This window comes from Helianthus annuus, chromosome 15 (genome assembly GCF_002127325.2).
Source record: "Helianthus annuus cultivar XRQ/B chromosome 15, HanXRQr2.0-SUNRISE, whole genome shotgun sequence".
Classification (NCBI taxonomy): domain Eukaryota; kingdom Viridiplantae; phylum Streptophyta; class Magnoliopsida; order Asterales; family Asteraceae; genus Helianthus; species Helianthus annuus.
The window spans coordinates 49,155,540-49,227,628 of NC_035447.2; the positions used below are offsets into that span (position 1 = coordinate 49,155,540).

Genomic DNA, 72,089 nt, shown 5'->3' on the forward strand with positions numbered 1-72,089 from the left:
TTCGATTCCTATCCTAATCATTTGATTTAGCTTTCATATCATGCGATAGTATTATGTTATACTCATTATCGCATGTTCCAATATATGTTCCGTTTTATTATGAAAATAAGTTTTATAAGTTATGTGAATAAGACCATTTGTACTCTGATACCCTGAGTATCGCTTCTCGTGGAGTGTCCCACGAGCATGTTGTTGTGGCATCAACATCATGTGCTCCATCCGTGACGGAGAGATCAGTTCACGGCGTCTCTTAAGTACAAGTGTGGTACATAAGGCTATTAGGAGGCGTATGGATCGATCCTAGGATTTAAGTATAAGGAGGTGGATAACGGGTATGCCAATTCGCCATCTCATGTGATAACTATGCAGGAGTAGCTACCTGTGTATTGTCATGTTTTAAGTTTGCTCATGGGTACATCCGTAAGATATGATTATGAAATTTTGTTCTTGCATCGTATCATTTTCGCCTAAAGTTTCATCCGGATAAGATTTCATATGAAGCATTTAGTTGTTATTTGAGCCTAAAATTCCGTACTGAGCATTCGGCTCATTCCGTAAACTTTTTGTATATACAGGTCCACAGGTTACTTTGGGAGTGGAAAAGAGAGAAGAATAAAGCCTAGGAATAAATCTAAAGATGTTAGTTAATTAAGACAACTGTCTCCACTTGTATAATAATCTTAATTTTTATGGTCGTGTGGTTGTATCCTTAATAAATAAATGAATAAAATGGAATTATGACTTTTGTTTATGTTACCGTTATTGTGACACGTCAGCCTTTCCGGGTTGGGGTGTTACAAAAATATTGTGTCAAGTAAGAACAATGAATTTGTAAACTTATGTGTATATTATCTTCATGTATTCATTATGAATGGAAAGGGTTCAATCCATAGCGACACCCTGATATTCGAATATTTGGAATGTGTAATATACTAATGTGAAATTCAATCGCCGCGATATTTCATTTATGCATAAGTTTGTGTTGTTTGAGAAGTGCTTTAAGTTAATCATGGATATCACTAAAATGGGGGAGGAATGTTGGTAATTTTGGTGTTATCAATGGATTTTGGTGATATTGGATTAACTTGTCGACCGACTTAATCTTATTAATAATTAGACGAGTTAGGAGATGCGGGAGTGCATGCTCGTGTGATGTTAATAAGATTTGGCGTATATATCGGTTTTGTTTTATAAATACTTATAAATTAAATGTTATAAATATATATGTGAGTAATATATATTTATAAGTTTTGGGCTTGTTATTCTTCTTTAAAATGATATATGGGCCCTGTTTTGAAAAAGACCAGAAAACCGATGGCGGATAATATATACCGAATGTACGCATACAAGAAGGTTGGTCGAACAAAGAAAACGGTACAGTTACTTCTCAAAATTCAACATCAAATTCGTTCTTGAAGACTAAGTTTAATCCGTTCAAACTTTTGATTGTACCGATCAAATAGTTTGTTCTGATAGTGATCACACGACTCTTAGTCTAATCCGAGTGATTTTCAATTAATTTTCGGTTTCGGTTACGATCTCGTTCTTCAGCAAATCGGTAAGTTTCCAACAAAGAACAAACTATTTGATCGTTGTGCTCGATTGAATTGATTTTCGGTTCGATTTGTTGGTTCGGAATTAATTACGGAGTTGGTTATTGTTCGAAACTGGGTTCTGATCTTCGGAAAAATCAACAAAGATTAACCTATTTTCTGTTGTGTGATTTTATTCTGGATCCAATTTCGAATTACTGGGTTCAAATTGTTCTGTTCGAATTTTACGGGTTCATCAAAATCTGTTGTTTGCGTTTTATTTATGGGTATTCAATAAAGATCGAACTCAATGTTATTATTGTTGTTTGATTCAATATTGATTCCAATTTCAACCGTATTGGGTTCGTGTTTGTGATCTATTCTTGATCAAAGTCTCGTATGACTTTAGTAATATTTTGTAATGTTCGTGGTTTTGGTGGTTTATCTGACTGATGAATGGATAACAGGAAAAGGGTGGTTTTGTTCATCCATAAGAAAAGTACAAATAAAAAGGAGCAATTAATTCTCTGTTGTTATTTGGGAATTACGAAAGTCACAAAGAAAATAAAGTGGGTAAATTGCTGTTTGAGTTGTTGACTAAGAAAATAAAGTTTTCAATTTTGTTGGCTATCGAATTGGATTAGGCTATTGATTATAAGGTAGCCATTTTTTATTTGATCAAAGTCAAGGAAAAGGATCAGTACCACCACGAATATGTTTGATTGTGATATCGGTGTCATTCGATTTCATTGGGTTCTCAGAATTTGTTTGTGTTTTAATTCTTCAAATCGGGTTCGTATATTCTCAAATTCTCATCGTTATTTGCCGTTCCATTTCTATGATCGATTTGCACCGTGTTATTGGGTCGCGATTGCGGTATTTAATCGAGACAAAAGAACAAATTATTTCGGTGATCATGGTGGAATTGGACGGGTGGTCAATTGCGTACTTTGATGGTCTCAATGATGAAGGTGGCGTCGATTTTGTTTAAAATCGTCAATGGGGTCTGTTGTCGGTTAACTTTGGTTCAAAGATAACTGGATGGGAAAAGAGAAGTGACTACTATCATGGTTTCTCTTCTGCTCGAAGGGAGGACACAGTGATTGCCGCCCTAGCCTCGCGGCTGGCGCGACGGACATCGAAACCGGGTTCGACAACCCCACGAAAATCAACGACACAACAAGTGCCGGTTATTTCTTTTTCTCGCCGAATCGGACCTGCGCATGGGATCTTTCTCGCGTGATCGAGCATATGCACATAGGCTTGCGTATATGTGTTCCTCATTCACTAAATACATGGCATGGACATAAGTTGTTTGGGTTGTTCTAAATGGGAGCCATCGATGGTTGCATATATATGTGTGTGTCTACATATAGATACATATCTTTTGGTCTATATATAACCCATGGGATGTATCTGCATGTGTAGAGACATACTTCTATTTATATATATCTCTCACGCATATAGACATGTGTGTTTATGTGGTGCATGGGGACATACATGGTAACATGGGTGTACGTTGATGATCATTAAAGGTTCTTTTACACACACATATAAGTAGCGATTTGATATTTGGTCGTTGGCACATGGGATTTTGTTGTCTGTTTGTCAACCGAAGTGAAACCAAAAACGACACTTGTGTCGTAAATAACGAGCAGAAGAAACACCCGTGGAGTGTTGTAATTAGCAAGAGGAAATCAAAGAAGGGAAACACGCGGTCTTACAATCATTGAGCGTTTAATGGGTTATTTCTTGATACAAACTGAAGGAACAATGGCCTTCTTGCGTGTGATCGTCTCAAATTACAGATAAGTTATTTCCTTTTATGCATAAATTTTATGTACCGAAGCATGAACAAGTAACGTGTTTTGATAGAAACCGAGATCACTTGTGATCTGTTTGTTTAACGAATCATATATGTGAACTGAACCGGGTTAGTATGGCGGAGTTTTACGTGCTCGGCGCGTAGGGTTCACCGCTGCGGTTGTATCGTCTTGGCGTTACAGGAGTCGTCTGATTGTCTGTCGGTTTTATCGTTATGCATGATTAAATGATTATGTGAACATTATACTTGTTAAATTATTCCTACTAATTTCACATCTAACTTTTTGATTAACTATCTACAACGTATGTTCTTTAATTGTAGATAATCTTAAATGTGTGACATGGAAAACATGTTTTGTATGAACGTCTTGTGTATATGTGGTAGATGTTTTATAAAACAAGCATGCTATTTGACTAAACGTAATATGGTCACCATAGTTGATATATGGATTGAACGAGAGAAGTAAAAGTCTCTAATTTCAACACTCTTGAATGATAGTAAATTTAGTGGTTCTTTTAACCGGGAAGAGTTTGAGCCACTTTGATATATTAACTCATGTATATGTGTATTTTTATTGCTAAGCATGCCATGTTGATTTGATTGACATGTAGTATTTTCTTAAAAATGGTTAAATATGTGTTGTTCAATTCATGTTTATGTGAAATGTTTTTAGGCTATGTTAACAGCCTGGTATCTGCTACATAGGGTTCCTAATAAAAGGAATTAGACTACCCTTAATAAATTAAGATACATAAGCCTGGAGTTGAGCTATCTAATATTTTGGGGTGGTAGTGTTATTGTACATCTTACTGAACCTAAAAGAAAGAGTTTAGGTGAGAAAGGAATAGAGTATATATTCAAATGCTATGCTAAAAATTCATAAGCCTATTGGTTCTGTGTCTTAGAATTAATGACTGAATGTGTGTAAAAACTGTCATAGAATCAAGGGATATCATCCGTACTTCTTAGAATAAGGCTTCTGATCCTATTGAGAATGTCGTTGATTCTGATAAAGCATCAGCTGCTGGTAATGACAGTGTATCTATTCCTTCTCAACCTAGGAAAAGCATGAGAAAAAGAACAACTAAGTATTTTGGTTCTGACTTTCATCTTTATTTAGTTGAAAGGACTAGGAGTTAAGTTGGACATCAGGATCAATATATTATTTTAATATTGAAGATGATCAACTCCTGAGCAAACCTTAAACAAGCATTGTGGAGATGATCCTATCTAACGGGTTCTTTCTGAACCAAGCAGATAATTATTTATGTAGCAATCCTGATTCCTCTTGTAAAGGAGTAATCGATTGGTATAGGATTTGGAGGAGGATGTTGTCATCCTATGAACAAGGATAAGATGGAGGAACAAGAGTATATTAATATACAGTTTCATTACATAGAGAAAGTGTTGAAGAAATTCAATTACTTTGTTATCCGGTTAATACTCCTATAGGTCATACTATCTAACTTGTGCGTAAACAAGGAGAATCTATTTCACAGATGGTGTATTTAAAGCAACTGGATGCCTAATATCCTACTTGTGCATAATCAAGGTGAATCTATATAACATGTGTTGTGGGAAACTGAGTAGAATTACCAGTAATCCAAGTACTCTACAGTCGCAAGCTGTGAATAGTTTGTTTGAATGCTTGAAAAGAACCATGATCTATGGTTTATGTTATTAAGGTTTTCCTTTAGTTTTAAAAGGGTATTTTGATGTAAGTTGTATTATTAAGTGGATGGGTATTCCTACTTGGTAGAGGTGTTATCTCCTTGGCTTCAAAGAAGCAGACTTGCATCACAAATTTGACAATGGAATCTGAACTTGTAGATTTAGCAGCAGCTGGTAAATAAGCTGAATGGCTAAGAAATTTGGTCTTTGAGATTCCTTTGTGGTCAAAACTGATATCACAAATATCTATCAGGTGTGATAGTGCAGACTAAGGTTTATAGTCAAGTGTATAATGGAAAGTCTAGACGGTTGTGTATTATACATAGCATGATTCATGAGCTCATCATGCATAGAGTGATATCTGTTGAAATTGTAAGATCTAAGTATCATTTGACTGAGTAGCTAACTAAAGAGTTAGGAGAGATCTCGTGAATAAATCAGTCACAGGGATGGGTTTAAAGTCCACACTTTAATATCCTATGTCAAGATACCCAATTCCCATCTAATACAACGTTAGATGCAGAATTCAATGTGGAAAGCTTGTCATAGAGATATTGGAACACATGATCAGAATCATCCCAAGTTTGTGTTCAGACTGCAAGATAAAGGAGGTTGAAGTATAACTTCTTAATAGTTCTTTGAAAAATTGCATTTGCAGGTGCGAGAATAAAAGAACTACCTATAAGAGTATGAAGTTTAGCCGCTTCAAGAAGCTTTGGACTTGGCTTTCATATACTCTTTGAAGGATTGGACACAGGCTAGTAAAATATTGTGTCAAGTAAGAACAATGAATTTGTAAACTTATGTGTATATTATCTTCATGTATTCATTATGAATGGAAAGGGTTCAATCCATAGCGACACCCTGATATTCGAATATTTGGAATGTGTAATATACTAATGTGAAATTCAATCGCCGCGATATTTCATTTATGCATAAGTTTGTGTTGTTTGAGAAGTGCTTTAAGTTAATCATGGATATCACTAAAATGGGGGAGGAATGTTGGTAATTTTGGTGTTATCAATGGATTTTGGTGATATTGGATTAACTTGTCGACCGACTTAATCTTATTAATAATTAGACGAGTTAGGAGATGCGGGAGTGCATGCTCGTGTGATGTTAATAAGATTTGGCGTATATATCGGTTTTGTTTTATAAATACTTATAAATTAAATGTTATAAATATATATGTGAGTAATATATATTTATAAGTTTTGGGCTTGTTATTCTTCTTTAAAATGATATATGGGCCCTGTTTTGAAAAAGACCAGAAAACCGATGGCTGGATAATATATACCGAATGTACGCATACAAGAAGGTTGGTCGAACAAAGAAAACGGTACAGTTACTTCTCAAAATTCAACATCAAATTCGTTCTTGAAGACTAAGTTTAATCCGTTCAAACTTTTGATTGTACCGATCAAATAGTTTGTTCTGATAGTGATCACACGACTCTTAGTCTAATCCGAGTGATTTTCAATTAATTTTCGGTTTCGGTTACGATCTCGTTCTTCAGCAAATCGGTAAGTTTCCAACATGATCCACTGAAAGTATTATGGTTTAAGTGGAGGTACAAACACCCTTTTGTTGGCTTGTGTTCGAGCTACAAATTACAAACAATAGTAATAGTAATTCTATAAGGGGTAAAATTATTACAATGTAATTAGTCATTTAATAAACTTATTAAGGTTAAAATAGTAATTTTATAAGAGTATTTTATAAAATGAATAAATATGTAACATATTGGGTTACGAAAGATGAAATGCGTAATTAAATTTAAGGATTGGAGAAATATGTAATAAGGCTTCTTTAAGAAGGGAAAATATGTAAAAAAAATTAGGAATTGAGGAAATATGTAATAAGCCTTCTTAGGAGGAAGAAATATGTAAAAACTTCATTTTTAAAAGTAGCCTCACACTCAAATAGGAGTCCCAAATGCATTGAGCTTTTCAGCAGGTTCAGGTTTGGGTTCTTTTTACATCATAAGGGTATACGGTGTGGTGCGGCAAAGGGAAGTGGCAAAGTGGTTTGCCGCGCGGCAACACCGCCGCCAACCCCTTTGCCGCGTCGGTTTGTTTGTCGCTCGGTGACATATTGCCGATCGGGAACATGAGAGAGTGAGGGTAGTGAGAGAGAGAGAGAGAGGGGATATTGTGGGTGGGGTCCATTCCCATCTCAACCAATCACAATTTTTTCCTTTTTTTTAAAAAAAAATAGTTTACCACTTCACCAAGTGTCTAAACCATTGCCAACAATTTTCAGCAAAGTTTAAACACTTTTGCCTGATTGACATAGCGCGCTCTGATTGGTCGGTTTTTTAGTTTACCACTCCAAAGTGTTTAACCACTCCTTACACCCTAAGGCTAGAGGGTGTGGTTTAAAGCCCCAAGGGCTTTATTACGCCACGTAGGCGACACATAAACAGGGGGTTTTATCGCTAACTTACACGTTGTGGAGTAACGCCCCTTATAAAGCCCTCTTTTAACTATTATTTAAAAAAAAAGATAAATAAAAAACTCAGATTGGTTTACATTAGGTGGGGCCCCTTGATTTCATCTCTCGCGCGTGCTACTCTTTTGGCGGAAGCCAAGGATGGCACCCCCTTTAACGGAGTGGTTTAACTAGATGGGGGCGCTAAAGTTGATGTGCCGGGGGGGGGGGGGGCGGCAAGCCACACCCCAGGCCCTAAGTGCAAGTTTAGAGACTTGATTCTTAAGCACTTTGCCATATCAGGAATTCTCAGAATTAACACCAGCTCAAATATTTCAACAAGGAAGTTTGAGAATTTGCAAGTTCGTACGAATAGAAGCTGCATATACTCCACTCTCTACAGTCTCCGAGAAAAAAAAAACACAAATGTTCAAAACCTAACGAACAAGGTCAGAAATAACTAGTATCAAAATGCGCAACCGCCAACCGCTTGATAAATCGTATTCCATGTTTGGTTCAGAAACTTCAAGCATAACAAAACACCTATTCGATCGACAGGTCCACAACTTCGTAGTCGCTGAAAGCATATCAGAAAGAAAGCCGGTGTGATATCAATATGTTTCAATCATACAAAAAACCAATCAATAATTACGAAATTGTATTCAAGATAACTGAATCTACCCATGACTGTATCCCAAATCCTCCCAGGAAACCGCAAGTTAAAGAAAAGTCACTCAGGACCTTAGCCGAGATTTTTTTTTTTTTTTTTGAACGACGAATTTCTTTTTAACCATGTTGTTTGTGGGACTTAAACCCAAGACCTCCCCCTCCCAAACCCAGGTGTTTAAAGGCTTTGCCTTTGCCAATGGACCACCACCCCATTGGTACCTTAACCGAGTTTTGATAGACTTATACACAATCAAGAACTTGACACTTCAGAAGAACAAGAAAATATGATAAATTCATAAGAGACAACTTTTTCCTAGTTGATTTTACTCGAGTCAAAAAACTGAAAAATTATAAGCCTTTCTATTATATAAAAAAAAAAGATGGTCACGGAAATCTTAAACAGTTGATCTAAGTAGCACTGGAACGGGTACGGGATCGGGGTACGGGGACGATACGGGAACGAGGAACGGCAAAACTCAAAATTTCAAGATACGGGTACGGCACTAAAAATATAAGAAAATAAAAATACATTAAACAAATTCCAAAAATACTACATCTTCCAAAGGTAATTAATTATCAATAATCAAATCATTTTCAAATTCCGGTTCATCTAGTGAGAGATCGGCAATCAATAGAGAATTAGAGATGATGAGACTTGAGAGTTTAGAGATTAGAGAAGCCGAATGTGATAGGTCTATTTATTTAATGGCCGGTTGTGGAATTTGAAAGGGTAAAAACCCTAAAAATAAATGGAAACGGGATGGATACTTCTACCAGATACGTCCCCGACATTGGAAACGTTTAGGAAACGTCCCCGACGAGTACCCATGGTGTTTCCGTCCCCGACAAGTACCCGAGACGGGTACGGCCACATAAATGGAGTCCCTGTGCTACATAGCAGTTGATTCAAACCGCTTATATGAAAGAACTATTGAGCATTCTATAAGCTTACATATGCATGCCATGAATCCGTGATTAAACTCCTATTTAAAACATTCAAGAAAGAAGTTCTTCCAACTTAAGTAAAATGTGACCAAAACACATAGTTGGAGACAAGGAAGAGAAACTGGCTTTAAGAAGCACTTGATAAGAGTTACAGAAAAAAAGATCTTAATACAAGCTCTCATGAACTAGTTTTATTGAGTCATCATAATAAAATACTCCTTAAATCAAAGTGTACTCAAAGGCGCACAAGGCGCTCGCCTTGATCTAAAACATCAAAAAATGGCCTGAACCAGCATAAAAAAAAACTAAACTAACAGCATAAACATGTCTAAAACTCTTAAAATGGTCTATTTATACTATCCACCTTGCTTGAAAAGCCCGAGCTTTTTAAGTGCCTTGAGTATGCCTAGTGCCTTAAACTACCTAGCCTAGATTGCCGGTGCGGAAGACTATATTGTATAATCACCATCTAAATCCCTCATAATTCCTCAAACAAAGTGAGACTTTGGAAGGATTCTTGATATCATGATGGAATCCCTCTTGTTTAAAATTAACATATTCGAGTTAATTGAACCATAACAGTCTGAATTTTGGTTTCATCTGACACTGTACTCGCCCCAAACCCGTAAAAAAAAATTTTAATTAGTCTCACAAGTCACACCCAAATAGCTGTCCCGAATGCGTTGAGCTTTTCCGCCATGTTCAGGTTCTTTTAACATCGAAAGTGCAATTTTACAGTCGTGATTCTTAAGCACTTTGCTAGATCAAGAATTTTCAGAATTAACATCATGTCAAATATTTAAACTCAAGTTCGAGAATTTGCAAGTTATTACAAATAGAAGCTGCTTATACACCTACGGTTTCAAAAACCTACAAATGTTGAAAACCTTAAAAACAAGTCAAATGGCTAAAGGTTTCTAGTAGCCAGGAAGTCCAATTTCGAGAAAGCAACCAAAAACTATAGTTATCAAAATGTGCAGCTGTTTTATAAATCATACTCCATTTCCAGTTAAGAAACTTCAAGCATAACAAAAACGCCTATTTGATCGAAAACTTTGTAGTCTCTGAAAGCATAAAGCGAACAGCGACCAGATCAGAAAGAAAAAAAGAAAGCTGTAATATCAATATTTTTAAATCACACAACAGAAATAAATCAATAGTATTATAGTAACAGAATTTTATGCACAATACCCGAACTCCAACCACGACTGTTCGCATCCCAAATGCTAAGAAGGAAGAAAAGTTACCCAGGACCTTAACTGAGTTTCATGATAAACTCCTAAGAAAAAACAACACCTTTTCCTACCCTAATTGATTTTATTCAACTCGATCACATAATAAAAAAAATCTACGTCTTTCTATAGATGTGACTCGCTTTTAAAATCATACATACTTCACGTGTCACTGCAACCATCAAACAGTCAATATGTCATGTATCACTTTTCATTCACAATTCAAAATTTTGTTCAAGATCTTTTGGACTGCAATGTCTTATTCATACTATTTGCAAGCAGTTTATTAGTCAGCAATGTAAAGAATGGTTCAAAATGTGAGTAACAAACTCATCACACACCTACGCGTTCGACTCTCACCAACAATATATAAAATGTTTTATCTCCCCGCATTTCATAGCTCACAAGTAAGCCCAGAATCCAATAACCAAACTAAACACTCATAACAAATTCCATTTCATTAACACATCAATAATCAAATAAACATAACAAACAACTAATCCAACTAAATTAAAAACAAAACCATACCAAACTCGCCAAGCCGAATCTTCAAAACTGCCTATCCGCAGCATCACCAACAAACGGCAACTTCGGCGTCCGCCCCAGCACCGAATACCCAAACGTATAAACAAAACAAACAGCAACACCAACAAAGATCGCACTATGACTCAACATAACAATCTTCCCACCAATCCCATGGGGCCCAGGATTAAATATCCGCTGCACCAACATAGGCAAAACCAACAACACATCAAGCACAACAGCCTGCATAGCATTAAATCTCGCATACCGACTAACACTCGTATTCCTAACAACACCAATGTATAGTAGTAAAAACGCAAGGTAGCTAGAGTACGGAACAGACCGGTAGAACGAGAGTAATGGTAGTAACGGTTCGAGGATGAGACCTAGGGTTTTGGGGTATTGGGCGAAGAGGAAACGGCCGTATTGCAGGCCGTTGAAGAAGGGGAAGAAGTATGCGGCGGCGGAGATGAGGCGGTCGGTGACCGGAGTTGTGTTGTAGGAGGCGGAGATCGGTTTTAGGGGTCGTGATATGATGGAATTTGTACGGAGGGGTGGTGGTGAGAAGGTGGTTGGTTTGAGAGGGTGGAAGATGAGGGTTGACCGAGGGGGTTTATGTGGTGGTGGGGCTAAGGAGAGGCGGAGGAGAGGTACGGTGGACATTGTTGGTGGTGGTTTGGTGGCGGGGAGTCGGAGATATGGTGGAATGCAGTTGGGGGGTTTTGGAAAAGGAAAAGATAAAGTGAAAAATTGGTTATCGAAAAAGAAAAAACTGAGCAAACTACACTTTCAGTCCATGAGGTTTACATCTCTTCTTACGTACAAATTCGATTTTGGGGTCCTAATATTAATATATGGTAAAAACTTATTTACACATGATGTATACGGGCCGTATACAGTTATACGGCCCGTATATAATAAAATAAAACTAACAAAGTCTATGCCTTCAGACTTTGTCAGTTTTTTTTCATTCCATACGGCCGTATAACTGTATACGGACCGACCGTATACACCATATGTAAATAATTTGTCTGGTCGTATACAATGGATACGAATAATGTATACGGGCCGTATACAGTTATACGGCCCGTATGAAAAGAATTTAGATTTTACCCAAGTAACAAAGACTGAAAAACAAAAAAAAAAAAGTGTCGTATGACTGTAATAAAAGGAAGGGTGAGGCATTTGATGAGAGTTGTAAGGAGAAGCGTTTTAGTCACTTGTTTTCAACGGGGATGTAATGCAATGATTACACAGGGTGATATGAACCCAAACCAACTGCTTTGTCTTGAGTCGTCGGGAAAACTTTTCCTCAGGGGATGGTGAGTAGTATGAGTCTGAGTCCATTATGGTTCGTGAATGTTTCAAGGTCTTAAGTGAGGGACAATTGGTTAAAAGATGTAGAAGATTTTGTTGGTTTGTTTCCAAGTAGGGTTTAGAATGTTTGAAGTATTCTTGGTTCAATACCAACTCTTCTGAAAGACAAGAATACAACGTTCATGTATCACAAGAAATGACCGATCTAAGGCAGAGAACCTGATTTAGATACACAAATTCATCACTGGTTTCTACAGCACAAGCACATACACGGTTTGTTGGAAGAACCTTACACGTCTTCTGCTAGTTACTCTTTTCTTCGATTTCAACAAATCTTTCAAGGTCTTAAGAGATGGACAATTGGTTAAAAGATGTAGAAGAGTTTGTGTAGAGATCTTTACGTACAAATTTGCATCATCCTTACGGTTACAAATGAAGTATTAAAAGATGTTAGTTTCTTGACAATATGGTTTCTCGACAAATGAAGTATTATCTGTCCTTGCTGCCTCTTCGGTTGGTAAAAGACATAGGATGGTTTCTAATACAGGCTCTTTTAGAGAAGCGTTGGGATTCAAGGGTTTATGAGTAAAAGATGTTAGTTTCTTGACAGTATGGTTTCTCGACAAATGAAGTATTATCTGTCCTTGCTGCCTCTTCGGTTGGTAAAAGACATAGGATGGTTTCTAATACAGGCTCTTTGTCAGTTGTGGTTGATTTATAGTAGGAGGTTATGAAACGAATATATGTTTATGCGAATTCACAACATCCTTGCTTTATTCTCTTTAATCTATTAGAACGATCCTTGTTTTGTCACGTACATGCGTTTAATTCCCAACATCATCTGTTCATCATTGTTCTTGAAGATGAAGATGAAGAAACGAGGGTTTATTCTCATTAATCTATTAGAACGATCCTTGACTTGAATTTGTGGATTTCGGTTGGATCAGAAAAACTTAACAAGAGAATCAACTAAAAAAATACAATTGATTACTCGGTCGAATAACCGGTCCGTTAAAGTTGAGGTTCCTGATGCAACTTTCACAGTGGTACCAATGTCCTACTACTACAATCCTTCCAACGCCTGATTCCGATACAACCCTCGATGTTGATGAGTGAAAGAGTTAACATTCTAATTCAGATTCAGGAAGCAGATGTTTATGAGTGAAAGAGTTAACATTCTGATTCAGATTCAGGAAGCAGATGTTTTGAGAAACTAACAAGGTAAACCTGAATTTTCAAAATTTTAGATAACTCGCCATTCTCTTGCATCTGTATACGTTGATTGTGGATTTAAGTTGCAAGAATTGTGTCTGTCGCATGGACTCAGACTCATACTACTAGCAGAAGAACCCGACACGTCTTCTATGATGATTCGAAACATTCACGAACCACAATGGACTCAGACTCATACTACTAGCAGAAGAACCTGACACGTCTTCTGTGATGATTCGAAACATTCCAAATCACTAGCAGAAGAACCCGACACGTCTTCTGTGATGATTCGAAACATTCCGAATCACTGCCGTTTTTTCTCTTCCGGTTACCAGGCCTATCATCTCCGTCTACGTTTGGTTTCAGCTACTAGAGTGAAATATTTGTTAGATACTTACTTGAATCGTTAGTAATGCTAGATGTCATTTTGATACTGAGCTTCCTGATACATATCGTTCGTAAGAAACTTTTCGTGCACTGAACCTTCAGTTGTGTACTCTTCAATCTTCTTGAGTATTTTTCTAACTTTATGCTTGCATCCACCACAGTGAATATTAACTTTGAGTGAAAGAGTTTGAAAACCGGACGGTAAAAACGAAGTAACTGTTGGAATTTGTGGATTTCGGTTGGGTCAGAAAACTTAACAAGAGAATCAACTAAAAAAATACAGTGGTACCAATGTCCTACTACAATCCTTCCAACGCCTAATTCCGATACAACCCTTGATGTTGAAACCGGTTTTACCTCATGAAAAGGAAAGAGTTAACATTCAGATTCAGATTCAGGAAACAAATGTTTATGAGTGAAAGAGTTAACATTCTGATTCAGATTCAGGAAGCAGATGTTTATGTGTTTTGAAAATAGGTTTTGTTCTTCGTTTATTGGATCGTTCTAATAGATTAAAGAGGTTTTTACTATTTTTACCATGCGTATACGGGTCGTATACCGTTTATACGGCCGTATACGATTGGTAAAAAATATTTTTACCGATCGTATACTATGTATACGATGATTGTATACGGGCCGTATATTGTTATACGGCCCGTATACTATGGGTAAAAAATGGTAAAATTTGTTTATTCTCTTTAATCTATTAGAACGATCCTTGTCTTGAGAACCTGATTCTGATTTAAACAATGGAATTTGTGGATCAACAGAAATAACTGAAAATAACTCGCCATTCTCTTGCATCTGTATACGTTGATTGTGGATTTAAGTTGCAAGAACCCGACACGTCTTCTGTGATGATTCGAAACATTCACGAACCATAATGGTCAAATCACACACCATATAAAGCATTTTATCTTAAGTGATGGACCATTCACCTCTTTCAACCTACCAAAACACCAATCTTATTGAGTATTTTTCTAACTTTATGCTTGCATCCACCACAGTGAATATTAACTATGAGTGAAAGAGTTTGGAAACCGTACGGAATCTACGAAGAAACTGTTGGAATTTGTAGATTTCGGTTGGATCAGAAACTTAACAAGAGAAGCAACTAAAAAAATACAACTGATTTCTCTTCCGGTTACCAGGCCTATTATCTCCGTCTACGTTTGGTTTCCTCAACGAAAAACCATCAGCCATTATCATCTGGAGAAGAGTATGTTGATATAGGAGAGTTGTTTGAGAACCTGATTCAGATACACAACGGTCTCTTTGCTTCGTCCACTAGAACTATTTGTGTATGCATTCTTTTGGTAGTTAATTTTAATGAAGCAACGAAAATTGAATATGCAAACCGCATCCGTCTTCTGTTATGATTCGAAAGATTCCGAATAACTAGCAGACGGAGATAACTTAATACAACCGGTCAAATCACACACTATATAAAGATTACAGAGGTTTTTACCATATGTATACGGGCCGTATACGTTTTATACGGCCGTATACTCTCGGTCAAAAATTTTTTTTACCGATCGTATACAATGTATACGAACGATGTATACGGGGCGTATAATGTTATACGGCCCGTATAATATGGGTAAAAATGGTAAAAATTGGTTTATTCTCTTTAATCTATTAGAACGATCCTTGTTTTGAGAACCTGATTCTGATTTAAACAATGGAATTTGTGGATCAACAGAAATAACTGAAAATAACTCGCCATTCTCTTGCACCTGTGTCCGTCACATGATAGAAGACGTGTCGGGTTCTGTTAGAAGAGTATAAGGAATGACCGATCTAAGGCAGAGAACCTGGTTCAATACCAACTCTTCTGAAAGACAAGAATACAACGTTCATGTATCACAAGGAATGACCGATCTAAGGCAGAGAACCTGATTTACATACACAAATTCATCACCGGTTTCTACAGCACAAGCACATACGCAATGAAGTGAGATTCTTCAAGTTTGCACATTTTGAGAAAATACCAATGTGTTTGTCAGCTTCGTCAACACACAAGGGTTTTTTCTCTTCCGGTTACCAGGCCTATCATTTCCGTCTACGTTTGGTTTCCTCAACGAAGAACCATCAGCCATTATCTGCACTTTTTCCTTTGCTTTCTGGTTGATTTTGAGGGTGAGGGTTTTGCATTGGTTTCTGAAAGTTAACTAGACCCCTCAAGTTGTCATTCGTAACAACTAATCGTCTGGAGAAGAGTATGTTGATATAGGAGAGTTGAACCCGACACCGTTTCCGTAGTAAAAAATGGTTGGGTTTGCACATTCAATCTTCAATACTTCATTAAAATACCACTAGTAGAAGAACCCGACACGTCTTCATGTTACGGAGAATATTCTAGAAATTGAAGGAAAAGGAAAAGATTTGTTGAAATCGAATTTGACAACTATGACAGCTTATTAAAAGTAGCAAATCACCTCCTGGTCAAATCACACACTATAAAGTTTAAAGTTATCGTGTGTTGTAGTTTGGAAAGATGACCGAATAGAGATCTGAATAACAAACTGTGGAGAACTTGTTTGTGTCGGGTTCTTCTGCTAGTTACTTGATCAACGGACTGATCGGTAACGTTACTCTACTTATCCTCCGATTTAAGCGGCGTGTTCCGATCAACGTTGTTTAAAGGTGCTAGTTACTTGATCAACGGACTGATCGGTAACGTTACTCTACTTGTCCTCCGATTTAAGCGTCGTGTTCCAATCAACGTTGTTTAAAGGTGATGAAGAGTTTAGAAACCCTAGAATGATGGTTTAAGCGGCGTGTTCCGATCAACGTTGTTTAAAGGTGATGAAGAGTTTAGAAACCCTTGATTGATGGTGTTTTTAAGGGAAAAAACGTGATAATTGAAAAACATCAATCTATACGGCCCGTATACAATTATACGGCCCGTATACATTTGGTAAACATCAAAAACCTCAGAAATAAATCCATTGAGCCATATACTTTTTATAAATCGTATACACTTGTATACGGCTCGTATAACTATATACGAGCCGTATATAATAAAGTCAAAAAAAAACATTCTCTGCACATTTTCCTATTCAAAAACAATCTATACGGGCCGTATATTTTGTATACGGCCCGTATACACTAGGGACGTGAAAATAAGATCTATGGGTGTGGGAATAAGGGGAGCCTTTGGAAAAATGGTCATTCCAGTCTAGTCATTAGGGTTATTAATTGGAATTAATAACGTTCTTTTTCCTAACTGGACATTTATAATAATGTGAAAAGAGTAAAATACCTCCAGAACTTTAATCATCATTTTGGTCCGTACATCGGTACCTGTATAATTCATATATTTCTATCCATATTCAAAACTCTTTCCTAATCTAGTAACTAACCACCTTTAGCAATTAATTAATCACCAATATGATGTTACTAATAACAACAATAACAGATTAAAATATGTAACTAGAATTGAAATGCAGTTTATAACTTGAATTGGGTTTGACTTTTTGGAGTTGGCTTGGGTTAGACTTTTACTAGTTGAACTATGTTTGACCTTTAGAATTTGAAATCAGTTTGACTTTTATATCTTAAACTGGGTTTGACCTTCACAACTTCAACTTAGTTTTACATTCAAAACTTGATATGGCTTCGTTATCACAAGTTTGACTAGTTGATCTGGTCAAACAGTTCAACTTATGCCTACTAAAGTGTATGCTCCCTGTTCCAGTGATTGCTCAAACTTATTGTGCATAACACAGTCTATCATCCCTATTCAAGTGATTGCTACATACTATTGTGCATAACAAAGTGTATAACAAAGGGTATCATCCATGTTCAACTTATAACTAAGTCCTATTGTGCAAACCAAAGTGTATCATCCATGTTCTAGTTACAACTATATCCTATTGTGCAAACCAAAGTGTATCATCCATGTTCTAGTTACAACTATATCCTATTGTGCAAACCAAAAGTCTATGATCCCTGATCAAACTAAAGGCTTAATTATCACATCCAAAACTAAATATGCATGTTACCATATGTCTATTTACTCATATCTATATAATTGTCATGCACCATCAACACTTACAACACCTACATTATAACTAAATCCTATTATGCATAATTGATATGTACCATCAACACCTACATTATAACTGAATACTATAATAAACCAGCATCAAGGTCATACTACCAAGATTGCAAGTATCAACCAAGAACCTATTGTGCATAATTTTCATGTATCATCAACACCTACAATACCTACATTATAACTAAATCCCATTGTGCATAATTGTCATGTACCATCAACACCTACATTATAACTGAATGCTACAATAAACCATGTTCTAGTTACAACTATATCCTATTGTGCAAACCAAAGTCTATGATCCCTAATCAAACTAAACGCTTGATTATCACATCCAAAACTGAATATGCATGTTGCCATATGTCCATTTACTCATATCTAGGGCTGTAAACGAACCGAACGTTCAGCGAACAATTCGTGAACCGTTCAGCGGGAAGTTCATTTATGTTCGTTCGTTTATTAAACGAACGAACATGAACAAGAAATTTCGTTCGATTAGTTAAATGAACGAACATGAACAGAGGTCTTGTTCGTTCGATTGTGTTCGTGAATATGTGGTAAGGTGTTCGTGAACGTGTTCGTGAACATTCTTTGATTTGTGTTCGTTTATGTTCGTATGTTTGTGTCTTAATTGAAGATCTTTGTACTTTCTTATATTTTATTTGTACTTTTTATATTATTAAACTTTTATTTATTTTATTTTCCTAACAATTAAACTAGGAAACCCACTTTCACCTTATTTATGCATCATTTCCCATTCATTTCTCATTATTTACATCCATGAATACGATTTACCTCCGTTCCACAGTAAAGGATTCAAGTTCGAGTGCTACTCTCTGGGCCATCTATCTTTATCCTTCGTCATGTTCGCCAAATTTATTGGTGTTCGTTTGTGTTCGTGAACCGTTCGCGAACACGCTCATTTCCTTAATGAACGAACACGAACATAAAATCTCGTTCGGTAAGTGTTCATGAACCGTTCGTGAACACATTTATTTCCTTAACGAACGAACCCGAACAAGGCCTTGTTCATGTTCGTTCGGTTCGTTTACAGCCCTACTCATATCTGCATAGTTGTCATGTACCATCAACACCTACATTATAACTAAATCATATTATGCATAATTGTCATCTACCATCAACACCTACATTATAACTGAATACTACAATAAACCAGCATCAAAGTCATACTACCAAGATTGCAAGTATCGACCAAGAACCAATAAAATGCCCACATCAAAGCCATTCTACCAACATGAACCAGCAATAACAGTACCTAAACTAGCATGCCTACATCAATAACAATATCAAACAAGAAGCAATAACAGTAAAAACATTTTGTTACTCATTTAAAAACATTCAAAAGTTACATATTAAATACATGATTGCAAAATGGGTTGACCATGATTATTAACAACTTAAACCCAAAAAACCCATTATCATAGTTAAAGTTAGTTTCTAAATGTGTATCATAAATAGGAGGTTTTAATCAGCCTAAACAACACCAACACGTCAATGCCGCACAATGTTGATTCTAATTCTCACACGACCCCTGTTAACCACCACCTTAACACTAGCACTCCCAACACCCCTAACAACCATACGGATTTGGATCCTTGTATGTCCGTTAGAAGATTAGACCCTTAATCCAGCTGCAATTTCACATATGAACGTCATTTAACTGTATCTAGTGCATAGTTTGTTGTTAAGTGAAATTAAGGAAATGTCGTGCATGTTACTTGTTCAGATCGCATAATCACATCATATGTCATCATGTTGTCTTTGATCGGAGTTTTTGGGGTTGATCGGAGAACTACGTTGAGAGCCGGTGAGGTTTTGGGGGTTGAAGGGAGTGGAGTGATGCTTATAAAGAAGATAGAGGATTGATATGGTTGACATTGGGGTTAGTTTAGGTGAAATTGCAAGTTTTCTCCTATAAAAGTTATCTATTTAGACGGTCAACTAACGTCCAGTTACAAGAAAGACGTTATTGATTCCAACTAGCAACCATAGGGACTCGAATGGTCGTTTTTTTTCAAATAGGGTCTGTATGTGCTAACGGGTGTAAACCACAGGGACTGAAATTGTACTTTATTCAAAAAATATATCTATGTGAAATTACACTCTTGCACTTTCTTTTTCGAATGCAACACTATTTTAACTTGATCATTTTTACCAAGTTTAATGCAAGCGTCTTGTCGATGCAAAACAAGTACTCATCCTAGTTTGAATTTGGGTTGTCCTACTCTAATATACAGTTTTTGAGTAAATTGCAATTTGCCTTCTTGTGGTTTAGTGGTGGGAACTTTAGGCGTGTCATGAAGGGGTATGGCCCCAAAGGATTATTGGTTCGCCAATTATACATCTTTTACACAAGGAGCAGATGTGTTCGTTAGGTAGGATCTTTCTCTGATTTAAAAATGCACATCTATCATACATCAATTGGCATATGACATGGCAATGAATACATACAGATTGGTGAAATTCGGCAAACCAGTGTCTACGATATTTTCGCAGACATGTTAATATTCGAAAGAATATCTTAGAAAGCCTAACGAAAGCGATATCCATTAGCTATTGGAGACTCACTCAAGCAGATATGACTTTCATGGAATGCTCGATAGTATTGTATTGATTGAATGCACTAGGTATGAAAAAAACTACGTTGTTGCATGGAAAGGAAAATATAGTGGGGGTGACCAAGGATGTCCACCATAAGGCTCAAGGCAGTTGCATCACATGACTCTTTGGATTTAGCATGCTTATTTTGGAGATGTCAAATCGAACAATGACATCAACGTCATAAATCAGTCACCAATAATATTTAATGACATGTCAAACGGTTTTGCACCGCCATGCAACTTTACAGTGAACGAGACTGAATACCACCAAGGATACTACCTTGCAGTTCGTATCTATTCGGAATGGTCAACGATTGTAAAAAGCTTCTCGTATCCACAAACCCAGAAGATGAAATTATTAAAAAAACGATATGAGTCGGCAAAAAAGGAAATCGAGAAGGCTTTTGGTGTCCTCAATGCTCAATGGCACATTATACAAAGGGAAACGAGGATTTAGTGTGACAACCGGTAATTAACGGCCTCTAATCACGCGATTAACAAATGTTTATGGCGATAATAAATAGTGTTTAAGACGTAGATTAACTTAATTAGGCCTTTGTAGTGCCTAGGAACGTCTACCCGACTTTACAGTGCGCGAACGGTGGTTTACGGATAAACCTGTTAAACGGAAAACGGCAACGAATTGAAACCGAATGAAATACTGACAACGCCGAAAAGTACAAATTTTATACGCATAGTTTATATTTATAAATTTAGTTTTGCGAAATTTTTACGCTTTCGAACGACGCAAAGCGCAAACGTGAACGAAAACGCGGAAACAGTAATGCACCGACAATCAACGACGAAACGGAAGCACCAGACTCGAATCTCATCTTGATATTAATATATTATGATATATTTGGCATCGTTTTCGAATTTTATTATGCGTAGTCTAAAACGAAATGAACAACGGACAAGAAACGACAATCGAAGCAGTTTATGCAATTTTTAACGCGACCGATGATCAAACGCGGCAAACAACGATTACTTACATATCTATAAACTTGAAATTTTAATTTACGACATTCCGACGATTTCGGTTATAAAAACGGGTCTCGTAGAGGATTACAGGCCACTTAAACACGGGCTTGTGGGCCTTGGGCCCAAGCCCAAAGCCCACTAAACCAAACCTAGCTATAAAAGGGAAGGTGAAACCCTAACCCTCATTTTTTTTGTCAGCCGCACATGCTTGAAGTCCCCCTTGTTCTCTTATTTGCTCTGCTAATCAAGAAATACACACACAAACATATGGAGACCATCTTCTCCAAACCAAGTCCTCAACGACAACCTGCTCTCCTTCTCCATCTCGTTGAAGATCGGCCAAGCGACACCCCCCCCATCTCGATCTATACGGCAAAACACACACACACACACACACCTGAAATCAGAGCCATAACCATCTCTAAACACAACCACACCCACACAGATCTGACTATAGAGAGAGAGAGAGAGAGCGGCGGAGAAGAACCAACAGCGGCAGCAGCGCCGCCGTCTACGGCGGAGCGACGGAGGAGACAGGCGGCATCGGTGGTTGATGTTCCGACAACTCTTCGACACGCCCGGTAAGCGACGATTTGGTGGATATCAACAGCAATAGTGGCGGCGGAGGTGACGTCCGGTCACCATGAACGGTTTCCGGCGACTCTCAGGTTCCCTTGATGACGGATTTGGGTTCGTGAACGGTCCGATTCAGATCAACTTTAGGGTGGTTCGAGTCAGTTTGGTTCAGATTCGGGACACGAGCGGTTCGGGTTTCATTTAGATGGAGTCCAGTTTACGGTTTCACGTCGTTCGAGTTTCGGTTCGACAGTCAAAGCCTGTCAAACTTGGTCAAACAATCAACGGGTCAGAATCGGGTTCGGGTCAAAATTTGTCAACATCAGATATGTGTAGCTTCGGTTCAAGTGTTTAAGTTTGGTTCGGGTTCTTGTTCGGTTCAACTCAGATCTGGGGTTCAAGTAGTCACATCAGCAGGATCGGGTCACGGTTCGGTTCGGTTCAACAAGTCAGACTGCGGGTCAAAGTTAGTCAACCACAGGTCATGGTTCGTTTCGGTCAGATTTGATTTCGGGTCAAACTGAGTCAACTCGGGTCTACAGACAGTCAACGCAGTCAACAACAGTCAATGAAGACCCGGTAAAGTTTAAACGACACAAAAGTTTTGTTTCGTTATGCAGATTATAATTATACGCGACCGAGCTCGACCGTTATCTTTAGCGACTACTTACACTTTATTTTGCCGTATTTGATAAAGTCTTAAGTATATATTGTTTGCATTGATTGAATAATTGTTGAGCTTTGACAAAATACGACAACTTTTTATTGTCGGGTTATTCCAAAAACAGAGGAAACTCTGTCCGTTTTTCGTTAAAAATCCAAAATACAAAGCATAATTTTATTGTTTAATCGACACTTGTTGAAATCCGAGCTTTCTTATAGAATGAATAAAAGACGTATTTATTTTTACGACGTTATAAGTTAACGAAAAACCGATATTCAATCTAAAATAAATATAATTATTTATATTTGTTTCAAACGCCCAAACCTCGGAAACTTTTACAACAAAGCTATAATTAGTTATATTTCGTTCAAACGTCGTCATTCGTATAACTTTTATAAAATAAATATAATTGTTTATATTTATTTCAAATGTCGTAAATTGTATACTTTTATAAAAATAAAAAAAATAAATATAATAGTTTATGTTTATTTCAAACTTCTAAACGAAGTACGACACATTTCCGCACTACTATTCGCCTACGCCTTCTAACCGCAACGACTAACACGACTATGTAAGTATATTTATATTAAATATATAAATATATATATTCTAAACCATTCTTAAACTAAGTCGTTTTCGAGACTTAGTTTTATTCTGATTATAAATGGGATCAAATAACCATAGATTGGTTATTCCAGGTCAAGATAACAACACTTTCATCGAATTGTATGATTAACGATTCGGTAGAGCTCGGACACGTAGTTTAACTACGTTGTTCAATTAAAAACTTATAATTATTCCTTGGTTAGGAATACTATAGATGCACGCTAGCTAATTCACATTCTTGGAACGACACTACGGAAACACACTAAGCTAGCATTGCACAGGAACGTCAAGGTGAGTTCATAACCCTCACTTTTTACTGTTTTACATTTTTTTATAAATGTTTTCGGGGGTGGAAAGACATGCAAGTTTTTGCAAAAGTAAATAACTTTTCGATGAACGAAAACTCATATTTATAAACCGTGTTGCGCATGAATTTCAAGGAACTTAAATGGTTTACGAATGATTTCGATCAAACATACCGGTTTTACAAATTTGATCCGCATATTACGAAACGTGCATGATTTTCTAATGGGTACGGGCGACACAGTCGAGGTGATTCGACACAGTCGAGGTGATTCGACACAGTCGAGGGGATTCGACACAGTCGAGGTTATTCGACACAGTCGAGGTGATTCGACACAGTCGAGGTTATTCAACACAGTCGAGGTGATTCACACAGTCGAGGTGATTTGACACAGTCGAGGTTATTCGACACAGTGGAAGTGATTCACACAGTCGAGGTGATTCGACACAGTCGAGGTGATTCGACACTAAAAACCGTCTACACAGGTTGAGTACTTCCTATGTCGCCGTATACGTTGATGTCCTCGCGAAACATTAACGATCAACCTGTTCATAGACGCTTTACATACCCATTTAAAACATTAAAACTTTCATATATTCATAAGATTCATTTGATGGAAACTCACAAACACATGAATTACAAACTTTGGTTACGTTTTTCAAGTTATACCTAAGTAAGAGGAAGCGCTGATCCTGCTTACAAAGGTTCGTTTGGGCTTGGCCCATTCTCTCTCGTGCAATGCACAAAGACTCTCGTGGGCTAGACTCACAGTTCTCATATATTATGCCAAGAAAATGATTTTACTATATTTTCTCAAAAACTTTAAACCGGTTACCAAAAAGATTTATTTTAAATCTTTTCAAAGCAAACTATGAACTCGCTCAACTTTATGTTGACTTTTTCGCATGTTCTTTCTCAGGTTGCATTTTTCAAAACTATGGAACGGTTGGAATAGGATAACCCACGGGATTTCGAGTACTTAGCAGGCGTTTAATTTCTAGAAGTCTTAGCTTAATTGCTTCCGCTGTGCAATGAAGATACCGGTCCAGTCACGCCAAGCTCTGATATTTCGGGGTGTGACAGATTGGTATCAGAGCTATAGGTTTCAGCGAATTAGGTTTCTGTAGAGATACCTAGGCTTTAACCTCACTATCCTCTGAGGACTTAGATACCAAGACTTGAGCACATACAGAACGCCTAAGACTCGAATATAGGTTCCAACCGTTGCCAAGAACAATGAGTCCACGATTTTGGTTTTAAACATACACAAGTGTTAGCGTTGATACACGGTTCAACATTCATGAAACAAATTCATACATTAAGCAAAACTTTGAGAGTTTTGGATAACATGCATTTAGGACCTTTGTAAAGTTTATGTCGAAACGCATTAAAGGTCCTCACTTAGAAACCATGACTAACAACTCGGGCAAAACGCCATTGTCTATATTGCCTATGCTTTTTAATTATCTGAGCAGGTAACCTACGCGGAACGAAACGCTAGTGCACAGGAATACACAAAACATAAACTATACGTCAGCGGACGTCAAAGTACATCACACACGACTTTCGAAGCAAGCCCTTGGGGAAAACACAAATGGTCACGACAACAATAATGCTAACCCCATCAGCGGGAGTAACAACAACCGAATGCTATACTTTTCCATGTAATCCGGCAAATGACACGAGTCACCCTGAGGTACGTTACAGCAAGATTTCACAACAGTCGATACTTAGTCTGAAGAGACTCACAATGTTTGGCGCTGCAAATAAGTCACATGTCTTCGCATTCTCCCTACTTCATTAATGGCGACTACGCTATGTTCGACATTCCATGGTAATGTCAACTAACAAACGATTATCACGCGAAATTCCAGGTAAAGTCCTTAGATTTCTTTTGTTGAAATTTCGACTTTTTGCATATAGTGAGTAGACTTTCATACTTCTACTCCCCCTAATGGTCATTGCATCACAAAAATTTTCTTTCGTAATAGTGAATGCTCATTTGTTTCATTCTTGATGAATTCATATTTATACATGCGTCGTTTGTTACGCATGTGACTTCACTCGAAATTGTTGCTTTATCAACGTTCAATATTGTTTCTCTATGTTGATTATTGCATTGTGATTTGGACGATTGCATTGTTGTAAAGCGTTGACTCCTTGATATCGAGTCAATGAAACTTGTTGGATCTCTTTTCCTTTTCAAGCTACATACATGGTTTTTCGTTGTAACCATGTTGAAATTTCGTATCGATACGTGCATTCATTGTTGAAATGTGACTAAACCAAGTTCAATTGTTTGAACTTGCTCATGATATATATTCAATTCAAGGTCTAATATGATGGATTGAAGTCATCATATTCTACATAATCCCAACAAGCACTTCATTTGCTTTGAACCATAACATGCTTGTTTGGTCTTCGACTTCATTGAGTCGTTTCTTTGATCACGATCACCTTGTGGTGGCGTCTCACATATTTGAAGCTTGCGCTAATCTCGTTTGCACACATCATGTACGGATTGAATTGCTTATTTATTTGATTATTGATATTAAATCCGTTTGTTCGATTTATTGTATTAAATCAGTCTTAATGCAATTGTGTGTTAAGATGATGGTACACAAGTTCGTGTTAAATATTTCAAGGTATCTCTTAACGATTCTTTCAGCATCGATCGAACATTTTGTGATATTTATTGCTCTTTTATTTTCGATCGAAAAACCTTATTTATTTGTTTCATTTTCAATTGAAAATCCTATGGGATTTGTTTGGAACACCCACATTTATTTCGTTGAGCCTTCATTTGATTTAAAACACGGTGATACTTGTTCGATCACCGCTATTATTGAGTTGTTTTATTCACTCTGACACCTTGTGGTGTCAGTATAAACTTGTAGCTTGGGCTAATCATGATCGAGCGTTTCATGCAATACACGGTGATACTTGTTCGGTCACCGCTATCATCGAGTTATTTCATTCACTACGACACCTTGTGGCGTCGGTATAAACTTGTAGCTTGTGCTAATCATGATCAACTGTCTCATGCGAAACTATATTTGTTTTTTGTTTGACTCATCGTTTAAATGGTCTTAATGCAACTATGTATTAAGATGATGATACACCAGGTTCGGTTGTATTTCATTTCGGTATATCCTTGCAACACGTTGATTTTATCTTATTCATTTAATGATTCGTTACTTGACAAATCATTTTGTGATTCTATTCATTTGAGCTTGTTGAATTCGACTTTCAATCATACGACAACCAACGCAAGTTTCCGTTGGTAGTGAATTCTATTGTTTCACAGAAAAAAAAAATCGATTTGCACATTGTGAACGTTCATTTGGAATTTTATTGGTCGAAATCCCTCTTTTGTTGGACCCCCGTAAACTTGGTCGCATTAGTGATAGTATCACTACGCTTCGTTCACTTGACTTCGATTTTTGGAACAAACTCAGCTAAACCGTTGGGTTCTTATTGATGGAAAACGACTTTACATTCATATAATTCGAATAAGTTTTGATTTGCTTATGCGGTCATTCACTTTGGTATTATTCGGACTTACCTAGGAACGACACAACTCTGAGGAGATAACCTAGTCTAAATTTTGAGGACGAAATTTTTGCAACAGGGGGAGAATGTGACAACCGGTAATTAACGGCCTCTAATCACGCGATTAACAAATGTTTATGGCGATAATAAATAGTGTTTAAGACGTAGATTAACTTAATTAGGCCTTTGTAGTGCCTAGGAACGTCTACCCGACTTTACAGTGCGCGAACGGTGGTTTACGGATAAACCTGTTAAACGGAAAACGGCAACGAATTGAAACCGAATGAAATACTGACAACGCCGAAAAGTACAAATTTTATACGCATAGTTTATATTTATAAATTTAGTTTTGCGAAATTTTTACGCTTTCGAACGACGCAAAGCGCAAACGTGAACGAAAAACGCGGAAACAGTAATGCACCGACAATCAACGACGAAACGGAAGCACCAGACTCGAATCTCATCTTGATATTAATATATTATGATATATTTGGCATCGTTTTCGAATTTTATTATGCGTAGTCTAAAACGAAATGAACAACGGACAAGAAACGACAATCGAAGCAGTTTATGCAATTTTTAACGCGACCGATGATCAAACGCGGCAAACAACGATTACTTACATATCTATAAACTTGAAATTTTAATTTACGACATTCCGACGATTTCGGTTATAAAAACGGGTCTCGTAGAGGATTACAGGCCACTTAAACACGGGCTTGTGGGCCTTGGGCCCAAGCCCAAAGCCCACTAAACCAAACCTAGCTATAAAAGGGAAGGTGAAACCCTAACCCTCATTTTTTTTGTCAGCCGCACATGCTTGAAGTCCCCCTTGTTCTCTTATTTGCTCTGCTAATCAAGAAATACACACACAAACATATGGAGACCATCTTCTCCAAACCAAGTCCTCAACGACAACCTGCTCTCCTTCTCCATCTCGTTGAAGATCGGCCAAGCGACACCCCCCCCATCTCGATCTATACGGCAAAACACACACACACACACACACACACCTGAAATCAGAGCCATAACCATCTCTAAACACAACCACACCCACACAGATCTGACTATAGAGAGAGAGAGAGAGAGCGGCGGAGAAGAACCAACAGCGGCAGCAGCGCCGCCGTCTACGGCGGAGCGACGGAGGAGACAGGCGGCATCGGTGGTTGATGTTCCGACAACTCTTCGACACGCCCGGTAAGCGACGATTTGGTGGATATCAACAGCAATAGTGGCGGCGGAGGTGACGTCCGGTCACCATGAACGGTTTCCGGCGACTCTCAGGTTCCCTTGATGACGGATTTGGGTTCGTGAACGGTCCGATTCAGATCAACTTTAGGGTGGTTCGAGTCAGTTTGGTTCAGATTCGGGACACGAGCGGTTCGGGTTTCATTTAGATGGAGTCCAGTTTACGGTTTCACGTCGTTCGAGTTTCGGTTCGACAGTCAAAGCCTGTCAAACTTGGTCAAACAATCAACGGGTCAGAATCGGGTTCGGGTCAAAATTTGTCAACATCAGATATGTGTAGCTTCGGTTCAAGTGTTTAAGTTTGGTTCGGGTTCTTGTTCGGTTCAACTCAGATCTGGGGTTCAAGTAGTCACATCAGCAGGATCGGGTCACGGTTCGGTTCGGTTCAACAAGTCAGACTGCGGGTCAAAGTTAGTCAACCACAGGTCATGGTTCGTTTCGGTCAGATTTGATTTCGGGTCAAACTGAGTCAACTCGGGTCTACAGACAGTCAACGCAGTCAACAACAGTCAATGAAGACCCGGTAAAGTTTAAACGACACAAAAGTTTTGTTTCGTTATGCAAATTATAATTATACGCGACCGAGCTCGACCGTTATCTTTAGCGACTACTTACACTTTATTTTGCCGTATTTGATAAAGTCTTAAGTATATATTGTTTGCATTGATTGAATAATTGTTGAGCTTTGACAAAATACGACAACTTTTTATTGTCGGGTTATTCCAAAAACAGAGGAAACTATGTCCGTTTTTCGTTAAAAATCCAAAATACAAAGCATAATTTTATTGTTTAATCGACACTTGTTGAAATCCGAGCTTTCTTATAGAATGAATAAAAGACGTATTTATTTTTACGACGTTATAAGTTAACGAAAAACCGATATTCAATCTAAAATAAATATAATTATTTATATTTGTTTCAAACGCCCAAACCTCGGAAACTTTTACAACAAAGCTATAATTAGTTATATTTCGTTCAAACGTCGTCATTCGTATAACTTTTATAAAATAAATATAATTGTTTATATTTATTTCAAATGTCGTAAATTGTATACTTTTATAAAAATAAAAAAAATAAATATAATAGTTTATGTTTATTTCAAACTTCTAAACGAAGTACGACACATTTCCGCACTACTATTCGCCTACGTCTTCTAACCGCAACGACTAACACGACTATGTAAGTATATTTATATTAAATATATAAATATATATATTCTAAACCATTCGTAAACTAAGTCGTTTTCGAGACTTAGTTTTATTCTGATTATAAATGGGATCAAATAACCATAGATTGGTTATTCCAGGTCAAGATAACAACACTTTCATCGAATTGTATGATTAACGATTCGGTAGAGCTCGGACACGTAGTTTAACTACGTTGTTCAATTAAAAACTTATAATTATTCCTTGGTTAGGAATACTATAGATGCACGCTAGCTAATTCACATTCTTGGAACGACACTACGGAAACACACTAAGCTAGCATTGCACAGGAACGTCAAGGTGAGTTCATAACCCTCACTTTTTACTGTTTTACATTTTTTTATAAATGTTTTCGGGGGTGGAAAGACATGCAAGTTTTTACAAAAGTAAATAACTTTTCGATGAACGAAAACTCATATTTATAAACCGTGTTGCGCATGAATTTCAAGGAACTTAAATGGTTTACGAATGATTTCGATCAAACATACCGGTTTTACAAATTTGATCCGCATATTACGAAACGTGCATGATTTTCTAATGGGTACGGGCGACACAGTCGAGGTGATTCGACACAGTCGAGGTGATTCGACACAGTCGAGGGGATTCGACACAGTCGAGGTTATTCGACACAGTCGAGGTGATTCGACACAGTCGAGGTTATTCGACACAGTCGAGGTGATTCACACAGTCGAGGTGATTTGACACAGTCGAGGTTATTCGACACAGTCGAGGTGATTCACACAGTCGAGGTGATTCGACACTAAAAACCGTCTACACAGGTTGAGTACTTCCTATGTCGCCGTATACGTTGATGTCCTCGCGAAACATTAACGATCAACCTGTTCATAGACGCTTTACATACCCATTTAAAACATTAAAACTTTCATATATTCATAAGATTCATTTGATGGAAACTCACAAACACATGAATTACAAACTTTGGTTACGTTTTTCAAGTTATACCTAAGTAAGAGGAAGCGCTGATCCTGCTTACAAAGGTTCGTTTGGGCTTGGCCCATTCTCTCTCGTGCAATGCACAAAGACTCTCGTGGGCTAGACTCACAGTTCTCATATATTATGCCAAGAAAATGATTTTACTATATTTTCTCAACAACTTTAAACCGGTTACCAAAAAGATTTATTTTAAATCTTTTCAAAGCAAACTATGAACTCGCTCAACTTTATGTTGACTTTTTCGCATGTTCTTTCTCAGGTTGCATTTTTCAAAACTATGGAACGGTTGGAATAGGATAACCCACGGGATTTCGAGTACTTAGCAGGCGTTTAATTTCTAGAAGTCTTAGCTTAATTGCTTCCGCTGTGCAATGAAGATACCGGTCCAGTCACGCCAAGCTCTGATATTTCGGGGTGTGACATTTAGAGCACAAAAATTATATCCGATATAATGTATGCATGCATTATATTGCACAACTTGATCGTAGAAGATGGACACGCAATAAGTAAGTGGTCGGATGATGAGAATGAAGAAGTAGAGCCACCAAACCATGGACCTACACACGATTTTACAAAACGCTTACAAAGGTTGAAGGACTCATGTGACACTGAAGTTTATCATACGCTTCAACACAATTTACTCAAGCACCCATAATCTATTAAAAAACAATTTTAGGTTATGTATGCTTTTTATTTTTAGTTTTATGTATGTTTTTATAAATATTTCATCTACATTTTTAGTTTTATTATACGTATGTTCTTAATTTAATGTTTATTTCGATTTTCTTTTTCTAATTTAATTTTAAATAACATTCTATTTTATAAATTTAAATATATACACAATATAAAATAAATATTATTAAAGTAATTTGGTTTATATTAAATAAATGTAAAAGCAGGAAATAATATGGATGGTAAGGTGGAGATTTTTATAGGTTTGTTGTTTTGGAAAAGGTTGGGGTTTTTAATAGAGATGTGAAATCCGATGTGGCATGTTGAGATAAAGGTTTATGGAGGTTTGTAAGGTTCCGTGCTGTAGAAGCAAAATCTGATGTGGCATGAGTAAAGGTTTATGGAGGTTTGTAAGGTTTAGTGTTGTTGTAGAAGCTCTAACTAATTATATTCTTTCTTCATCCCTTTCATAGATAGAACTTTCCATGTCAATGAGGTGGTGGTGGAGTGGTAAGGGAGAGACTTGGTGTTCTAAGGGACCTAAGTTCAATTCCTGTTCTCCCCGTTATTTTCTGCAGCACATGTTGATGATGAGAGACTAGGCGAGTAGGCGGAGATCGCTAGTTCAATCCTTGAACTGAGCGGGTTTTATCTTACCGCATTGTCGTGCCTTCGGGCGAGTGTTCATTGGTTTCGGCCCTAGGTGAGAGTTTTCCCTAGTTCGGAGGCAAGTGTATCCAGATGTGGTGAATTTCGAACTTTCTCTCTCTCACGGATAACCAACTATTCTAACAGTTATGAACCGAGAGGACCAACCGAGTAACAACATAACAGGCGGGTTTCGGTTTTTATTCAGTCCCAATTTCAGGTAAACACAAAATCCACTCAGCCCTAGATGATGTTACTGTATACTCTATATGTTTTATATGCTTAAGATCAGTGATACCTAAGATCCCTATTATGAACCAAACAATGAATGCAGTAATGATCATATGAGCATGACTATGAACATAAATATAAATGAGAACATGCACCAAGACTAGTGTACATGAAGATCAATCACACTAGGGTGCTTGCTCAGATTCAATGGCACATTGCTTATGCTTGTTTTATGTGTACTGCTTCTGTGTTGGTCAATTTGCTTTTGTGCTCGTTAATTAACATCACCCATAATGAGCTCGTTTAAATTTCAAGCCAAACCGAGTTGCCTCATATAATTTTGAAGGTATTGATAGATCGCTAAATATATACACAATAAAAAAAAATGGTCAAAAAAAAATAGTAATAAACACCTTTTCCATTGTTCCGTTCCATTCTTCCAATCTTTCACAATTACAGTAACAAAAACAAACAATTAGCATAGATGCTCATCAAAAATCTAAACCATTTTAATGTAAACAACTTTAATAAGATGCTCCACCCATCAAGAGTAGAATTTAGTACCTTTTTAGCAAAATCAAACCTCCTCCATTCAAACAAGATGCCAATGTTATCTTCTCCCATCATAATTCAAATAATGAGGTAGGAACTTTACCATTAATGTTTAATTTTAAAAAATCAACTCAATATATTCTCACGTATAAATCCCAATTAAATGGAACCAACGGTTCAACACCCAAAACTTTCCAAGATACTAAATGAATGAACATAGGTGATTATGCAACTTTTTTGTGTATTACATAAGCTTTTAGCTTACGTAAGTCTACTAAGTCAAAAAATAATGTACAAAATTTTAATGCATAAAAACACTCATGATATAATAAGCGTCCGCCTTGGCCTATAAAATCCCTAAAAAATGTGGCTTAAAATATCCTAAAAAATGTGATTTTCTTCCGCTTCCTTACACTGTACCTTACAGATTGTTCCCAAGTTGAATAATTCAGTCTAATTTTCCTTACATTTTCTTCCTTAAATGAAACTCGGGAACACAATATGTTTGATTTTCTTTTCTTAAACATAACTTTGAAACACAAAATATTTACTTTCTTTCCATTTCCTTTATTTCGTTAGTGAACTTTAGTAATGAGTGTTACGGGCTGTTTGGCAACATCTAAATGATTAAGTGCTAAACCAGTAAGAGATCTGAACCATTAAATATTGAACCAGTAAGAGGTCTAAACCATTAAGAGCCTGTATAATGTTTAACCGTTTATAGGCAAATGTCGGACCAATTCATATTAGAGGTCTTAACCATTCAAACACTGTATAAATCTTAACCATTCAGAGACAAATGTCTGAACCATTCAAACATCTGCTTGTGAAACAAAAAGTCTAAACCATTAAGTGCTTAACCAGTAAGAGGTCTGAACCATCAAGAGTCTCATTAAGAGGTAAACAAACAGCCCTATAGTGTGCTTAACAGGAGCAAAGGTTAGAAGGGGCCCGCGGGGGGAGGGGGGACGAACTTTTCACTCAATAGTGTTATGTATGTAGCTTTTGTATATAAATTTTTGAGTATATACGTTTCCACCCCCGGTTCTATAGAAATTTTTAGATATATACGTCTTCAACCTCCAGATCTTAAGCTTCCCCCAAAACAGTTCCTTGACCCCATACAGATCGATAGAAACACTATTTTGCAAAGAAAGCGCTTGCAACAATTTTAGCAAAAGCTCTTTATGTGCACAAAGTAGACAATTGAAAAAAATTGGATGGACCCAAACCTCGAACCCCAAAAGACCCTTTTGTTACAGTTTGTGCAGACAACAGTAAAAAGAAACAAACCCCATCATAAAGCATTTATCAGCCATTTGTGCAAACTGCACAAAAGAGTCCCCACATTTGACCACATGACATATGACAATTCAATAACTAAACAATCAGAAAGATCTTTATCTTTATTCTTTATAGTACCAATTAATTTCATATTTCATTAATTGTTCATGGATTCTCATACAGTCCATATAGTTAACAGTTGCATACATGAACCATAAATTTGTTAGAAATAACTTTAACTTGAATTAAAAGATCACAACACATAACTCATAATCCATAAAACCTAAATTAACATCATATCATTCATAATTCATAACTAAAGCATCAAAAACCCAACAACAAAAACCTCATAATAAAACCAACCATAGTCTTCTTTCATCAACAAAGAAACCAAAATAAAAAAAACTAAAAGCAAATGTGAAAAGACACATTTACCCTTAATCATCCACCATCAACTTAAACCAGATCTAACGGTTGCTACTGTTAGGGCACTCTCTAGAGAAATGCCCTTCTTCACCACAGTTATAGCAACCGCCGCCGCCGCCACCACGGCTCCCACCGTAACCACCGCCACGGCCGCCTCCGCCGCCCCCACCGCCGTACCTACCACCACCACCTCCTCCACCGTTCTCAGTACAATCCCTAGCCATATGCCCGTTCTCACCACACTTATAACAACCATTTCCACCGCCGCCACGTCCTCCACGGCTACCACCGTTATAACCGCCACCTCCGCCGTAGCGATCACCACCGCCTCCACCGTAACGATCTCCACCACCTCCGTAACGATCACCACCGCCGCCACCGCCGCCACGTGTGCTTCCTTGAACCGGACCTTCATTCGGACCGGTGACGTCAGCGGCCTTAGTACGGCCATCGGAGCCTTGCTCAATCAGATACTCCACCGCCTCGCCGTCGCCGAGGCTGCGGAAACCGTCGGTCCTGATCGACGACTGGTGAACGAAAAGCTCTTCGCCGCCGTCTTCAGGAGTGATGAAACCGAAGCCTTTGGTGTCGTTGAACCATTTCACGGTGCCGGATTTCCTGCCGCCGTCAACCTCCATTTTTTTTGAATCGGAAACCCTAGAGAATGAAAACCCCCAAATTGAGGAGAGAGGAAACCCTAATTTGTTTCTCTCTCTAGATTGGTGGTTTTTTGTTTTGAGATCATGGGCGGTTATATAGAAGAATTGGTTGCGTAGGGGTAGGATTGGAATTATGAAATGTTAATTAGAGAAAAGGTATGGAAGATATTTTCGTATAGGGAATATGATCTTGGGCTTTTTGTGATTTTTTGCGAGATCAACGGCTAAGATGATTTGTATTCATATCTATGATTTAAAATTTTTAATTGAAATTTCGTCTTTTTAATATATAGGATAAAGTATAGTTGTCTTTATCTTCAATAATTACAATCATTATCTTTTATTTGAAAACCAATAATACTCTACACTCTTTAGACCGTGGGGTATAGTGAAGCTTGGGTTGGGGTTTGGGTTGAGCATTGGTTGATATGTGGAATTGGAGCTCCCCCACCGCCTGGTTACCTGTCCGCAGGGTATGGCGGGGCTTGAGTTGGGTGCACCGGTGGCATAAATTAAAAAAAAATTTACAAAAAATTTATAAAAAATCACACAACATTTATAAAAAAACCCACAACTTCATTAAAATTTAAAATTACATAATCCTAAAAATTACATAATTTATAAAAATTACAAAATAAACCTAGAGCGTTAAATAAATTTCAAAAAGGTCGATCTTGTCGAACGCATTTCGCTCCTTGCCTCGAAACTCTATGTTCGCCACCGCCACCCTGAAACGCCCATTTTCCACATTTGACATATAACGTAAACTTTATACGAATTTTTGGAAAAATTTTGACATGACCCGTTCGAAAATTGAACCTTTCCCCTGCTTTTAACAACATCATTTTAATTAAGTTCTACGACACTTTTCAAAACCACAAAGTTATGACCATAAGGTTCACCATGAACAATTTTGTACAAACTATACCAAAAGATTTAGAAATCCTAACTACTTACTAACATACTAGACACAATTTAATATCATATGACAAAACGAAATCTTTGACCCATTCATAATCAACAACATGAACCGGAAGCGTGCAAAAGGTCGACATTGTGTGTTCGGTCCGAGTGCGCCGCAATCAAGCATGAGATTTACCTAACATTCATAACAACAAACACTTGTTAGTTCGTAACACATAACAATTAAAATCCTTTAATTACATATTCTTTTTCAACCCGTTAACATAACATATTACCTTACTAACATCATTACTTTCATTCTAAAACATTCATCATTCCACTTTCCGATTCATTTGTGATGAATCGCCACATATCATATTCTTCAATATACTTACCCCATTTGACCCGTATGGTAAGTCGAATTCCTAAACAATCCAACTATCATTCTACTTAACATTCCAACCTATTAGACGGATCTTTTCAACTTTACCACAACTTGATCTTTCGGACATTTCTCCATACAAACTCTTTGCATTTATTCAATCATGATTCATAAAGGGAAATTATACTAAAATCATAGTACTAAATGGTATCATTCATAAATCTACAAATAGAGTACATAAAGTTCATATGAACTTACCCGATCTTGTGATACTTGTGTCTTTGAGTGACTTGCGCCTTCTTCCTTCTTTGTGCCTATATGTCACAATCTCGTACTTTAGCTTTCTTTTAACATTAACTTCACAATCCTTATAGTATGTTATGGCGTTTACTAGTCACATACATCATTATCTTGAGAAAGTTGCATCATCTTAACAAGTATTCATGCAAAAGCCATAACTAAACTCACTTAGGCATTTTGTCAAACACATGGTGTGCATATCACTAGACTAGCATAACGTACAAGCATTTTAAGCACAACTTCCATAGTTCACTCCTTGAGTAAAATAAACATCCTACTATGTTAAAATCTATCATTCAAATCATGAGCATACAGTTTTAAATCAATATTCTTAACAATTTCATAAATCAACCATCAAATTAACATACAAAACTTCACAATTGTTAAACATTACTTGACATGCAAGTGGGTTTTGCCCTAACCTTGTTCATATTCGAATTTTAGCATCTAATGATATCTAGACCTTCTAACAACCATTAATCTTACTCAATTTTGTATTACATTCACGAATTACACAAAACCCACTTAATCAAACATCATCAAATCACAAAAATTGACTTACTTGAGATCAAGAACACTTAGATAATCAAGATACTTGGGTCATGCATTCGATTTCTTCAATAATCTAGCTCTCAATTGAGGGAATTTAGTGATTTAGGGTTTTGTGAGGGAAGGAGTCCCCTCCTGGCTTCTCACGATCGCAGACCACACCAGACTTGTCTGGTTTCTTTTTTTTTTTTCATGTTTTAACCTCGTTTTTACATATCTAGTCCCCCATCTTTTAAGCTCTATACACTTTACTCATTTCTAATTACTAACTTGGTAACTTAATGCATATATGGGGTTTTTGATTTGTTAAATGGTATAAATCTTAATAATATTCTAAATTTCATATTTACCCTTTCTTTTCGTCAATGTTTTGTGATGAAGCATTAAAACTCGTCACATAAGAATTTTGGGGTGTTACAAGTCTACCCCCCTTAAGATTGTTTCGTCCACGAAACCAGAATACATACCGAATAACTCTGGGTAGTGCTTTAGCATATCATCCTCTGCTTCCCATGTGAGATCCGATCCCTTCCGATGTTGCCATTGAACCAACACTTGTCGAACGGATTTGTTGCGGAGTTGTTTTACTTTGAAGTCTTTTATCGCTACAGGCCTTTCAACATAATTCAATTTTTCATCTACTTCAATATCGTCTAAAGGCACATATGCAGTCTCATCTGCGAGGCATTTTCGCAGCTGCGACACGTGAAAGGTGTTATGAATCCCATCCAACGCGGGTGGTAATTCTAACCGATATGCCACCGCCCCAACCCGGGCGAGTATTTTGAATGGCCCAATGTATCGAGGACCTAGCTTCCCGCGTTTACGAAAACGGATTATTCCTTTCCATGGAGAGACCTTTAATAACACATGATCTCCCACTTGAAATTCTATTGGTCGCTTTCGTCGATCCGCATAAGACTTTTTTCTATCTTGCGCTGCTTTTAATCTTGACCTAACCATATCAATCTTTTCATTCGTCTTGGTCACTACTTCTTTTGACGCGATCTCTCGTTGGCCCACTTCCCCCCAACAAACTGGGGTCCTACATTTCCTTCCATAAAGCATTTCGTAGGGGGCCATTCTTATGCTGTTATGATAACTATTATTATATGAGAACTCTACCAAAGGTAGATGATCATCCCAGCTTCCTCCGAAATCCATAACATACGCCCTTAACATATCGATTAATGTTTGAATTGTTCGTTCTGACTGACCATCGGTTTGCGGATGGTAAGCGGTGCTAATATGTAAATGGGTCCCCAATTCTTCATGAAACTTCCTCCAATAGCGCGATGTGAACCGGGTGTCCCGATCGGATACTATAGACACCGGAACCCCATGTCGGGATATAATCTCGTTCATATAGACTTCCGCCATCTTTTCTGAGTTATAATTTTCCCGAATGGGTAGGAAATGTGCGCTTTTGGTCAGTCGGTCAACGACCACCCATATTGCATCATGCCCATTTTTTTGTCTTGGGAAGCTTAGTCACCAAATCCATCGTTACATGCTCCCACTTCCACACCGGGATCTCCAAGGGTTGCAATTTTCCATACGGATTTTGGTGTTCGGCCTTTACTTGAGAACATGTCGAACATTTCGCAACATATTTGACAATGTCTCTCTTCATCCCCGGCCACCAATAATTCATTCTCAAGTCTCGATACATCTTTGTGGCCCCCAGATGAACGGAGTATCGAGACTTGTGAGCCTCATTCAACAGTAATTCTTTCACCTCGCAATACCGAGGTATCCAAATTCGATTGTACCTCGTTTTCATACCATTTGCATTCTCTTCCAATTCATGAATAAACCCTTTCGTCCTTTCTTTCTTTGAGTCGACAGCTTTTAAAGATTTTGTTTGAGCGTCTCGAATCTCATCAAGGAGTTTAGGAGTGACTACCATCTTCATGGATTTTACCCGAATCGGGGGTGGGTATTCCTTTCGACTAAATGCGTCCGCCACTATATTAGCCTTCCCGGGATGGTAATGGATGTCGCAATCGTAATCCTTAATGAGTTCCAACCATCTTCGTTGCCTCATATTGAGATCTTTCTGTTCGAAAAAATATTTGAGGCTTTTATGATCCGAGAAGATAGTACATTTCACCCCATAAAGGTAGTGCCTCCATATTTTCAAAGCAAACACGACTGTCGCCAATTCTAGATCATGAGTTGGGTAATTGTTCTCATGCTGCTTGAGTTGTCTTGAGGCATAAGCAATGACCTTACCCTTTTGCATTAATACCCAACCTAGACCTTGGTGGGAGGCGTCAGTATACACTACTAATTCATCCGTTCCATCCGGTAGTGTCAACACCGGAGAATTTGAGAGCTTTTCTTTTAAAGTCTGAAACGCTTTTTCTTGTTCTTCACCCCATATAAACTTTTCATTCTTCTTTGTTAACTTCGTCATAGGAGAGGCTATCTTGGAGAAATCTTGGATAAATCTCCTGTAGTACCCAGCCAAGCCTAGAAAACTTTTTATTTCGCTTGGATTCTTCGGGGGTACCCAATTCATTACCGCATCTACCTTGGACGGATCCACATGAACACCGTCCGCATCGATCACATGACCAAAAAATTGTACCTCTCTAAGCCAAAAGGCACACTTTGAGAACTTTGCATATAACTTTTCCTTGCGAAGCGTCTCCAATACATCACGTAAATGGGAAGCATGCTCTGCTTCACTGCGGGAGTATATTAGAATATCGTCGATGAAAACGATTACATACTTATCAAGCATATGTCGGCACACCCGATTCATTAAATCCATAAACGCAGCTGGTGCGTTCGTCAGCCCAAAGGACATTACTAAAAACTCGAAATGCCCGTATCGTGTTCGAAACGCGGTTTTCGGCACATCTTCTTCTCGCACATGCAGTTGGTGATATCCCGACCGCAAATCAATTTTTGAAAACCAACTCGCCCCTTGTAGCTGGTCAAAAAGGTCGTCAATTCTGGGCAACGGGTATCGATTCTTCACCGTTAACTTGTTCAACTGTCGATAGTCGATGCACATTCGCATCGAGCCATCTTTCTTCTTCACAAATAATACGGGTGCTCCCCATGGTGAAACACTTGGTTTAATAAAACCCTTATCGAGCAACTCCTGAAGTTGCGTCATCAATTCTTTCATTTCGGTTGGGGCCAACCGATAAGGAGCTTTAGCTACCGGTTTTGTACCCGGGTTAAGCTCTATTTTGAATTCTACTTCTCGTTCAGGTGGGAGCCCTGGTAGGTCTTCCGGAAACACATCCGGATATTCATTCACCACGTTCACATCTTCAAGCTTTGGGACACCTCGATTAGTGTCAATCACATAAGATAGATAAGCTCTACCCCCGTTCCTCACGTGTTTGACAGCTTTGATTATGGAGCACAATTTCGGCTTGATGACCCTTTCCCCTTGAACACTTACCCGTTTCCCCCCCGAGGTTACTACATGAATGACTTTCTTTTCACATTGAATTTTAGCGTGGTTTTGGGCTAGCCAATCCATTCCTACAACCACTTTAAATTCCCCCATGTACATTGGAACTAGGTCTACACTAAATTCCTCATCTTCGATTATTATCTTACAGTTTTTTCAAATATCATGCAACAAATAGCTTTTACTATCAGCAACTTCGACCTCTAAGGGTATTGACATCTTTTCAAGCTTAAACGATGGGTGAGCTAACAATTCATTAGAAATGAACGACCTACTAGCCCCGGAATCAAATAAAACATTCATAGGCATAGAATTAACCAAGAATATACCTGAAACCACGTCCGGGCTAGCTTTGGCTTCATCCGAGGTTAACTGAAACATCCTCCCGCGAGCCTTGGGGGGCTCATCTTTCTTTCCATCTCTCTTTGCCCCTTGTTGGAGTTTCGGACATTCCGCTTTAACGTGCCCCGTTTCATTGCAATTATAACACGCCTTTGAGTTTTCGGGGCACCTATAAAATGGATGTCCCTCTCGTACACATTTGTAACATCCCTTCTTTCCCGATAAACATTCACCCGAATGATGCTTCCCACACGTCTTGCAAGTCGGAATTTCACTACTTGCTTTCCCTTTCTTGCTTTGGTCTTGATATCTTGCCTTTTTCGATGGGCTTGCGTTGGTAGGCTTCCCCGCTACCCTTTTTTCTCCCCGTTCAACCTGCCTTTTTATCTCAATTTCTCTGTCTCTTGCCCATTCAATTAGTTCATTTAACGTTGCACACTTGGAGGGATTTACAAATTCCCGATATTCAGCCTTTAACATAGCATGGTAATGTATAATCCTTTGCCTCTCAGTACCCGCTATCTCCTCACAGAACTTCACCCTCTCAAGGAACTTGTTTGTTATCTCGTCAATCGTTTCATCCTTCTGTCTGAGACGTAAGAAGTCTTCCTGAATCTTATCAATTGCGGATTGTGGACTATAGTATTTCAGAAATGACTCCTTGAATTCTTGCCATGTTAACGACTGTACTTTATCATCCCCCAATTCCTTCGAGTATGCGTCCCACCAATCTTTTGCTCGAAGTTGTAAGAGGCCAGTGGCAAACATTACTTGATCCTCCACTTCACATCTACTTCGTGTAAACACGGCTTCGGTACTTGAAACCCACCTTTGACAAGCTATCGGATCAACTTCTCCTTTGTATGGTAAGGGGTTACATACCATGAACTCTTTGTACGTGCATCGCCGAAAGCTTTTCTTCACTTGCAATTCACTAATCATTTCTTTCAATTCTTCCACCTTAGAAGTTACCGAGGTATTAACTATCTCCAATACTTGTCCTTCGACTTCTTGAGCTAGTCGGGGTACACTAGCCTCTATTGCTTTCTTTACTTCTTCCACAATCATAGCTCTTATTTCATTTCGACGTGCTTCGTCGTCCTCATTCACATTCACCATATCAGCCATCTACATAAAACATTCATTGCATTCATTAGATTTCATTTCATACTAGTCACCATTATGTTTTAACATCATTTTATCATGACACATTCCATTCAATATTCATACTTCATGCCTTGTCGTCATTGACGATCGTATCGTGTCATTCTTACTTCAGACATTCATTCATTCTTTCTGTCATAACTAAGTTAATAATACGTAGCTCCCATTCTTTCCAATACGTAAAAGAAATCACTCGTGACTAAATCATACTTAAACTTTCTTTGGAAACTTAATGTTTCCGACGATCTACATCATAGTATTCCTTCTCCCTTACACCTTGATATTACTTTTCTTAACCATTAGGATCGCATTATATCGTTCTTCCGTATGAATAACACACTAAACAGAACAATATATTTTGAAATGGGCTGAAAATGACCTCCACCGTAAGCTACGGTGGCTACCGTAGCTTACGGTGGCCCCTCTTCCTTTACGGTCCTGGGCTACTGTTTTACGGTAGCCATCCTTCTCCCAGGTGCTACCGTAAGCTACGGTACCACCGTAATTTACGGTAGTGCCCAGCGTACTTTTATTGAATTTTCATGTTTTTCTACCCATTTTTGACCCGTATTAACCCCCAAACTGATCTGATTTATCATATATCTTCCACTACATCTTGTAATTATTTCATAGCGTAATCATTTAAAAGACTTCCTTGCTTTGCGCCACGGATCGAACACACACTCCTCCCGAGCTTTCGGTTTGAGTTCAAGCACTTGATGCTTAAATCCCTCAAACCCAAGCTCTGATACCAACTTGAAACGCCCATTTTCCACATTTGACATATAACGTAAACTTTATACGATTTTTTGGAAAAATTTTGACATGACCCGTTCGAAAATTGAACCTTTCCCCTGCTTTTAACAACATCATTTTAATTAAGTTCTACGACACTTTTCAAAACCACAAAGTTATGACCATAAGGTTCACCATGAACAATTTTGTAGAAACTATACCAAAAGATTTAGAAATCCTAACTACTTACTAACATACTAGACACAATTTAATATCATATGACAAAACGAAATCTTTGACCCATTCATAATCAACAACATGAACCGGAAGCGTGCAAAAGGTCGACATTGTGTGTACGGTCCGAGTGCGCCGCAATCAAGCATGAGATTTACCTAACATTCATAACAACAAACACTTGTTAGTTCGTAACACATAACAATTAAAATCCTTTAATTACATATTCTTTTTCAACCCGTTAACATAACATATTACCTTACTAACATCATTACTTTCATTCGGAAACATTCATCATTCCACTTTCCGATTCATTTGTGATGAATCGCCACATATCATATTCTTCAATATACTTACCCCATTTGACCCGTATGGCAAGTCGAATTCCTAAACAATCCAACTATCATTCTACTTAACATTCCAACCTATTAGACGGATCTTTTCAACTTTACCACAACTTGATCTTTCGGACATTTCTCCATACAAACTCTTTGCATTTATTCAATCATGATTCATAAAGGGAAATTATACTAAAATCATAGTACTAAATGGTATCATTCATAAATCTACAAATAGCGTACATAAAGTTCATATGAACTTACCGCGATCTTGTGATGCTTGTGTCTTTGAGTGACTTGCGCCTTCTTCCTTCTTTGTGCCTATATGTCACAATCTCGTACTTTAGCTTTCTTTTAACATTAACTTCACAATCCTTATAGTATGTTATGGCGTTTACTAGTCACATACATCATTATCTTGAGAAAGTTGCATCATCTTAACAAGTATTCATGCAAAAGCCATAACTAAACTCACTTAGGCATTTTGTCAAACACATGGTGTGCATATCACTAGACTAGCATAATGTACAAGCATTTTAAGCACAACTTCCATAGTTCACTCCTTGAGTAAAATAAACATCCTACTATGTTAAAATCTATCATTCAAATCATGAGCATACAGTTCTAAATCAATATTCATAACAATTTCATAAATCAACCATCAAATTAACATACAAAACTTCACAATTGTTAAACATTACTTGACATGCAAGTGGGTTTTGCCCTAACCTTGTTCATATTCGAATTTTAGCATCTAATGATATCTAGACCTTCTAACAACCATTAATCTTACTCAATTTTGTATTACATTCACGAATTACACAAAACCCACTTAATCAAACATCATCAAATCACAAAATTGACTTACTTGAGATCAAGAACACTTAGATAATCAAGATACTTGGGTCATGCATTCGATTTCTTCAATAATCTAGCTCTCAATTGAGGGAATTTAGTGATTTAGGGTTTTGTGAGGGAAGGAGTCCCCTCCTGGCTTCTCACGATCGCAGACCACACCAGACTTGTCTGGTTTCTTTTTTTTCATGTTTTAACCCCATTTTTACATATCTAGTCCCCCATCTTTTAAGCTCTATACACTTTACTCATTTCTAATTACTAACTTGGTAACTTAATGCATATATGGGGTTTTTGATTTGTTAAATGGTATAAATCTTAATAATATTCTAAATTTCATATTTACCCTTTCTTTTCGTCAATGTTTTGTGATGAAGCATTAAAACTCGTCACATAAGAATTTTGGGGTGTTACACATCCGGTCCTCGTGGCTCAACTCGCCGCTCGGAACCGCTTCGTAGTAAGCCTTGAAACGGTCGAGCTTGGGCCGTAGCTCGCGCCATTTATGTTGGCACGCGTTGAGGTTGTGGCGGTTGTTACCGACGTTATGTCGGTAGGCCGCGAATGTTTCCACCCAATACTTTGTTTGGCCCGGTGGCCGTCCCTTCATAGCGTCAACGACGCTAGTGACGAGTGTCATTTCTTCTTCATTGGTCCAGGATGCCATAGCGGGGGGGGGGGGGGGACAGTGGGTTAGCCGGTGGGGTTGGGTTCGTGGGATGGGAGGGACCAGTGGGTTAGCGATTTCAAGAGAGTGGGTAGCCGGTGGGGTTGGGTTCGTGGGATGGGGGGACCAGTGGGTTGGGGTTACAATATATAGGGGGTGGTTGGGTGACCGGGTGGCGGTTTGGTGTCCCCAAACCGTTTGAATTTTAAATTCAAATTTTGAATCCGCTATGACGTGGCGAGTGAGCCAATGGGAGGCAGCCAGCTAGGTTGGCCATATCGCCCCACGCCCGGCTTGAAAGCCAAGCCCCAAGGGCCACGCCCCAACCCAAGCCCACCCGGGATGGTGGTATGGGCGTTTTCCCCCAACCCACGCCCCATACCCCATGGCCTTAGCACTAAGGGTGGAGGGTATAGTCAAACACCTTAGGGTGTTTGAGTGAAATCCTAGCCAATAATATTATGCCATGTCAACTCCCCATTCCACTCCCTAGGGATGGCAATGGGTCGGGTTTGGGACGGGTTTGGGTAATCCCAAACCCAAACCCGGTTAGATAAGCTTGTCCCAAACCCGTCCCAAAACCCATCGGGTTTCTAGCGGGTAAATACCCATCGGGTATCGGTATACCCGCGGGTTTCGGGTAAACCCGTTAATTTAAAAAGATTACCCGTTGGGTATACTCATCTCAAAACCCATTGGGTATCTATCGGGTAACTACTAACCGGTTACATTTTGTATTGTCATCATAAAAATATGTATCAAATAACTACAATGTATACGGAATAGAATACCTGTATGTGTAAAAAATGGATGTATCATATATATACATATTTAATAATATAAAAGAAATTATATCGGACATACAATCGGGTAAACGGGTACACTTTATCGGGTAATTGGGTCGGGTAAACGGGTATATCACTAAATCCCAAACCTGTCCCAAACCCGCGAAAAAAATAAAAACTATTCCCAAACCCGTCCCAAACCCGATTAACCGACCCCAAACCCGTCCCAAATGTGTCGGGTTTCGGGTTTAATTGCCATCCCTACCACTCCTCATTTTGCACTCAATCAGAGGATATAGTCAAATACCCTAGGATGTTTGAGTTATATATTTTTTATTTAAAAATTATAAACTATGCATAAATAATTAAAACATCTTTTAAACTAAATAAAAAAATCAGATTACATTTAAAACTTAAAAAAAAAACACATTACATTTAAAATTAAAAAAAAACATTACATTTAAAATTAAAAAAAAACACATTACATTTAAAACTTAAAAATTAAACCATAAAGTAAACTAATATTTAGAAATTACATGGCCAAATATATTTTTTTGCGATATCTCGTTTCCTCGCGAGAATAAATGCCAACATCTCGGGTGGAGCATGGTCGTGTGACTCAGTAAATGTCTTCAAATCCCGATCATACATGAGTTGTTTCACCGCCTCGCGTTGTTCCGCCACTAACGCTATGGTGTCTTCCTCGCGTTTCTTTCGTATATTCGTCAACTCTATCGCCCGTGCTTTTTCTTGTTCTTTCAAAAGAGTGTATTGGGCGAGCTTCTCGGTGAGGGCCTCTTGGCTATCGTTTGATGATGATGCGGGCCTCTTGTCTTTCCCCTTTTGTCTTGTTGGTGACGGGTCTACGTTTATGTCCGGTATATCGATCGGTGACTCAGTTCCCGGTGTACCCGCATCGGGCGACTTTCTTTTTTTGTCCCGAACTTTCACTATCTTCACCCAACAATGGTACCGTTGCCCATTTGTCATGTTTACGAACGACCTACCATGCCTCAATATGTTGAAAACCACTCGGATTTTTTTTTTGAAATCACTTAAAGCCCTATTCATGACATCGAGGTCGCTAACACCACTACCACGAATACGATCCTACATAGATAACAAATATAAAGGAAAAAAAATTAAACATAAACAATTTTATGGAAATTATTTTTTAAATGTTATGGAAAATTAAACACATTACAAATAAAATATTACCGCTTGTTTCCAAAGACTGTTGAAGTGATTTATCTTACTCAACATAGGGATCCATTTTGAACGTACTTGATGAACTGTTCGAGTACTTCCGCCGACCGTTTCGTTGTAATGGACGAGAATTTTTTTTCCAAAACCTATCCCCTTTTTGTGCATTTCCTTTTTTCTTGTTTATGGAACAATGAACCCATGCCTTGGCTAAGGCTTCTTCATGTGTTTTCGCCCAAGTTTGACGCTCCGCCTTAACTCCCTTTTGTTTCAGGTCACTTGCTTCACCAATATCATCGTCTTCATCCACATATTCTTCTTCGTCCTCGCCACTATCTACATCCAAATGTTGTGTTTCGAGGACAACCTCTACATCATCGTAGATAGGAAGTGGGCGCTCGACATTCTCTCTTGGTGATTGAATTGGCGGGGTCCTAAATCCAAATGGATCGAACTCGTTTGTGAAGCTTGGGTGTGAAAATATTTGTGGTGGAAAAGTAGGTTGGGTGAAAAAAGATGTTTGAGTTTGAGGGTAATAAAATTGAGGTTGAGTGGTTGGTGAATATCCGTAGGAGGTTTGAACCGGTGCACTTGGACCTCTACAATCACCTTCTCTTGTTTGCGAAACCTTTTTTCTTGAATCCGATCCTCGGCTAGCGGAACCTTTTTTCTTGGGTTCACCTTTGTTTTGTTTATCCATGGTGTTTGTGGGTCTAGAAAGAGATTTTTTTTGTAAGAATTGTGTGTTAAAAAGGATTGAAAATTTGAGTTTATATAAAAATTGTGTGTCAAACGGTAATAAAAAACGTTCAAAAAAATTAACGGTCAAAAATATTAAATGCAAACGGTCAAAAATATGCATTAATCAACATCAATCACATCGGTGAAAGGTTACCGATTTTGAGACTCTCTCTCATGGTCACCGAATGCCTTTGAAGGGAGGGTATAGTCACCGATTCGGTGACTTGAGTCACCGCACAACTCCCCGAGGGTTATACCCTCCACCTTAACATGGTTAAAATTTTCAGTTAGTTAATTATATTTACTTAAGAGCATTTTTGTCATTTCATGCATTTATTTAAAATGTTTCTTAACAATAAATGATAAAAAATAGCATATAGGAACTTTCAGTTGTCTATTTTTTTTCTCTCTCTAATTTCGCTCTCTAAAATATCCTCTCAAGTCGTCTCCCACTTTTCTTCATTTGATGGAACAAATCCATCATTTTCACCTCAGATTTCATCCCTACCTCCTAATCCCCCATCAATTTTGAATTCTCCAACTTGTAAAACACCCCCTAATGCAGAAAATGAGGCTCAATTGGTTCCGCAAGAGGGTCTTCCTCATCAGCCGCCACCCCCTTTTTCAAAGACATGTGGCTTACAATCTGATGTGTCGCCTGTTGCTAAAGATCCGGACCAATTTACTCCTGAAGAAACCATACAGATAACAAACCTCGTCATAAAGGAGGGTCTCCCAAGAATGGGGCCAAACCCCTAAAGAGCAGGGGAACCAAATCGAGTTCAACAACTAACGGTTGTTTAAAGTTTAAACATTCTTTAGTGATTTGTGAACTTTCTGACAAGGCGATGTTGTTTTATATAAATAGGCTCGTTTATTAGGAAATCAGTTTTAAGTTTGTTTTTCAGTTGGTTAACTTGATTTGAAAGAAATGCTTACGAAGATGGGTTAATTGGTGAACGCTTTCGAAGGGGGGGGGGGTATTATTTCTGATGTTTTAGTTTTGTCATATGTCATAATATAGCCCATCAAACAAGAATGTGAATTTACGGTAATATTTAGAATTAAAAAAACATTACCAGTTGCAGCATCAAAGGGCAGTTAGATCTTGCTTTTAGTGGTGGTGGTGGTGGAGGTTTGTTGAAGAGAGGGAGATGGCTGAGGGAAGAGATAGGGTTTTATAATCTTGTAAACAGATAAGTAAATTACCATTCTACCCTCATGTGCAAGGCACATGATCACACTTAACTTAATATTTTAACCTGGTTAGTGTTAAATGACGTAGGATGTAATGGGTTTTCTAAATAAATGATTGTGATTGTAATTATTGAAGTTAAAGGACATCCATTGCAATTTGATACAAACATAAATGACTAAAAATGTAATTTACCCTTTAATATATTTAGATGATGATTGTGTTTTGTTATTTAAGAGATCCATCTGTAACTAGGCTCAGCTCAATAGACTTAAGCCCAACACATATAGATCAACAAAGATTTTAGCCTATTCATCAACTATACTGACTTGAGCGTCGAATAATGATCCAAACTTAAAGACTCCGCCTTAAACATATTCAAACGAGTTTCCTCATTATGTTTGGTAGATTTAGTCCAAGCGGGAAGAAACAAAATGAGGCGGTCCATCTCATTCACTGTTGTGATGATCTATGTAGCCCTCTCGGGGGTTCATTTAGCGGCAATGTTATTTTAGATCTTAGAACCTCTTGTGTGATTTACGCATAAAACATAATCGTATATTCAAATCTCGATTATCAAAATAACTATAAATTATATTAATAGTTACTTTTATAACTAAACTATTGTTATGATTATTAGAATATATAATTTCTTAGTTCTTCTTCTTCTTCTTCTTCTTCTTCTTCTTATTATTATTATTATTATTATTATTATTATTATTATTATTATTATTATTATTATTATTTTGAATGGTGGTAGATCAACTTATTGGGCATACGCACCAACATTCAGTTGCCAACAAGGAGACCCGAATTCGAAACCAGAGTACATCCATTTAGGGTTGTATTATTCCGGGCCTTCATCCACCCGAAACAACAGTGAATATCGTTAGGATCAGAAGTCAAGCGCATGGCCCATCCTCAAAAGAAAACAGCACAACGAGTGGCAATGTAAACCCCCTGACCTCACCCTTTTTTGTGCCAACTGGGGTTCGAACTTAGGTCTTCTAAGAAGCTTACTAGCCTCTTTAACACATGATCCAGGGAGCATTGGCTCTTAGTTATTGTTATTGACATATCTTCAAACATGATAACTCTGCAATCCGTCATCATTTGATGCATAATTCAACCACAACTAACAATCGTAATCATCATAACAAACCTTAGTCCAAACTTTGTTGTGAACACATATTTAAACATCATATATAAAACCTGGTCTACATCTATACACATCTTTTATACAAAACCTATAGTAAACTTGACAAATGAAATATAGATTTGATAAACTCTAACTAATTACGATTTGTTCATAATCAAAACCTTAATTTTAAAACTCGTATCTTAAAAAAGTTAGAAAATGCATGAAAATGAAAAGTTAAAATGGGTTGTGACAAAGGTGGAGCCTTAGATGTGTCCATAGTCATGGCAACATGCACATGTGGTTTTCAACGAAGAGGTTGTTAGATTAATAATTATTCATAATCATATTTAAAACACCATTGACCGCAGTTAACAACTACTCATATATTCCTTACAACATAGCCATCGTCTTCTTCGGTTACGTGTTTGGTGAAATCAATATTAGTTTCTTGTTGATATATCATTTGATGCAAGATGATAACAAACAATTTAGGCAAATTGGATTTAAATAATCCCAACTTGCTCAATTTGGCCGATAATAATCCCAACTCAGTTATTGGCCGATAATAATCCGAACTGGTCCACTTTTGGCCGATAATAGTCCGCCGTTAAAAATAGCTTAACGGAGTTAAGCTTTTTTCCAAATTACAAACCGATGTTTTAAGGATTTTGATCAGAACGAGGATACGATTCGATTTATGTAAAACTTACCTCGAAACGGTACTTCAAACGACTTGATTTTTGTTAATTGGAAGTTTAAACACCCGAATTGAAGCACCGTTTTCGTCGTTTGGGGCAGTATTTCGAGGTAAATTTTATATCAATCAACTTGTATCCTCGTTCTGATCAAAATCCATAAAACATCAGTTTGTAATTCGGAAAAAAGCTTAACTCCGTTAAGCTATTTTTAACTGCGGACTATTATCGGCCAAAAGTTGAACAGTTCGGATTATTATCAGCCAATAACTGAGTTGAGATTATTATCGGCTAAATTGAGCAAGTTGGGATTATTTAAATCCAATTTGCCAACAATTTAAAGTTAAATAAATATCAACCGAGAAACACAAATATTTATAGTGGTTTGATAGATGTCAACTAGTACTCTCTACCACTATTTGGTATTCACCAAGTGTTTGTTTTTACTAAGAGCGTCTCTCTAAGAATGCAGTGACACAAATCTCATTATAATCACCTCTTCCTACTTCAATAAACTTTGATACTAAAACTAATCTGGCATCACTATTCTAATGTTGTGATTAATAGTTGTGATCACCCCTATCTATACTTTCTATAAAAGGAGAAATCCCAATGACATAAGAAAAGTTGATATGTCACCAGGAGAGGTTGTCCAACAAGGCTTTCCTTATGTCGTTATTACATCATAAACCTTAATATCAAAAGACTTTAATTTTCAAAGGTGGCCCACATTCAACTTTTCAAAGGTCTGCCCACATATACAAAAGGGCAAAATATAAAATTCAAACCGTTGCCTTAAACGTCTACTCAAATTCAAAATCATGGCTCCAGATTCAAAATTTAAACATGGCTCCACATTCAAAATTCAAAATTCAAACCATATATTCTAATTCTAATCCTACAAATAAGATATAATTATCTGGCTCCACATTTAAATCTCTCTCGCTCATATCTGTGAGCGTATCTCTCTCTCTCTCTCAAATGCATCTTTCTCATGATTCAGCCACTAATCTCCAATTACACTTCTTTGTTCAAATGTTTGTTGATTCTGTTTACATGTTATCGTTCCAGTATCATTGTTCCAACATTGTCGTTTCAATGAAGCTTCCCATCACACATCAACCTTTCAATATCGATGTTGCAGTATCATTGTTGCAACATTGTGAAAAGTTGCATGTGCTACCTTCTTTGATGGAAGAGATGCGTTGTTCGATTTTCGTTAAATCGAAAGTCAGGTTTTCTTGCGTCAGTAAGATTTTCTCCTTTTATATAACGTATAGATTCGCACAATATCGTGAAAAGTCAGATGTGCTACAACAGTTGAGAGGAGACCTTTGCATTTTAGGTTTGTTTCTTATTTTGATTAACTGTTGATGATATTGAGAGTTTTTATTGACACTAGCATTTTAGGATATGTTAAGATGCATGTTTATATTATTAAAATGAACTACTACATAGAAAAATATGAATTTAATGAAATATTTATAAAGTATTACACGCTAGGGTTAACAATTGCTAAGATTTCGTAGACTCTGGCCTTTCTCCATGTGATTTCATGCTCTCTTTTGAATTTCAGGTCAGTTAGCATGTTGCAGATTTTCTGATCCTGTTCTAGAAGTTATGTCAGAAACTCTTCTGCATTCTTCTGGAACTCTGATGGAGGAGAGTGGAGGACTTCATCGAGCAATGCTATGCTGTTCCAGGTTTTGTTGTAATTAGTGTCGTTGATTATGTCGACTTTCCTGTTTAGTTCATGGTCTGTTCTTTGTTCTTTGAGTGACCACATCGAGAATTGTGGTTTAACATCGCTGGTGTCTGACCAGTGGTAGAAGCTGAAGTTTGCCATGTAGATTTTTTGTTGGTTTTCTGATTTGGAACATTTTTTTACAGAAAGTGATTTGTAGGACAATTTGTTGATGTTTTGAATCAAAGTAATCATCGGTCTTTTATAGAGTTTAAAAACGCGTCTACATGGTAAATGAAGAGGTTAATTGTAATTGTGATAATCTGCTTTTGTTCTTTGAATTTCGAAATTTTATCCCATGGGTTTCTTGGTATTTAATTTTACAGTTTTCCCATAAAAGTTGGGGTTTGAAAAGGTTTTTGCATTAAAAGATTGCTGTTTTGAACTATACATTAATATGTTTATATTAAGTCTACACGTTTTCACTGTTAGATATTTCAGTATATAAATTCCTAGTCACTTCACCTGTTTTTCATCACGATTTCCTACGAAGATATCATACTTTCTAGAAAGTCGAGTAATATAGTTTATTCAAATGGCTTCATTCACTTCTGCAAAATCAGATGATTTAAAGCAGCGTTTTGTTAGGCAAATCGAGGAATAGGTGTATGAAGATAGGGCTACTCTTCAAGAGTTGAAGAGATGTTTTGATGGATTGCAAGTTGGCGTGTTCACGAGAGCAGGTTTCCAGAGATCTTATGCGGATGCCTTCAACTTCTGTTCGTGAGCGTTGTGTTGTCAGTAATATAGAGTGTGGTGATAGAGACGTGGAGTTCATGGCAATGTTGAAGGACATACATCGAGAAGTTCAGCAATCGATGGAGTTGAAGCTAAAGTTTCTTAATTCTTGCTGTTATTGTTAGATTTGAACTTTAATGTTGTTCTCGATGTTATGTAATTATTGGGCTTTTAATCTCATGAATAAATTTTAATCTTATGAATCTATATTGCGTTTTAGTTTTACTTATTTAGTGTTTGAGTTTGATTTAGATTATGTTGATGTTGAATTGTGTCTGAACATCTGTTTGGTAAGTCAACAGAAGTTTAATAGTATCAAGTGTTGGTTTGATGGTGAACAGATAATGTTGATGTTGAATTGTGTGTTAACATCTGTTTGGTAAGTCAATAGAGGTTTAATAGTATCAAGGGTTCGTTTGATGGTGAACAGATGAGTGCACGTTAAAACAAATGTTTAGAATTTGATCATTGATAGTAGTTTTTTGAAGAATCTGTGCTCCCGCAAATTACAGAGAGTCAATATTTGGAGTTGTAAAAGGTCTGTTGTAGTTAAAGTTTGGTAAAAGAGAACATTTGTTGATGATGAAACAACTGTGTATGCTAACGACTGTTGATTTACCACTCTTGACTAAATGAATAAATTTTAATAGTATTAATCTTTGTTGTCGTATCTTCATTTTAATTATTTCAGTCATTCCTAAGTATTATTATATAATTTTGTTTATCAATAACAGTTTTTTGGAAGAATTTACCATATATTTTGGTGTTATAAAAGGTGTGTTGTAGCTAAAGTCTGACAAAAGAGAGCATCTGCTGATGAATAAATGTCTGAAAATGCAAAGGTCTGCTATGGGTCAACAGATGTTAACAAACAACAGATGATATTCAATCTTAAAATGCTTAACAGAGGATTTGATACTAACAGTGGTTGGGCTAATTATGAATAAGTATTATTATATAAGGTCTGCTATAAGCATTATTATTATTATATAATTTTGTTTCTCAATAACAGTTTTTTGGAAGAATTTACCGTATATTTTGGTGTTATAAAAGGTGTGTTGTAGCTAAAGTCTGACAAAAGAGAGCATCTGCTGATGAATAAATGTCTGAAGATGCAAAGGTCTGCTATGGGTCAACAGATGTTAACGAACCACAGATGATATTCAATCTTAAAATGCTTAACAGAGGATTTGATACTAAGAGTGGTTGGGCTAATGATGAATAAGTATTATTATATAAGGTCTGCTATAAGTATTATTATTATATAATTTTGTTTATCAATAACAGTTTTTTGGAAGAATTTATGGTATATTTTGCTGTTACAAAAGGTGTGTTGTAGCTAAAGTCTGACAAAAGAGAGCATCTGCTGATGAATAAATGTCTGAAGATGCAAAGGTCTGCTATGGGTCAACAGATGTTAACAAACAATAGATGATATTCAATCTTAAAATGCTTAACAGAGGATTTGATACTAATAGTGGTTGGGCTAATGATGAATAAGTATTATTATATAAAGTCTGCTATTATTATTATTATTCTTATTATTATTATTATTATTATTATTATTATTATATAATTTTGTTTATCAATAACAGTTTTTTGGAAGAATTTATGGTAAGTCTGACAACTGTTTGATGATATTCAATCTTAAAATGCTTAATAGAGGATTTGATACTAACAGTGGTTGGGCTAATAACAGATGTTAGACTTACGACTGTTGAGTTACACCGATTGAAAACAACTGTTTTTGAAACTTTTGCTTGCCTAAAAATACATCCACTGCTAAAGGGTACCGTCTGTCATGATTTCTGTTTATCCTAATGACTGTTGATTTACTATACTGCTGACTGTCATCCATTATGACAACAGAGGTTCTGACGTGGACAGATGTTAGCTAAAAATAAAACAACTGCTGAAAGTTATCATCTGTTCTCATAACTTCTGTTTATCTAACGATTGTTTGACTCACACTATTCCCAATGACCAACAGAGGTTTCCAAACAACTGCATCGGTTGTCGCAAGAGAGGTTCTGACGTGGACAGATTTTAGCCATCAAATATTTGTAACTACTGCCACGTCAGCATTCACTTCTTCTCTCTATATAAAAGTTGTTTCATCCCTAAATCGAGGTTCTACCACTGCCGTCTTGAATTCAAAATTCTCAAAAACGGTTTCCAACATATTAAAAACCCTCTAACTTAAACCCTGTTTCATCCCCAAATCACCTTCTTCTCCGATCATGTCTCTGAACATCAAAAACCCTCACAACTACCTCCCCATCTTCGAGAAAACCAGCAAAAATACCAGCTATCACTCAATAATTGACCTTTTAACGTCATCAAAATAAAAATCAATTCTTACTGCTGATGCTCCGGTTCATACAGAAACACTCCGACAATTTTGGTTTAATGCTGAAATAGAGTCTGAAGATAATAATCCAGTTTCCATCACATCTAAGGTCGGGGAAAGTGTGGTACGAATTTCTCCCTTTACAATTTCCACTACATTTGCATTGGACGACTTGGGAGGTCAGAATAACTTTGATAAACTTGAACTTCATACAGAGTTCATTGAAAGAGGGTATGATGCACAATTAAAGGAAGTTACTATCTACAAACCAAACTTCCCTCCACCAATGAAATTTTTGTTTCAAACTCTTTTAACTTGTCTCTCAGCCAAGACCACCGCATTTAATGAGATACCTTTGAACATTCAGTATTTAGGTTATGCTATTTTAACAAAATCTGATTACAATTTATCACAAGCCTTGTTTTCTGATTTATTGAATAATGCGAAAAATGTGAAAAATTTGAAAAAAGGTGTTCGCAGTAATGCTTTTCTGTTGTATCCAAGACTTCTAAGCTACTACCTACGAAAACAAGTGTCACAAACAGATTTTGAACAAGGTGTAGCTTTTCAAATAAATAGTCTTATAAGTAAAACTTTTACTAAACTTATGGATAAAGAGTCAAAAGTTTCAACAACTGAAACAAAGGGGGATGAGCCTGTTTTAGATGCGTCCGCATCAGTTGCTCAAACTTCTATTGTTGAGCGAACTGCTCCTGGTGATCATGACACCACAACTGGTGTTGTGAAACACACACCAGGAAAACGCAAAAAGAAAGCTGTCACATCCAAAAAGCCCACCAAAACCAAACAAAATAAAAAGGTTCCTCTCGAAGATGAGATCCCAGAGGTTAATGCAGTGACAACACAAATGCCTGAAACCACTACTGCTACTTCCTCAAAGTTGTTAGAAAGATCTCAACCCATCCAAACTCCTCACGTATCCTCACAAAAGATCATGTTGTAAGCACATGGACACCACAACATGAAGCAGACCTTTCATATGAAAGTATGTTTAAAAGTCCCTCGCCCAGGGCAATTACGCTTTCTACACCACAACCCTCGACTCAAGTTCCATCAACAATATTACCTATGTTTGAAGCAATTGAATTTCAGAAAGAAAACAGTTCCTCTAATGCACACATTACTGAGAGTAGATCGCAACAAATGACTGTGTCTGAACCAATTCAATCTCATATCCTACAAAAGTTGAGGAGGTTATCCCCGTTGAGTATTACGAAACTCTTGGTGGTAGTTCAAGTGGAGCAACCACTACAACTGTTGAACCCATTGGTGATTAGTTGGACAGTGGTTACATCATTAAGACTCCCTTGAAGGCAACTATTGACGAGGTTACAACAGTAATCTCTGCTTCAGTGGAAAGTCCCTAGAACGAAGAAAAAGGGGCATCTGTTTCTGATGATATGGAGACTTCTCCTATTATCAAAACAAATACAACCACTACAGGTGGGAATTCAGATGATCCTATTAAAGTAGGTGATGAATTAACTTATAAGGATTTGACGGTTAGAGTGTCTACCATTGAAACAGATGTTGCTGAAATGAAAGAATTGACTAAGCAGATGATAGAGCTTTTTAAAAGTCAACCTACCAGACAGGAAATTGCCAATGAGCTTTGGAATTCTATGCAACCCATCCTTCAAGCTCAGAGGAATTTGGCTGAAAGTAACCGCAATTTCAGTTTGGAATTTATCAGAAATTTGGTTGATGCCAGGTATAAAGACACACAAGGAGACAATATGAACATTAAGGAACATCTAGTGAAACTTACTGGCTCCACCTCTACATCAATCTTTGAGAAAGATGTTGATGATGATGATAATGATGCCAAAAAGGGGGAGAAAGATTCACTGAGAAACTTGCCACCAGATTCAAAAGCTAATCCTACAGAAATTGTATCCCCTGCTCAACCTAAATCCCAACCTTCTCCAAAAAAACCACCACAAAAGAAGGAGAAAATACCTTCCACACTATCATCACCCATTTTGTCAATAGATGCTGGGAACACAAAAGTATTAGCAGATGTTTACCAAACAGCTGCTGAGACACCAGTTGTTTCAGTAGAAGTTTGTCAAACATCTGACATGATCATTTTCACTACACCAACCACAATCCAACCATCTCTAACGTCACAAAGATTTCCCATACATTCATCTTCACTATCAAAACATTCTCCTTCACCAGAAATCATCTCCACACATAAGAGAAAAACTCATATCGATAGAATCACAAAAATGAACAATGATCCTCTAGTAAAGCCAACTCTACCTAATTGGAAGAAAGTCAAAACAGTGGATTCAGATGAAGTATTGAAGTTTAAAAGAATGAGAGCAGAGCTTGAGGGTGCTGGTTATGGTCCAGTTAGATCCATTGCTAAATGGTCTAAACTGAAGATAGTTGAGACCTACAAAAAGCTGGAAGAACTTAGAGCTGAAGATTCAAATGTTCTTCAAAACCAGTCTATCCTACAACTGCTGCTCTGTCTCTAAAAATCGATACTCCGAAAAACCTTCTCTCATCATCTGATTTGTTTGAACAAATTGCAAATTTAGTTAGCAGACCACAATCACCAAACTCATCTTCAATAATTCTTTGTCCAAGAAACCCAACTGATCCAAAAATAGTAAAGTGGAAGTCATGCTCAAAAACCCAAGTATTGACTTTGATCATATCAGATGGTAGTGTTGAAGAGATTAATATGGATAGTGCATATAATCTGAATGCATACGATCTCCAAAATTTGTTGGACCTTCAACTTGAAAGGGATGATGAAAAAGACATGTTCTCCCTGGACTTTGAACTACAATTCAAAGGACAAATCAGGGAGATGTTGATGAGAAATAAAAATCAGTAATAAAGAAAGCTTTTCGTATCATCTGTTGTATAGGGAGATTGTTGGATCAGCAGCTGATACATTGTCTCCAGTAACATATTTAACGAGATCCCAACATGTAGCGAAGGAGATGTTGCTGCGTAACAAATTCTTGACTGAGGTTGAAGTGTGTTGTTTAGGTAGGTGATCGTATATTCTTAGTTAATGTTAGTTAAAACTTAACTTGTATTCGAATTTTATTAAGTTTGTTAGACATCTTTTATATGTACTTATGTTCATTGTCAATGGGTGGATACTCTCTTTTTTTAATAAGAGAATGAAAATAATCATATGTAACTGATGAATTTTATTAAGTTTGTTAGACATCTTTTAGACATCTTTTATTAACTTTGTTAGACATCTTTTATATGTACTTATAGTTGTCTTTTAGCTATAATAGATAATATGTTTTGATACAATATCTATACACCTATTTATACTTTCTATTAAAATATATTATGCATGGTTTTCTAAGAAACGACCCGTATTTGCACACGGGTCTTACCGCTAGTATTCTTAATAGTAACGAAGTATCACCTTTTTACAAATATCACAAGATTGGTTAGGATGACCACTTATAGGTCAAAACATAAGTGTTAAAAATATCACATCTAGAATATTTGATACTTCTTTCTTTCTTTTTCTAATATATGATCTCTCTTCTAACATGAAAGTTTGTTAAAAGATTACCTAGACTTGACTTAGTCGATTTAGGGGTTGTTTGTTTTTTCACAAAAGGTCTTCCTGTCCTCTTTTGTCTGCGCCGCACAAACCATGCGCATACGTTTTGGTATGCAGTGTGTTTGTTTTTTTAGAAGACATTTCATTAAAAAATGTTTGCACGCCCTCTTCTTGTTGTAGACATGGGATAACCTCTGCGCGCCTCTTCTCAACAATCATAACATATCAGATTCATTTTTCTCAAGCCCTAGCACCCCTCCTGTTACACCCCAACCGTTGGCGGAATCATCGGGGCATGTGTCACACCCCGATTTCCACGTGTCTCACCGGTGGGCCCGGTGGGGGATTACCGTGACGATGTTGGCAACAATATAGTCAAACCACACAATTATATAATGCACAGCGGAAGCATAAGATAAATATATAAATTTCAACCTCTGATCATAATATCAATGTATTACAGAGTTGAATATCCACAGTGGATCGAAAATAAGATAAAGTATTGTTCCATTAGATACTGCAATCAAGCTTGCGAGGCTTATCCCGACGCTAGGGAGCTAATACCAGCCAATTACGTTTAGGTACCTGCACTTAATCTTTTTGGGGAAAATACGTCAGTTTACACTGGTAAATACATTCAACTGACACATTTGAAAATGTTTATTAAAATTGATTTGAATGCACAAGGCACAAACTCTTTTATAACTTGGGAAAATTCATAATGATCTTGTGAACGTTTTACATGTTCTTTTATGCGTTCAGTAGCCCGGGTCGTGCCGGGTTAAAGATTTATAGACACACCACGTTTGCGTAAAACCGTAGTATAAAAACCAACGGCTACGTCTTTTAGTTTTAATGTCGACACTTTATACCGGGTGTACGCCTACACCGGGATGTCGATGGTCGTGGCCATTTCGTAAAATGATGCCAAGGATATCCGGGACAACGGTCATTAAACCCCCCAAAGGCTTATAAGCAACAAAACTGTTTAAATGAGCCAATCATATTAAATCAATTAACCACCTAAGCGATGGAATTATATAATGCTCAATCAAGCGGTATTAATATACCGTAACCCAAGCCCATATAGGGGAAATAAGTTAAAGTATTTACCTTTGCAAGTATTAATCCTTAATTTAGATCAAGTCACCGATAGCTTTTACTGGGGCTCCTAATCTGGAACGAAGGTTTTAATTAACCTCTTAGAATCCTAACGGTCCTTATAGTAGCCGTAGCTTAAACCGGTTGATTCCGATATATAGATATGGTTAATTCGCACGAAAAGGCGAAAACCGGGAATGGAGTATGATTTGGACCCAACAAGTTTAGCGACTTGTTTTATATGGGTTTATAGTTCATACTCTGGATTTTGGGGTTCAAATAATATAATTTGACCCATATCGGCTATTGCACGAAAATTAGTTCCATGAGCCGTACCGTGTGCGCGAATAGGCGAAACGGTTAACCATAAGAGTCGTACGCTTATTTCCTAAGTCAATATGCCTTAAAAGTATTTTGGTATCAGTAGGATACCTCCCGTAATGCCCGTAACGAGTTTAAGTTTATATTATGCCCCGTAGGGGCTTTTCGGTCATTTTAAAGACTTTAAAAGGGATTTTCGAGTTCTACAGGAAATCTGAGTTTCCCGAACAGTTTATAAAGCTTAAAATACTTTATTTATTATTTAAAATCAGTAGCAACTGGAATCGGGTCAAAAGACCTTGTAGAACTCCCGTTTTGGCCAAAAAGGGCATATTCGGTATGTACCGAACCGTAGCCATAACCGCAGGTTATGAGCAAGGTAAAAATTATTAAAAATCTTTAAAATTCCCAAAATATTATTTTACCACAGTGGGTAAAAGTTTTGGTGACGAAAACTTGGGTTAGATGGGCGTTATGCTAATTGCGCCGTTAATTACAAAACTTTCTTAAAAGTGCGCCTTTTAGCATAACTCTCATTCTAGACCTCGGATTGACGTGAAACTTTAGGGACATGCTTATAATTTAACAAGCAAGGTTTTGGTCCGTTCACGTGTCCGAAATACTCGTTTTAATTTTAAAAGGCCGTTACGGTCAACTTTTAGGCGAATGACGGAAATGCGCTAAAGACTTGGATAACTCATGAACCGACCACAGAGGCGTATACCAACATGTGACCTGGTCCTAAGAGAGTCCTAAGGTATATTCATACCTCACTAAAACGGGTCAGAACTGAAGTCAAAGCAAAAGTCAAACTTTTGCGACATTCGGCTCCGAACCGGTTCTATATAGTAAATGATCGATTCAAACGAGCGCAAACATGTTTATATACATATTATCATGTTTTATGATTGTCAAAACAGGTTCCATAACATATATATCACAGATTATGCTTAAATTGCTAAAATAGCTTTCTGTTGACTTTTTAACCGCGCGTTTGACTCGATATTTGACATAGTTAGAGTGGTGATCAGGGGGAACCATTTTAGAGGTTTAATACCCACATAAATACCAACTCATAACCATTTTTGATTCGTCATAAGACTGAATCATTTGCAAGATATTGCAATGACAACCGTTAGTTACGACGGTTGCGTTTTTAGGCTATAACTATGGAAATGTGAAACCAAAATGGTTATGAACGACTTACAGAAGTTAACTCTTGATGAGAGAACAGAAGGGAAAGCTAGAGAGCTCTTGAATGATCAGATATAAGTGTTTTTGAGTTGTGTGAATTGTTATGCTTAAGGCATGCTATTTATAGCCAATGCCAAGCTTTGTTGATCATTGCAAGCACTACCATCTGACCAGAGGTAATGGTAGGTGTCCCCTAAGTGATATGGGTCATTTGTAGGGTGCCCATGCCTCTTTGTTTGTGGTTTGATCGTTCACAAGTTCCAAAAGTCAAGAAAACATAATTTTTCTGCATCTGGGCACTTTACGCGGCCCGCATGAGAGTTCCATGCCATTTTAACGCGGGTCGCCTAAAGTTCAAAAATCAGACGCGAAATAGAGGAGGCTCGCGGCCCGCCTCAACTTATGTTGAAACCTTACGCGGGTCGCCTAAGGTTATATTTTCTGAATTTTTAAATCTTTTTGTAATTATTACAGAATCTGGCCATTAATAACGAAATCTTTCGTAATGATTCGCCTGACCTTTCGGTTTTGAAGGGGTAACTTTGCGGTTTGGCCCTCGGTTATTTACCGATAGGGGCCTCGTGTTAATTACCCGCATTATTAAGTCCCCGGTTTATTTATTAATTATTTTGGAAAGCCTTAACTTTCGCTGTTGACGCTTTTAACCCTTCTTCTACGAATTCGATCGTAACTTTCTCGTTTCATATCGAAACTTCGCGAAATTCATATATATTATTTTAGTGAGGGTATAATACCGTTACAGAGTCTTTGGAACGTTAAAGGGTCACTCAGAGGTATTATTAAACATGTTGACACAGTTAACCCCTGTAGTTTGTAATCTCTCACTTTCTTCCGCGTTTTATTTTTGTACGATCTATAATTTATTCGTTTGAAGGTTTAAGCATTATTTAGGGGTACTATACAGTATATTTACCCTTGTTGACATTTATAACCCTCGCATATATATATACTTTCAAGGTTTGTCAAAATTAGTCCTTTATTTATTATAGATGCCACGTGTAATCAAATGACACGTGTTAACACATCATTGGACACAAAATTTCGAGGTGTTACATCCTCACCCCCTTAAAATAAATCTCGACCCGAGATTTACTCAAATAAATAGGGGTATTTTTCTTTCATTGTAGCTTCGACTTCCCACGTATATTCGGGACCTCTACGAGCATCCCATTTGACCTTTACAATCGGTACGTGCTTTCTGCGAAGCTTCTTCACCTGTCGATCTTCAATCGACAAGGGTTTTTCTATAAACTTTAAGCTCTCATCTATATGCACATCTGTGTGTGGAATCACCAACGACTCGTCGGCGAAGCACTTTTTGAGATTGCAGATGTGGAACACATTGTGAATTCCATTGAGCTCTTCAGGCAAGTTTAGTTTATAGGCAACTGATCCGACTCGTTCAATGACCTCAAAAGGCCCTATGTATCTCGGACTCAGCTTGCCCTTCTTGCCGAAACGCATCACCCCCTTCCAGGGTGACACCTTAAGTAATACCTTTTCACCTACTTCGAAGTGAAAATCCTTACGCTTTGGATCAGCGTAGCTCTTCTGCCTATCGCGGGCAGCCTTGAGACGTTCCCGGATCTGGACAATCTTGTCCGTCGTCTGGAAAACAATCTCTGGTCCCGATAATTGGACCTCTCCTACTTCCGCCCAACAAACAGGCGATCTGCATTTCCTACCATATAATGCCTCAAAAGGCGCAGCCTTTATGCTGGTGTGGTAGCTATTATTGTAGGAGAATTCGATCAGGGGTAGGTTTTTATCCCAGTTACCACCTAAATCGATCGCACATGCACGAAGCATGTCTTCTAGCGTTTGGATAGTACGCTCACTTTGGCCGTCCGTCTGTGGATGGTAAGCCGTACTAAAGTTTAAACGCGTGCCCAAAGATTGCTGGAAACTTTTCCAGAAGTGAGATGTGTATCTAGTATCCCTGTCGGAGATAATAGACACAGGTATGCCGTGTAAGGCTACAATCTTATCAACATATAGTTGGGCTAACATATCGGAGCTATACGTCTCCTTGATGGGTAGAAAGTGAGCTGATTTAGTCAGCCTATCGACTATGACCCATATTGTATCATTTCCTTTCCTGGTCTTGGGTAACTTGGTTATGAAATCCATAGTTACGCATTCCCACTTCCACTCGGGAAGTTCAGGCTGTTGTAGCAAGCCAGACGGCTTTTGGTGCTCGGCTTTGACTTGAGCACAAGTCAAGCACTTTGCTACATGGGCGGCTACAGACTTTTTCAAGCCTATCCACCAATAATTTGCCTTTAAGTCTTGGTACATTTTGTCAGCACCAGGATGGACTGAGTATTTGGAACTATGGGCTTCCTGGAGAACAACATCTCGTAGTCCCCCATAAATCGGAACCCATATACGTCCATTCAGCCTAAGAATTCCATCTTTGCTAAGAGTCAACTGCTCCGCAGTTACTCCCAGCTTTTCGTTAGGATAATTAGCTTCCAACACAGCCTCTCGCTGTGCAGCCAAAATCCTTTCAATCAAATTATTTTTAACTTCAATGCTCTTGGCATTGATTCGAATGGGTTTTACCCTTTCTTTCCTGCTTAATGCATCGGCGACTACATTCGCCTTGCCGGGATGGTACCTGATTTCGCAGTCATAATCATTCAGGGTTTCCATCCAACGGCGTTGTCTCATGTTCAACTCCTTCTGGTTGAACAGGTGCTGGAGGCTTTTGTGATCAGAATAAATCACAAATTTAATACCATAAAGGTAGTGCCTCCATAACTTCAGTGCAAATACAACGGCACCCAACTCCAAATCATGGGTGGTGTAATTCTTTTCATGCACCTTTAATTGCCTTGAAGCATAGGCAATCACCTTGCCCTTCTGCATAAGCACACACCCCATGCCTGTATGTGATGCATCGCAGTAAACCACGAATTCATCTGTACCCTCAGGTAATGTCAACACAGGTGCGTTGCTTAGCTTCTGCTTCAGTATTTCAAAGGACTCTTGCTGCTTCGGGCCCCAAATGTACTTTTCTTTCTTCTTGGTCAAGGAAGTCAAGGGCGCAGCAATCCTTGAAAAATTCTCAATAAACCTCCGGTAATATCCTGCTAATCCCAGGAAACTACGGATTTCGGTAGGCGTCTTTGGCTCTTGCCAGTTCATGACTGCCTCCACCTTAGCGGGATCTACTTGGATACCACGCTCACTCACAACGTGTCCTAAAAACTGAACTTCTCGTAGCCAGAATTCACATTTCGAGAATTTGGCGTAGAGTTTCTCACGCTGTAGTAATTCGAGAATGCAACGGAGGTGCTTCTCGTGGTCAGCTTGATTCTTGGAATAGATAAGGATATCGTCGATGAAGACTATGACGAATTTGTCCAAGTATGGCTTGCAAACGCGATTCATGAGATCCATGAACGCAGCCGGTGCATTTGTGAGCCCAAAAGGCATCACTAGGAACTCGTAATGACCATAGCGAGTCCTAAATGCAGTCTTGTGTACATCTTCATCTCTGACCCTTAGTTGATGATAACCCGACCTTAAGTCGATCTTTGAGAAGTAGCTTGCTCCTTGCAGCTGGTCGAACAGATCATCGATCCTTGGTAAAGGATATCTATTCTTTATGGTAACTTTATTTAGTTCTCTATAGTCGATGCACAACCGCATCGATCCGTCCTTCTTCTTTACAAATAGGACAGGTGCTCCCCAAGGAGATGAACTAGGTCTGATAAAACCTTTCGCCAGCAGTTCATCCAACTGGGTCCTTAGTTCTTTCATTTCCGTTGGCGCTAATCTGTAAGGTGCTCTTGCTATCGGAGCTGCTCCAGGAATGATGTCAATTCTGAACTCCACTTGTCTATCTGGTGGCAAACCAGGTAGTTCTTCAGGAAAAACCTCGGGGTATTCAGAAATGACAGGAAGATCCTCGATCTTCGGCTTTGGTTCTTCTATTATCACCTGAGCCATGTAAATTACACAGCCTCTGTTCAAACACCTTGAAGCTTTCAGCATAGATACGTCTTCGGGCAATCCGTAATGCGTATCCCCTCGAATGGTAAGAGATTCACCACTCGGAGCCTTTAAGACTATTTGCCGCTTGCCGCAAATGATTTGGGCCTGGTTATGGGATAACCAGTCCATGCCTAGCACGATGTCAAAACCCGCAAGTTTGAAAGGAAGTAGAGATAAAGGAAAAGAATGGTTCCTAATGGATATTTCACATCCTTCTAGAACGGTAGAGACGGTTTCTATTGTTCCGTCTGCTAACTCTACTTCGTATTTCATGTCTAGGGTTTTGATTGGCATATTTAGTTGTTGGCAAAATTTCTGGTCTACAAAGGACTTGTCAGCGCCAGAATCGAACAGTACTCTTGCAAATATATTATTTACGAGAAAAGTACCTGTAAGCACAGTGTCGTCCTTAACCGCTTCCTTTGCATCCAAACGAAAAATTCTCGCATTTGATTTCTTCGTTTCTTCCGCCTTCTTGGCATACTTCGGGCAATTACTCTTTATGTGCCCCTTTTCATTACAATTATAGCAGGTTGCATCCTTTATCTTTTTGCACTCCACTGTCTTGTGATCCTTGGACTTGCATAGTCCACAGGATGGAGTCTTTTGTTGCGACTGTGAACCAGACGCAAACCTACACTTCCCGGAGTGAGGTTTCTTGCAGACCTTGCAGTGAGGTCTTCCATCAGATTGCCCCTCCTTCCTTGCCTCCGACCCTTTCTTGCCCTCACCGTTTCCACGGTGCTTTTTACCGGACTTTCGTGAGGTATCATCATCACGTTTTCGCTTTTCAGCCTCCTTGCTCCTTTGTGCCCTCAGACGGACAGCATCAAGTGTAAGAGACAAGGAGAGGTCAGTAACTGACCTGAAGGTCGTTGGCCTAGAGGCCTTTACACTGGCCTTAATCGCCGGTTCTAAGCCCCCAATGAATCGGGCAATTCTTCGTGGTTCTGGTGTCACAAGATATGGCACCAGGCGTGACATAGTGTTAAAGCTTGTCAGATAAGCTTGACAATCCAGGTTTGTCATCACTAGTGAGACAAAATCAGCCTCAATCTTCTCAACCTCGTGCTGAGGGCAGTAGTTTTCTTTTATGAGGGTAATAAACTCCCCCCATGACATTTTGTACAAGGCAGACTTACCTGAAGCCTGCACCAGAGCTCTCCACCATGCCAGGGCCTCGCCCTTGAATGACTGGGACACAAACTTAACCACGTCCCTCTCAGCGCACCCGCTGATGTCCACAATCGTGTCCATCTCGTCCAGCCAGGTGATACAATCAACCGCACCTTTCTCCCCTGTAAATTCACGGGGCTTACATGATACGAAGTATTTGTAGGTGCAACCCTTAGCACTAGACGCATCAGTATATTCTCTATCGCGGTGAACGCTGTGCTCAGTAGACGAATGCTTGTCGTCATCTTTCTTGGGTTCAGAGGGTGGTTTGGAGTGTGTCTTTGGTTTAGAGGGTGGTTTTGACACAGATCTGCCTTGAGACTCAGTATGTTGACGATCAATAGCTGCCTGGACAGCATTGTTGATCAGAGCCTTTAGCTGTGCGCCTGTCAAATGTACCGACGCATTGTCATAGTCATCTTCGTTTGTGTGGCTGTTCTCTCCATTGGGATCCGCCATTTGTAACTTGAATCTGTTACAGAAGATAACAAAATTTTTAATTTAGGAGATTTTATATAATTGTCTTTTATGACAATTTGTCAACCATGGTACAGGGACCATATTTGGTTAACTTTTTATTTCATTAAATATTAGGATTTGAATATCTCCTATTTCAACTATATAAATAGTATTGGCGGCATAAAGCCTAATCATGATGATGTTTTATAATATTAGCCGAGATTTCATAGAATCACAGGCATAGAGAATTGAACCGTAGTTCTTTTATCTCTTTCTGACAGGGAGTCATAGACCACCACTGTCTTTTGTCGTTATAAGACAATTATTATGGCCCATAGGCACTACACCTCTAATGGATGTCTTAATATGGTTGGCCCGTAGGCACTACATCACTAAATGGATGTTTTTATAATACTGGCCCGTAGGCACTGCATCTCTAATGGATGTCTTTATAGTACTAGCCCGTAGGCATTGCATCACTAAATGGATGTCTTTATAGTACTAGCCCGTAGGCATTGCATCACTAAATGGATGTCTTTATAGTACTGGCCCATAGGCATTGCACCACTAAATGGATGTCTTTATAGTACTGGCCCGTAGGCATTGCATCACTAAATGGGTGTCTTTATAGTACTGGCCCGTAGGCATTGCATCACTAAATGGATGTCTTTATAGTATTGATCACCTTCATTGGTGATTTAACCCACGATCTGTATATCATTTAGTTGGGTTTTGAAATCCTCAAAGGATTACTGTATAGGAATGACGTGCGTGATTATAACGAATCACATCTGCCATGAATGTTAACATGCGTACAGAGGTTAACAGGTAATCAGAATCTTTTCAGCTAGGTCGTACCATCTTGACTGATCTTAAAAGACCCCAAGCTAGGTTTCACCCCCTTAAGATTCCTTATTAGGCAGATCAATATAAAAGGAATGGTTTTGATTTATTTTTATATCTATTAAAACAAAACTCATAACATACATTCCAAAATCTCAAATACAATTACATATTGCCCTAAACGGGTCTTTCAAATAATACATACCTCCATAGAGGTTTTAAAATAAGTGACAAGTCCACGCAGGGACTAATTCAAGATAGGTGTCCATGCAAGGACTAAAGATAAGTCCACGTAGGGACTGAAATACGGTAAGTTGTCCACGCAGGGACTTATTTCAAAGTAGAAATTACAGTAGTACTACTATTAAGGGCTAGTGGTCACGTTTCTTCTTTTTGCCCTTTAGTAGATTCGCCAAGCCCTTGAGAAATCCTCGGTGGCTTTTCTTTTCTTCCTCGAACTCTCTCTCCACACGATCTAGTCGATGGAGTATTTCTTCCTGTTCAGGAGGAGAAAATCGTGGTTGTGGCGCTTGATGCGGAACTGGAGGTCTGGGAGGTATTGGATACCCATGAGCTGAGTAGTCCGGTGGTCCCATGCTTCCATGTGCTCCGTCAGGGTAGCGCGCATTATATCTAGCCGACACCACATATGGGTCGCGCTCATAGCCGTAGTTGTATTGTGCTTGTGACGGTTCAAACGGGTTGTAAGCCGTTGGACCCGTATAAGCTGGTATGGGTTGGTCATACCCAAATGGTGGTGAATTTCGTGCAGTAGGTGCGGAGTTCGCTTCTTGTATAGGACTTGAAGGTCCTTCTTCATGTAGTGGCGGATAGTGGCTACTACTAGAATGTCGAGGAGTGCTGAAGTGGTTACCCCCTCCTCCTCGTGTAGACATACGAGCATTGGCCCTCCTACGCCTCGGCGGATCAGGTATTACTGGTTGTGCCGGTGGCGGAGGTGGTGGCGTAACTGCCTCAAAGCGTGAATCCTCAGAGGGATCCTGTGGATGTCTCGGTTGTTGTGTCTGATGAGATGGTGTGTTGTACCACTCATGTCGGTCAAACAAGGCCATAAAGCTGTCTGGGCCTTGATACTGCGGACCATGATATGAAGATCCATCAGATACTTCTATCGGATGCGTGGGCGTACCACGAGCTGGTTCAGTTGGATCCTCATCTTCCTCCATGGGATCTTCAGAAAAGTGGTCTTGTGGACCTAGCGGAACAAATCCTGAAGGTTCCTGTATGTAGTCAGCCGGATTAAACTGAGCTACGTAGTATGGAGTAGGGTCGTCGTAATTCCGGTGCGAAACCGAACGTTGTAGAGGTATGAAGGAAGGTTGTGGGTTGTTGGGATTATTTTCTGAATCTGGCCCAAAGGAGTGCCGGTAGGATGGCGTTGAGCTGTGCGAAGTGGAATGCCTCGCTGGTTCGTAAAGATCTCTTCGTCGTTGTGGCTCTTCGCTTCGTGTCATCGAAGGATGTCTTGTACCAGATGGTCCAGCTTCTTGATCGTGATGTGTCACGATTTCTCCTCGGCCTCTTCGTCCCCTTCCTCTTCCTCGGAATATAACAGGTGGCATTTTCCTGCTCCAAAACTTATTAAAAATCGAATCGAAAATAAAGACAAAAAGGAGTATTAACCGAATTTTGTCCTAAGTTATTGTCTAGACTCAAGTATGTGCAATTGTGTTATTGAGATTAAACACAATAGGATAGTGTTTAATTCACTCAATGTTGGCTCTGATACCAACCTGTCACACCCCGATTTCCACGTGTCTCACCGGTGGGCCCGGTGGGGGATTACCGTGACGATGTTGGCAACAATATAGTCAAACCACACAATTATATAATGCACAGCGGAAGCATAAGATAAATATATAAATTTCAACCTCTGATCATAATATCAATGTATTACAGAGTTGAATATCCACAGTGGATCGAAAATAAGATAAAGTATTGTTCCATTAGATACTGCAATCAAGCTTGCGAGGCTTATCCCGACGCTAGGGAGCTAATACCAGCCAATTACGTTTAGGTACCTGCACTTAATCTTTTTGGGGAAAATACGTCAGTTTACACTGGTAAATACATTCAACTGACACATTTGAAAATGTTTATTAAAATTGATTTGAATGCACAAGGCACAAACTCTTTTATAACTTGGGAAAATTCATAATGATCTTGTGAACGTTTTACATGTTCTTTTATGCGTTCAGTAGCCCGGGTCGTGCCGGGTTAAAGATTTATAGACACACCACGTTTGCGTAAAACCGTAGTATAAAAACCAACGGCTACGTCTTTTAGTTTTAATGTCGACACTTTATACCGGGTGTACGCCTACACCGGGATGTCGATGGTCGTGGCCATTTCGTAAAATGATGCCAAGGATATCCGGGACAACGGTCATTAAACCCCCAAAGGCTTATAAGCAACAAAACTGTTTAAATGAGCCAATCATATTAAATCAATTAACCACCTAAGCGATGGAATTATATAATGCTCAATCAAGCGGTATTAATATACCGTAACCCAAGCCCATATAGGGGAAATAAGTTAAAGTATTTACCTTTGCAAGTATTAATCCTTAATTTAGATCAAGTCACCGATAGCTTTTACTGGGGCTCCTAATCTGGAACGAAGGTTTTAATTAACCTCTTAGAATCCTAACGGTCCTTATAGTAGCCGTAGCTTAAACCGGTTGATTCCGATATATAGATATGGTTAATTCGCACGAAAAGGCGAAAACCGGGAATGGAGTATGATTTGGACCCAACAAGTTTAGCGACTTGTTTTATATGGGTTTATAGTTCATACTCTGGATTTTGGGGTTCAAATAATATAATTTGACCCATATCGGCTATTGCACGAAAATTAGTTCCATGAGCCGTACCGTGTGCGCGAATAGGCGAAACGGTTAACCATAAGAGTCGTACGCTTATTTCCTAAGTCAATATGCCTTAAAAGTATTTTGGTATCAGTAGGATACCTCCCGTAATGCCCGTAACGAGTTTAAGTTTATATTATGCCCCGTAGGGGCTTTTCGGTCATTTTAAAGACTTTAAAAGGGATTTTCGAGTTCTACAGGAAATCTGAGTTTCCCGAACAGTTTATAAAGCTTAAAATACTTTATTTATTATTTAAAATCAGTAGCAACTGGAATCGGGTCAAAAGACCTTGTAGAACTCCCGTTTTGGCCAAAAAGGGCATATTCGGTATGTACCGAACCGTAGCCATAACCGCAGGTTATGAGCAAGGTAAAAATTATTAAAAATCTTTAAAATTCCCAAAATATTATTTTACCACAGTGGGTAAAAGTTTTGGTGACGAAAACTTGGGTTAGATGGGCGTTATGCTAATTGCGCCGTTAATTACAAAACTTTCTTAAAAGTGCGCCTTTTAGCATAACTCTCATTCTAGACCTCGGATTGACGTGAAACTTTAGGGACATGCTTATAATTTAACAAGCAAGGTTTTGGTCCGTTCACGTGTCCGAAATACTCGTTTTAATTTTAAAAGGCCGTTACGGTCAACTTTTAGGCGAATGACGGAAATGCGCTAAAGACTTGGATAACTCATGAACCGACCACAGAGGCGTATACCAACATGTGACCTGGTCCTAAGAGAGTCCTAAGGTATATTCATACCTCACTAAAACGGGTCAGAACTGAAGTCAAAGCAAAAGTCAAACTTTTGCGACATTCGGCTCCGAACCGGTTCTATATAGTAAATGATCGATTCAAACGAGCGCAAACATGTTTATATACATATTATCATGTTTTATGATTGTCAAAACAGGTTCCATAACATATATATCACAGATTATGCTTAAATTGCTAAAATAGCTTTCTGTTGACTTTTTAACCGCGCGTTTGACTCGATATTTGACATAGTTAGAGTGGTGATCAGGGGGAACCAT

The 72,089-nt window shown here is 38.1% G+C and overlaps 3 protein-coding genes and 2 long non-coding RNA genes across 6 annotated transcripts; 2 read left to right on the forward strand and 3 right to left on the reverse strand.

Annotated features, from left to right (window-relative positions):
- Positions 1–7,764: 7,764 nt before the first annotated feature.
- LOC110911557 (protein TIC 20-II, chloroplastic) lies at positions 7,765–11,638 on the reverse strand. Of its 2 annotated transcripts, none has more exons than XM_022156184.2 (2): positions 10,833–11,638; positions 7,765–8,035 (listed from the first exon to the last, which is right to left on the reverse strand). In XM_022156184.2, exon 1 carries the CDS (start codon positions 11,487–11,489, stop codon positions 10,854–10,856), a length of 636 nt encoding a protein of 211 aa, XP_022011876.1. In that variant the 5' UTR covers positions 11,490–11,638; the 3' UTR covers positions 7,765–8,035; positions 10,833–10,853. The 2 variants fall into 2 exon arrangements, with proteins under 2 accessions (XP_022011876.1, XP_022011877.1); XM_022156185.2 differs by lacking the exon at positions 7,765–8,035 and adding an exon at positions 10,121–10,136.
- A 9,795-nt stretch (positions 11,639–21,433) lies between these two features.
- Positions 21,434–24,530, forward strand: LOC118487586. The gene is made up of 3 exons (XR_004881979.1): positions 21,434–22,559; positions 23,454–23,541; positions 24,474–24,530. It is a non-coding gene; the product is annotated as an uncharacterized LOC118487586 (long non-coding RNA).
- A 2,339-nt stretch (positions 24,531–26,869) lies between these two features.
- LOC118487587 lies at positions 26,870–31,234 on the forward strand. The gene is made up of 3 exons (XR_004881980.1): positions 26,870–28,877; positions 29,772–29,859; positions 30,773–31,234. It is a non-coding gene; the product is annotated as an uncharacterized LOC118487587 (long non-coding RNA).
- A 2,933-nt stretch (positions 31,235–34,167) lies between these two features.
- Positions 34,168–35,063, reverse strand: LOC110911558 (glycine-rich protein 2). Its single transcript, XM_022156186.2, has one exon. The coding sequence runs from the start codon at positions 34,962–34,964 to the stop codon at positions 34,368–34,370; it is 597 nt and encodes a 198-aa protein (XP_022011878.1). The 5' UTR covers positions 34,965–35,063; the 3' UTR covers positions 34,168–34,367.
- A 5,648-nt stretch (positions 35,064–40,711) lies between these two features.
- On the reverse strand, positions 40,712–42,025 carry LOC110913662. Its single transcript, XM_022158485.1, has one exon. It carries the CDS (start codon positions 42,023–42,025, stop codon positions 40,712–40,714), a length of 1,314 nt encoding a protein of 437 aa, XP_022014177.1.
- Positions 42,026–72,089: the final 30,064 nt, after the last annotated feature.

Coding starts and splice junctions, on each gene's coding strand:
- LOC110911557 (XM_022156184.2), bottom strand. CDS start 11,489: ATGTCCACCGTACCTCTCCTCCGCCTCTCCTTAGCCCCACCACCACAT.
- LOC110911558 (XM_022156186.2), bottom strand. CDS start 34,964: ATGGAGGTTGACGGCGGCAGGAAATCCGGCACCGTGAAATGGTTCAAC.
- LOC110913662 (XM_022158485.1), bottom strand. CDS start 42,025: ATGGCTGATATGGTGAATGTGAATGAGGACGACGAAGCACGTCGAAAT.